Below are 72,089 nucleotides of genomic sequence, written 5' to 3'. Positions count from 1 at the left end.
GGGCCTACAAATATAAACAAAAGCCCAATTAGACCCATATTTGCAATTAAATCAATAAACAACATGATCCTGCCGGTTGACCTAGTGCAAGAGCGTTGCCTCGTCACGATCTTCCTCACCAGCTTGACACCACGTGCCCTTCAAATCCACACCACAGATAGCCTCTCTGAGAACCTGAAAAACACAAGGTGGCGCCTCTGCGACTGGTGGCGCTCCGACGCTCAAGTCAATGACAAGAACACCCAAGAAACTGAGAGAAAATATGCTCTGTAGGACCGTACTAAAGGCACACAACCCTAGCAGAATGATTCGTAATGAAAAACGTACCTCTGCAAATTCTGTTAAGTTTACCTTTATAACTAGGTTTCTTCTCTCTCCAGGTTGTTATGCTTTTGGACGCGTGGCTCGCATCCAACCCTGCACGTGTCACCATCTGGGCTGGGGTCGCAGGTTGTACCCAGTCCTACACGTGTCATCATCTGAGCTAGGATAACTCGAGCGCCATCTCTTTATTGCTCCCAGCCCTACACGTGTCATCACTTGGGTTGGAGTAACTGATAGCATCCAACCCTACACGTGTCGTCATTTGGGTTGGGGCAACTTGAACGTCATTTCTGTGTAGTAACTAGTCGTGCGGCTAAGTCCTCTACTCAAGGAGTAAACTAGCACGCGACATGCTCTAGAACACCACCTGACAAGGCGAGTATCGGGTGCAGCAAAGTGCACCATCTCTGTGATATCGCTTGTCGCTTAATGGCACCCTCCTTATCGCAGCGCCATGCATGTTCTGGCTGAGGAAACCTTGCCTTCAACGAATGTCCACTCTGGGAATCCTGTTGCTGATGGGCAAGCTGTCCCCTCAACCCAAACGCCCTTCACGCCCTATGCTAGCGCAACAATCGCCTCACTGGAGTTGTACACTTGAACTTACACTTTTGGGCCTTCGTCAGCTTCAATATGAGCTTGTCGGAAAATCTGGCGACGTGCTTCCTGCGGCGATATCAAGCTACCTGATCGCCAATCGCCAAACACGTCGATGACAGGAAAACCCGGAGACAACCGGCCATGTTCATCGCAGAACGCCAGCTCCATGACCGGCGACTACACTCACCTCTGAACCGTCCATCTTTCCCTTGCTCACGTGCTCCGTTGAGCATGCCCCACATAGTCACGTGCAAGACACGTCATCAGACCTGACGACCTGGTCGGTACACAACCTATAGGTCTTCATCCTCCTTATTATATGGTTGTGTGAGGTTGGACGGTTTCCATCACTTCTAGAGGGTAAAGGGAAAACACAAATATAGTGAATATGATGATGAAGGTGCGGAAATAAAGAACATGAAAAGAAGCATAAGATGATGAAGAAAGACAAACATAAATGAATAGAAGTATGGAAGAATGGTGTAAGAAAAAGGAAAGAAAAACAAAAAGGTGAAGGGATTAAAAGATGCTTATGGAATAAGGAATCATGCCACTTAGAGGGGGGGAGGAGACTCCAAGATAAGTGATGAAGAGCCGCTACTTGAAGTGCACAAACTCTCAAGATAAGACCCAATTTGTAGGAGACAAAGCTCACAAAACACTCTTGCAGGGTTTCCTTTCTATTTCAAAATTCAATGTGTGAAATAGATAAGGCAAGACACTCTATTTATAGGAGAGAGTGTCTTGGAGAGTAAGATAGAGGGGTAGGGTTGTCATTTGTGAGAAACCTTCTAAAAGGTAGGTCAAAGAAACCCTAAATCTAGGTGCACATGTCATGAAAGGTGGGCTTGACACAAGCCCAAATTACTAAGCACACCCTACTTAAATTACTAAGCACACCCTGCTTAGTTTATTCTTTTATTTGGCACCCCTAAAGTGAGCGTAATTTATTTTACATAAACTTGTCTTGTGAAAAGAGTAGAAGGAAGAAGAACTGATATTCTAGTCCATGTTTGGTTCTTTTTCTATTGAGGCTTTTCAGAGGCCTGGTGGGGTCTGGTCTTGTATGCTGAGATGAATGATCTAGTCGTGAAGTGTGTGTTGTGTCCTTGGTCATCTGTTTGTCGATTTGGGTTGTATTAGGAAGTGTTTAAATCCCTTTGTGACCACAACATGAGACTTAACCCCGATAAGTGTGTTGAAGATGAAGCTTTGGTGAATCCAAATCCAAGAAGAATGCTTAAAGCTGGATTGCTGCTTGTGGGGCTTTTGTTCTGTGTATTTAGAATTTGTTAAATCACTCTTAGTCCAATCCAAAGCTAAAACTATCACGATTTTTTAAAGAAAATTGTTTTTCAAAGTAAGTGAAAAACAACTTGTTGTTTCTACGTTTGAATCGGTTGTTTTACACTTGGTGTTTTGAAAAGATAAAATTGGCCGACTTTACAAGTTAAAGCCAATCAATCAAATGAATCGAGGTTTCAATCTATTTTTTTTAAAACGTAACAAATTATGTTTTAACTGTCAAAACTGTTTTGGCTTGATATGCATCTATTTTGGGATTTGTATAATTGAATCAAACGACTATTTTTGTGGGCTTATAACTGGGTTTTGAAATTTCAATTAAATACATCAATTAGATTACAGAAAAATAGCTTGAGAATTTTTCAAAACGATTGCAAGATTGTTATATGCTTTGCCTTGGTCAAAAGAGTGAAATAGGAGTTGTGTTTTCCTTCATGTATCAGGTGTAACCTATTCTATTCATTCTTGTATTTCTGTTTACTTTTGAATACTGTAAAGTGTTTTATATTTCTAGTCAGAGGGTGTTCTGACTGTCTGTGGTGGTGGTGCATCAAAGAGGGTGTGTAGTCTTGAAGGTATCAAGATAGGCTCTTTCATGTGTTTGTTTTTGTAATCTGTTGTTGATTACGTATTAGATTATCCAGAGGTTATTCTGGGACTGGATGTAGCTCAGGTTATGAGTGAACCAGTATAAAAACATTGTGTGTAAATCTCTCTCTCCCTCTCTATTTTTTTTTTTTAAATCTGTTCAAATTTGTTCTTGTTGAAGTGCTGGTAAGAACAATCGATTGATTCGCAGAAACAACCGATTGTTTTTCTGGAATCAATTTAAATACATTTTGTTTCTTGGCTGATCTGATTGCTTTATTTGTAATTCTGCATTTACTTTCATTCTTATCCAGTATTTGCGAAAATCTTTCAAAAACAATTCACCCCCCTCTTGTTTAGCCCTACATTTCTAACAAAGTGTGCATTAAGGGTGGAAGGAGGAAAGTTCTTGGGTTTTATGATCACTCATCGTGGTATAAAAGCAAACCCTGAGAAATGTCGGGCGATCACTGAGATGCGCAGCCCCAAGAATGTTAAGGAAATTCAGAGACTGATCGGGTGACTTACACCGCTCTCCAGGTTCGTCCCAAAACTACCAGAAAAAACCAAGCCTATTGTGCACCTACTTCGAAAAGCGGCTCAGTTCCAATGGATGGCCGAGTGCGAAGAGATTTTTCTTAGCTGAAAGATTTCTTGACATCCCCCCGGTTATTTAAAAGCCGATCGCCACGAAATCCATAATTGTTTATCTTACTGTCTTGGAGGATGCCATCAGTTCAACTTTGGTCCAGGAGATGGACAGGGAGGAACAACCAGTTTACTTTGTCAGCCGAGTATTTCATGGTGTCGAGGATTGATACTAGATGATTGAAAAGTTCGGTTTTGCTTTAGTAATTACACAAGACAGATGTGTATGTACTTTCAAAATCATCGCATTATAGTCAAAACCGACTATCCAATAATGAAGATACTAGTAAAGCCAAACTTAGCCAGCTAAATGATCGAATGGGCAGTAGAGTTGTCTGAATTTCAAATCTAGTACCAACCCAGGGGGAATCAAATCACAAGCTCTAGCTGATTTCGTAGCCGAGCTCAGTCCCCGTTCGATCGAAGATGAAATCTCTCAATGGATTTTACATGTTGATGGGTCATCTAACAGCAGGTCGTGCGGTGTAGGGGTGGTGCTCGAAGGCCCAAGTGATGTTCTCATTGAGTAAGCCCTGAAGTTTGAATTCAAAACATCAAACAATCAAGCCGAGTATGAAGTCATCATAGCCGACCTCAATCTACAGTTAGACCTACAAGTTACAAAACTTATTGCAGCAGGGATTCTCAACTCATCATCGGCCAACTAAAGGGGGAATTCGAAGTCAAGGAAACTTTGGTCTAGAGATACTATCACTTCGTCCATAACTTGATTTCCAAGCACAACAGTCTATCGAGACGCTACTGGTGGCGTGGCGGCTCTCTACTTCTGCATCGAAGGTGTACTCTTTCCTTAAATATATTCTTGGAAATTCTATTGCACACAACCAAAGTTGTCATCTTTTTCATGTAGCCAGTTCTAATTTGTTGTAAAGTCACAATTTTTATCAACATTTGTGGTAAAGTCAAGATTTTTAGGTGGTGCGACCAGTGGGACGGTGGCGGCTGGCGTGGGCTGGCCAAGAAGATGACCAAGGACTCAAGAGAAAATTCACAGTGTGAGCAGTCATCTCAGCAATCAAGTCAAGACCCCACCAAAGATCAGACGAACCTCACAAAAAGAAGAACTGAGCATAGACAAAAACACCAAATGCTTTCTTCTGGTCTTTTTAAAAGACAAAAACATGTTTGTAAATAAATTGGGCTCACTTTAGGGTTCCAAATAGCAACATAGGGTATAGTAGGTTCACAAAGCATAAAAGGGAGTGTACTTAGCGAAATGGGCTTGTACCAAGCCCACTTTTTCAAGACAAGGCACATAGAATTAAGGTTTTTAACCCACCTTCTAGAAGATATGCCTAAGGGTGCGGTTTTGACCATTGTCAACACCCTAGGCAACCCCTCTCCCTTTGTCCATTTTACCCTTCCCCATCTTGCCCACCAAGGCACCCACTCCTATAAATAAGGTGTCTTGCCTCATGTATTCACAACTTGATTTTCAATAATAAAGAAACATTGCAGGAGTGATAACGTGAGACTTGTGAGCTCTCATGTTGGGTCTTATCTTGGGTGAGTAATATCTCAAGTGGCAACTCTTGCATCACTCATCTTGGAGTCCCTCTGCTCCAAGTGATGTGACTTCCTTTCTTCCCATAAGATCTCTTCATCCCTTCCTCTTTTATCTTTTATTAACGCCTCCTTCCATTCCATACATGTCTTCTTATAATCTTTAATTTGTTATTTGTTTTGTTGTTCTTCTTCTTTACTTATTCTTTGTCTTACTTTTCACTGCATCATTTGTCACCTTATAATTGTCTTTTTCTCTTTGCCCTTCTAGAGTGAACCTTCACACTTACTTAACCACTTGGTTAAGTTCATGTCCAGTGGGAATCTTCTTAGGGTTCTCATCATAATTGCTAAATCAAAAATCATAAACAAAGAGAAACCAATAAAATGTGCAATCCTAAAATTGTCCCACATCAATACATGTGACATTCCTTTGTCCCAACTTCCTACTCCTTGTATTAAGGGAGACATGGTTGTTGTCCAGGTTGATGAGACAGATTACTTGGCTGGTCTTGAGGATTGCAAGACCCATTTACATGGTCGAATTATTCTATCTAAGGGGGATAAAACTCTCACACACCTTGATTTAATAAAAAAGTTGCAATCGGTGTGGAAGGCTCTTGGACTATGGAAAATAATTCCTCTTGGGAAAGGTTTCTATGAGTTTGAGTTCATTTCTTTAGAAGACATGCGATGGGCCCTAGGATGAGTTCATTGCAGTTATTTCCTAGTTTCTTGAGATTGTTTGCCTCGGGATGGGTTCATTACAGTTATCTCCTGGTTTCTTAAGCTTGCTTGAAACTTTGCTTATAACAACATGCCTTGGTCTTTTCTCCTGAAAGCCAAGGTTCTTAAATCAAAATACGAGTTTAGAATGATTTAGAGATCCTCGTCTTTTTGGCTTGGAATTAAGCAGTTTTATTCTACTATACTTGATTATACTTTTTGGACTGTTGGTACAAGTACTTTTATTAATTTTTGGAATGATAAATGGTGTTCTACTATTTCTTTAGAAAATATTGTAGGATTATGTGATGGTGCTAGCATTCCGAATACAGTCTCTTAGTTTTGGAAAGGTTGTTATTGGAATATTCCTTTGTCTTTACAGTAGATGCCTCATTTTTTAATCATATCATGGTTAGGGAGGAACATGATATTCCTAATTGGATTCTAGATGAGTCTGGTCGTTTCACTCTTAAATCGGCTAGGACTTTTTTCTTAGAACAAGGAGTTCCCTGTGGTTAGGGTAAATTCATTTGGTCTTCATATATTTTGCCTTCCAAAACTATAGTACTCTGGAAAGTTTTTCGTGGGTGGCTTCCTACAGATCAACATATTCAGAATAAAGGTTTGCATATATGTTCTATGTGTACTCTTTGTGAAAAGCACGAGAAATCTATTCAACATTTATTTTTTTAATGTTCTAATGCTTTGCATATTTGGAGTTTGGTTCGACAAATTTTTCTTACTTCTCATTTCTCTAATAAGGATTATCTTCTTTCTTTTATTAAGAGTGACGGTTGTCCTTTGGTTAAATTGATTATGCTTGTTGTGATAACTTTTTCTATTTGGATGATATGGCGTATGAGTAATTATGCTAGATTCCAAGATAAGATTGATGTTTCTAGGACTATTTTGGTAATTAAAGATCTAACTTTTCTAGTGGGAAATCCGTCTAAAACTTCAATGAAAAATAATATGTTGGATTTCTATGTGATTAAGTTTTTTGGTATTAATACTCGTACTGGTAAAGTTCTTTGTCCTCTTCCTGTTAGAAGGGAGTTCCCTTCACGAGGTTGAGTAAAAATTAACACTGACGAGGTTGCTAGGGAATATCCTGGTCTTGTTACTTGTGGAGGTATTTTCCGTGGGAGTATGAGGAAGTTATTAGTGCTTTCTCTGCGTTTCTTGAAGTTCATACTGCTATGTGTTAGAATTAATGACCTTAACAAGAGGCGGGTGAATTGTTTAAAGAAGTTTCAGAGAAAACTGTATCAGCTTCAAGCAAAGGTATGAAAGAACTATTTGTGATGACATCCCAAATTTTTCTATCTAGAGAATCAACAAAAAATTTCATTCTAATATACCACAGAATAAAGGTGGTCTATTGATAAAAGTTCCCTCCCTAAAAGGTAACCTGTCAGCCATTAAAACAAATTTGAAAAACAGAACTTGACAAAATTTCAAGAACCTAGCTCTGATACCAATTGTTAGAATTAATGACCTTAACAAGAGGGGAGGGGGGGGGGTGAATTGTATAAAGAAGTTTTTTCGCAAATACTGGCTAAGAATGAAGATTAATGATGATTTACAGATCAAAGAAATAGGTCAACCAAGAAAACAAATTTATTAAAACTGTTATCAGAAAAACAATCGATTGAAAATACGATTTAACCGATTGTTTATGGCAGCAGAGATGAAATCACAAGTCAAACAGATTTTAAATGAGTGTGTGTGTGAGAGAGAGGATCACACAAACAATTATACTGGTTCACTCCTTACCAGAGCTACATACAGTCCCTAGAAAACCACTGGGTATTCCACTACGTAACCAACAACAAATTACAACACACCACAACCACAAAGAGGTGATCTTGACCACTCAAGAACACATACGCTCTTTGATTTCTAACACACAAAGTCAAAACAACCCTCTGACTTTACAGATACACAAATTACAAGTATTAAAGCTAAAAACAATTACAAGAGAATATGGAACAAATTACACCTGATTACAGGAAATCACAATTGCTCTTAATCCACTTTTTAACCAAAGCACAACTCAAGGCAATCTTGCTTTCTTGAATCCAAACTTTCACAAAAATGTATTCTGAATCACTTTCCTCTCTTTGAAATAGGAAGGGTAATCCCAACTTTATAGCTCATCAAACTAGCCGTTTTAATAAGTTAAACATGAGCCAAAACAATTTGTAAATAACTGAAACCAGATATAACAGATTTATGAAAAACTGTTAAGAATTTCAAAAATCAACCGGTTGAAATATCGATTTAACCGGTTGAATTGGTTTGACAATTAAGTCAACCAAAACCAAAACAATTCAAAAACCCTTCACATAGGCTGAGGGAAAAACAATCGATTACAACGAGAAATCAACAGGTTGATTTTCACTTAGCTTTGAAAAACATTTTTTCTTTTTAAAACCAGATTGATTCAATTGTGAATTTGATTAAGAGTGGATCTAGCAAATTCTAGACTACCTAGATTTAAACCCTAAACACAACAACAAAGTCTTCAAGTTGTCTTCATTGATTTGGAGGCATCAAAGCTTCATTTTAAACATTCTCTCTCTATTTGATGAAGACTGTACCGTCCGATCCTCGGGCGTTGATCGACTTTGGGCGTTGACTGGCCTCGGGCGTTGACCAAAGTCAACATGGTGGGGTCCGCTGGAAAGTATAGCGAGGCAGGAAGGAGTCTCCTAGGGCTCACAGGTAAGAGAGGCCGAGGAGGGGGCGACACCAAGGCAGGGTGTGGAGTCCTCGGGCCTTGGCACCTCAACAGTTAAAGTGGATAAGGAAGGTGGTTTTCAAGCCAAACCAGTGACCAGTAGGGAGAGGCCCAACTCACGAGGGATCCGTGCATGGGGTGTAGGGACGAGGTAGCACGCACCACCGTTAAAGAGCCACTGGGACAGAGACGAATCGGAAGGGTCACGTCCTAGAGGGTGATCTGCATGCATGGAACGTGAGTAAGGCAGGGAACTCCCAGGGCGGATGACTCAGAGATTGGGTGCATGAGTTGGCATCCAAGCAGTCACCCCGCGCCAGTTGCACTTCGACAAGGCAGTCTTACACACTAGATGACCCTAAGTCTGGGTGTTAGTGTCGCTAAGACGCGCTTAAAGAATGCCTAAGTCACGGCTAACACAGGAGGGCAATGATCTAAAGGTATATAAGGTTGACAACAGACATAACCAAGGTACGTTTTGACATTTACACAAAACACTCTACGCTTTCATTAGTGCAAGTTACGCATTTATGAGAGTGAACAGAGTGAGAGAGAACACACAGTGATCTAAGAGTGAGAGTTTGGTGTTCATTGACCGAGATACTGAATTAACCGTCGGAGTGCAAACGGACGCGAGGGAGCCCTTTGTTTCTTTTGTTTTCAGGTGATTCAACCAGAGGAAGGGAACGTGGGAGCGAAGGGTTCTTGGAAGCAAAGCCAACAGAAACGCACGAAGACATTAGGTCAACCGACGAGAACAAAGACAAATCCCTAGGTTGTTTTGGGAAGTTCTGTTTAGAATTTGGCACAACCTGCAATCACAAAAAGATGCAGGTACAAGAGGTAATATATTCTAGATATATCAAGTATCACAGAACTAGTTTCCACTAGGTGATTCCAAAGAGGAAGATCAACCAAATCACCGTGATAACTAGTTACACACACATACATGCAGTAGCAGAAAAAACAACCCATTAAAAAACAGGATTAACCGATTATAATATTCAGAGTTCAGCATTTTATCATCGAACTAAGCAGTTATCAAACAAAATAAGTGTAGGAATTAGATGATTACAACCCCAAAAGAAATTTCTCCCCCTATTTGTTTTCACAAATAGAGTGTAAGAAGGGATAAAAACAACATAGAATAAGGTAAAGCTTGTGAATCAATGATTCCTAACTCATTCCTTAAGGAGAAAAACTTGTCCTTGGATAGAGGTTTGGTGAAGACGTCTGCAAGCTGTCTTTCAGTGACAATGATCACTATTATTTACATGATCACTGATAAATTGATGTCGTATCTCAATGTGTTTGGTTCTGAAGTGCTGAACTTGAATTTTTAAGAGGTTGATTGCACTTGTATTGTCACAGAATAATGGAACCTTGTTGACTTTTAACACAAAGTCTTCCAGTTGTTGCTTGATCCACAAAATCTGAGCACAACAACTCCCTGCAGCTATGTACTCTGCTTCAGCAGTGGAAAGGGCTACACAGGCTTGCTTCTTGCTATGCCATGATTTCAAACTTGAGCCAAGAAGATGACAGGTTCCACTAGTACTCTTCTTGTCTAGCTTGCAACTTGCAAAGTCAGAATTAGAATACTCAACAAGTTGTATAGGGGAAAGAGAGGGATACCATAGCCCAATAGAAGATGTTCCCTTAAAATATTCTAGAATCCTTTTGGCAGCTTTGAGATGTGATTCCTTTGGATTTGACTGGAATCCAGTGCAAAGGCACACAACAAACATTATGTCTGGCCCGCTAGTTGTAAGATAAAGCAAGGATCCTATTAACCCCCTATATTTTGTTTGATCCACAACAACTCCAACTGCATCAACATCCATATAACAATTGGTAAGCATTGATGTTGAGGCTTCTTTGCAATTCTCCATTTCAAATCGTTTGAGTATCTCCTTGCAATACTATGATTGATTTAAGAAGATGCCTTCTTTGGGATTGCTTGACCTGTAAGAAGTTCCCCCACCATCGACATCTCAAACTTCTCCTGCATTGCTATCACAAATTCTTCACACAATCTAAAAATAATATCATCAACATATATTTGTACTAAGATAACAACATAATTTGACTTTTTAATAACAAAAGGGTTTTTTCAATCTTCCTCCTTTCATAGTTGTGAGATAAAAGAAAGTTGTTTAACCTTTCATACCACTGTCTAGGTGTTTTCTTGAGACCATACGAAGCTTTTTTCAATTTGTATACATGATTGGGATATAGATGGTCTTCAAACCCGGGTGGTTGTGATACAAAGATTTCCTCATTTACAACCCCATTTAGGAAGGCACTCTTCACGTCCATTTGAAACAGCTTGAACCCACTCATGCAGGCAAGGCTAGCAATAATCTCACAACCTTTAATCTTGCTACTGGTGCGAAAGTTTCGTCATAGTCTATTCCCTCTTCTTGATTGTACCCTTTTGCAACAACTCTTGCCTTGTTCCTTGTGATTACTCCTGTATCATCTGACTTGTTTCTGAATACCCACTTTGTTCCTATGACATTCATCTCATATGCCCTAGGAACCAGAAGCCACACACCATTCCTTACGAATTGGTTAAGTTCCTCATGCATAGCAACTATCCAATGTTCATCCTTGAATGCTTCATTGATTGACTTGGGTTCAACTTTGGAGACAAAACCCATATGGTTGCAAAAGTTTGATATTGTCCTCCTTGTAGATACACCTTTATTAATTTGCCCAATGATGTTTCCTACTGAGAGATCTTTGGGAATTCTCCACTCTTTAGGAAGTTCACACTGTTGCAAATTTTCAATCGGTTGTTTCGCAGAATCAACCTGTTGATTTTCTTAACAGTTTTCCAGATTCTTCAGAAAGATATTTTGTTCATCTTCTTCTGCACTAAACTTCACTGGACCTTGTTCTACATTGTTAGTTTCATAGAAAACAATATGTACAGATTCTTCTACAGTCATAAGTCACTTATTATAAACTCTATAGGCATGATTAGTTAAGGAGTAACCAAGAAAAATACCATTATTGGTTTTTTCATCAAACTTACTAAGTTTTTCTTTACCATTGTTCAAAATATAGCATTTACACCCAAATACCTTTAGATGTCCTATGTGAGGCTTCCTTCCATTGAGCAGTTCATATGGAGTCTTTTTCAGAATGGGCCTGATAAAAACACAGTTCATTACATAGCATGTTGTACTTACTGCATCTGTCAAAAAGTACTTTGGTAAGGAGGATTCATTCAAGATTGTTCTTGCCAGCTCTTCAAGCGATTTGTTCTTCCTTTCCACCACACTATCTTGCTGAGGCGTCCTTGGTGCAAAGAAATTGTGAAAGATGCCCAACTTATCACAGAAGGTGCTGAACTTCTCATTTTGGAATTCTCCACCATGATCACTCAGAATGGAACCAATGTTACTGCGACAGGAGTTTTGTAGCCTCTTGGATAGCTTCTTAAATGCAAAGTAGGCCTCACTTTCTGAATGTATAAACATTGTCCATGTAAACCTAGAAAAGTCATCAACCACAATAAGAGCATAATAATTCCCGCCAAGACTCATAGTTCTCGAAGGACCAAACAGATCCATATGTAGCAACTCAAGGTGTTTTGAAGTGGAAACAATGTTTTTCAATTTAAAAGACCGTTTTGTTTGTTTCGCCTTTTGACAAGCTTCACACACATGATCCTTCTCAAACTTCAGTTTGGGTAAGCCAATAACAAGATCATTTGAAATCAATTTGTTCAAGTGATACATATGAATGTGTGCAATTCTTCTGTGCCAAAGCCATGATTCTTCATGCTTGGTTAAAAGACAACCAATAGATGTGGAATTTGAAATATCAAGTAAATATACATTATTAATTCTTTTACCAACCAGCAACATTTCCTTTGAATTTGGTAGACGAATCTCACAGGAGTTGGTTTTGAATGTGACTTGATATCCTCTATCACAAAGTTTAATTATGTTGAGAAGATTGTGCTTGAGTCCTTCCACATAGAAGACACCATGAATCATAAAACTGTTTTCATTACCAATAGTGCCTTTTCCAAGAATCTTTCCTTTTTTATTATCCCCATAGGTCACATGGCCTTCCTGCTTAAGAATGATGTTGACAAACTTTGATACATCTCCAGTCATGTGCTTGGAGCAACCACTGTCCAAGTACCATAAGTGTTGGTCTTTCATCAAGAAAATATGCAAAAATTAAAATTAGGTGGCAAGGTTGGGTCCCCTAACAAATTTGAGTCCATGGATGTTAATTTGATTGTTAGGAATCTTAGGATTCTTGGGAACCCACTTTAGGATACCTTTAGGAACAGAAAATTTGCGAATTTTGCAAAACCTTACAGAATGACCCTTTCTCATATAGTAGAAACAAGAAACAACAGGTTGTTTTGACTTTTCAATTGGTTGATTTTCTGTAAGGGTAAAGGTTTTGAAATACTATTGTTCTTGCTTTGTGGATTAAAACCCAAACCAGATTTTCCAAAAGTACAATTTTAAGATGCTAAGACATTCTCAAAGTTGGATTTTCTTTTTGAAATTCTATTCACAGTTTTCACAAGATAAAAAACCTTCTTTTGAATAGATTCACAGTTTTTGCAAGAACTATATTCACACTTGCAAGAAGAATTTGATAAATAATTTTTAAGTTTTCAAAATCAGTTTTTGAGTTGTTCAATTCTTCTTCCAAGACCTTGACTCTATTTTTCAACCAGCTGTTTTTACTTTTCAACCGATTGTTTGAAAGGGTTAATCTATGAGCTTCTTCATGAGTCTCTTTAAAAGCCTCAAGAAGTTGATAATAACTATCACATTTAGTAAAGGAGGATGTACTTACGTTGTTTGATGCAGAATCTTCTTTTGCCATTAGACACATGTTTATTTTGGAAGCTGCAGAAGATGATCTAGAAAAGACCTTGTCACTATCCAGCCAAGCATTTCTTGAATCTTTATGAATTCTTTCAAGAGTGTCCCACATATCTTTAGCTAAAACAAACTATGAAACTCTAAGAAACTCATTAGAATCAAGAGCAAATACAATGATATTTTTAGCATCACAGTCAAAATGATGTTTTTCACTTTCAGAGAAAGCTGTATAAGTTTCAAGCGAAGGTATGAAAGAACTGTTTGTGATGACATCTGTACCGTCCTGGTAGTCGGGAGAGATGACGTGGCATCCCGCTACAGTATAGGCATGTTGGCAAGGCGCCAGGTTGGCAGAAGGGAAGGAAGTCGGGGGGCTCGTGAAGTCGCCAGTTATTAAGTTGGCGTGTTCCGATCTCCAGCATACCAAGATAGGCGATCACCGGGTTAAAGATGAAGTCGCCAGATGTAAACTCAGGCGACCAAGCGATTGGAGATCGCCAGAGAAAGCACATCGCCGAAGATGAAGGAGAAGCAGATTATGAAGGCGGCCGGCGAGACCACAGGGAAGGTGTATGAAGGCACCCTAACTCGCCAGTTCCAGTAGAGATGGCACTCCCAAGTTGGCTATGTACTGGGCAGTACCATGCATAGGTAACTTAGTAAAACAAGAGTAGAAGCAGCGCCCAAGTCAAGGAGGCTCCAGATGATGGCACGTGTACAGTTGGATACGAGCCACGTGTCCAAGTCTGTAACTGTCAGGAGAGAGAAAGTCACCAGGTATATAAGAGTTCTCAACGAACTTTCTAAGGTACGCACGTTCAGATTATACTCTTTACGCTTGCGAGTTATAGAGCTGACTGTGAGAGAGGATTTGCACGGTTCTTGTTCTCTTAGTATTTGGTGATTCGGTCACTGACTTGGGCGTTGGAGTGCGATCGGCCGCAGCGGCGCCGCTCTGTTTCTTTACAGGTTCTTGAGGTGGATCTCGAAGAGGAACGGAGGTGTGAAGCGGTGCGCATGTCGATCCTTTGACGAGGCAGTTTCCAGCGTTCCGGTCAACAGGCAGGATCATCAGGCGCCCACCGTGCGGCCGTGTAAAACTTGCTCCCATCCACAGCGTGAGTTCTTGGAGGTTTTCGAAGTTTTCTGCGTGGTTGTGTGCTGGTGCAACCATCGTTCGCTGTTTGCTTGAGTTTAGTTCGGTGAATTCGCGTTTTATACCGTTCGTTTGGGTTTTCGATCGGTGGAGTGAGGTTTTCCTGCTGTTTACGCGTAATTTGTTCGGTGGAGTTCGAGTTCTTTCGCTCGTTTGGTTGTCCGTGGGGAAGCGGTGGTTTCTGGTGAAGTTGTGGTTTTCTTTGAAGGTTTACGGTGTTCTTGAGTTTTCTTGCGCAGTTTCGCACAGTTTTCTCCGATTGATCGCTGAATCGATCGTGGTTGAAGTGTCGTTCGCTGCATTCTGTGATTCGCTGAGTTTCATGAGAAAAATGAGAAGCAATCGTTCAAGTCCAGTTGCGCCCGTTGCTGCCGAATGCGCCGCTGCCATGACCATGGCGCAGATGGCAGAGATGATGCGTTCGTTGCAGGCAACTGTGGAAGCCTCACGCGTAGAGCAGGCGAGAATGAATGAGGACCTGGTCGCCTCTCGCGCCAGGAATGAGGAGCTCAGCAAGGTGACTGAGGAGCTGCGTCACGCTCTTCAGGAGCAGCAAGGGCGTTCTTCTGCTGAAGAGGTGGCGCCGTCGTCGCCACCTCGTGTTTTCCCTATGCCTTTTGTTCAGGCGATTACTGACACGCCTATTCCCACGAGCGTGGTTCCGGTTAAGGCTGTCTTTACCGGTGTGGAGGATCCAGAGGCTCATCTAACCACGTTCCATACGCAGATGATGCTGTCGGGAGGGTCAGACGCCGTCTACTGCAAGATGTTCGTGAGTACGCTCCAGGGAACGACGATGGAGTGGTTTGTGAGCCTGCCTAACGGCCACATAACCAATTTTCAACAGTTCTCGAAGATTTTTGTCGAGCAGTACATCGTGAATAAGGCACCGCCCAGGGTGTCTTATGATCTGTTTGATATAAGGCAGTACCAGGGAGAGTCCCTCAGAGATTACCTGAATCGCTTTGGAGCGCAGATGGTCAGATCGCCGGCCAAGGATGAAGAAATGCTGGTCTATGCCTTCAAGAAGGGCGTGCTGCCAGGACCATTCTGCGAGGCCTTGATCAGGGCTCACCCCGCGACGTTTGCTGAAGTCAGGCGACTTGCGGTGGCTCACATCGCCGACGAGAGTGAAGTCGCCGAGAAGAGAGGAAGCGTGGCTCCCGCTAGGCCACGCGCCCAGACCAGGATCCAGCCGCAGAGGGTGCTGGAAACAGCGGCGGCGGCCAGGAAGGACCAGAGGACTCGCCATCCTTACGATAGGAGGAACAAGGGAAGGAGCCAGGGGCGCCAGCAACCAGCACGCCGGGAATACAATCGCCCGCCTAAGCACAAGTTTGTCATGGGACTAGCGGATCTGATCGCCATTCCTAACATATCTGCTAGGTTGAAAGCGCCTGAGAAGGTGGGCGACAAGGTGCTGGGGTCAAAGCCGGATGCCTGGTGTGAGTTTCACCAAGGTTTTGGCCACACTTTGGACTCGTGTTTGTCCTTGGGATATCAGCTCGACGATCTGGTTAAGAGCGGGTTCCTAAATGACTATCTGTTGGACAGGAGGACGGGGGGAGCGTCGAGTTCCCAGCCAACAGGTGGAGAAGCCCAGCAACACGAGATGCCTATCCACGGGGAGATCCACACCATTGCAGGGGGCTTCTCAGGTGGTGGATGCACCGCATCGCAGAGGAAGAAGTGGATATGTTTGAAGATCACTCGCCGAAAGTGGACATTACGTTCACCAAGCAGGATCTTCGGGACGTTGTGCCTCATGACAACGATCCCATAGTCATTTCGTTGGTTACGGCGGGAAGGAAGGTCCACAGAGTTCTGGTGGACCAAGGAAGCTCGGCAGACGTGATGTTCTGGCCGACTTTCACGCAGCTGGAGTTGCCCCTTGACCAGCTAAGGCCCTATGGAGGGTGCCTATATGGGTTCGCTGGTGACCAGGTGGAGGTCAGGGGGTACATTGAGCTGAGAACCACGTTTACAGATGAGGCTGGGTCGAGGACGGAGAAAATCAAGTACCTCATCGTAAACGCTCCTTCAGCATACAACATCCTGTTGGGAAGGCCCACGCTTAACAGGATAGGCGCCATCCCGTCGACTCGGCACATGAAGGTAAAGTTGCCGTCCATGGAGGGGGTGGTGATCACGATCAAGTCTGATCAGAAAGAAGCGAAAAAGTGCTATGAGAATAGCCTGAAAAACAAGAGGTCGGTGAGTTATGTAACAACCACCCCACCTCCCGGTGTGAAGCCCAAATCGACGGTAACAGAGGAGGCCGCCGGAAGAGATGTGGAGATGGTGGACGCTGAGCTGGGGGAGAGGAATGCTGGTCTGGAGGAGGAAGAGGCGCGGAATCGCCCTGAGGAAGCGAGGGAGCAAGGAATCGCCAGGGCGGTGATCGCCAGAGAATCCAGGCCAAAACCTGTCGAGCAGTGGCTCGAAAAGGAGATCGGAGGAAAGATCTTCAAGCTGGGAAGATCTCTGGAGGTCGAGCTCCAGGACCAGATCGCCAAGGTGATTGAGCGGCATCTGGACGCGTTTGCATGGTCCGCTTCGGACATGCCCGGGATTGATCCCGACTTCTTGTGCCATCATCTGGCGATGGACAATTTGGTGAGACCAGTGCGACAAAGGAGAAGAAAGTTCAACGAGGAGAGGAGGCAGGCGATCAGGGACGAAACACAGAAACTCCTCGCTGCAGGCCACATCAGGGAAGTCCAGTTGATGGTGATCAAGCCCAAGAGAACATGGAGGCCACTCATCAAGCTCAAGAAGAGGTGGAGGCACAAATGGAGGACGCCCATGGAGGTCAAAGTCCACCTCAAAGGATTACAAGAAGCATGTTCAAAGCCTTGGGAGCTAGAGGACATTTATTTTCTCTTTTTGTAGTGTCTTTAGTTGAAGGTGCTTAGAGGGAAACCTTAGAAACCTCTTTTGTTATAGCATCTTTTAGGTTTTAAATAGGACCTTTAGGGGGGTGTATTAGTAGATAGGTGTAGGAGTAGAATAGGGGGTGCCAAAGTGAAGGAAGGGATCACACCTTCCTTGCTTAGGCAATTAGCGCCGGTTCTAGTGGCTTTTGGAGGGAATTTTTGAATTGTTTAGCTTTCATTTTTCAGCACCTTAGGCTATAAATAGAGGTGCCTTCCTTGTAAATTTCAGATTTGAATTTTATCTAAAGAAACTATACTCAAAATTGGAGTGAGCATTTGGAGAGCTTTGAGCTTCTTCTCTAGTCTTATCTTGAAGGACCATGGTTTCCTCAAGTGGCGGCTTCCACACTCATCTAGGAGCATCCATTCTTCTAGTGGCGTGATCATCCAACCATTCCTCCATCTTCATGAGCATTCTCTTCTCCTTCCTTTCTTCTTCTTCAATTTGTTCTTGTTGCCTTGAGTTTTGAGTTGTTTTTGTTTCGGTTCCTTTAATTTTCCAGCACCTATTTTCTGTTTGCTTCACAATTCTGTTCGGTACTTTTATTTTTTTAATTCAATTCTGTTCGGTCTCTTCTTTTCATTCTCATTTGTTGATTCAATTTGACAATATTTGGTTCATCCAAATGAGTTTGGGATTTGGTACTTGTTATTGGTGAGTTCTTGAACTTAGAACCATGATCCAACTTCTAAGAAAGTGCCTCTACATTTTCCAGCTCAAGGTGATTCCTCAAAGTGTCAAGAATCTTGTTCTATGTGGTTATTGGAATCACATCACCAGTACCCTGAATGGCTGGCAAATGTCGTGCTAGTGAAGAAGAGTAACGGGAAATGGCGCATGTGCGTCGACTTCACCGACCTGAACAAAGCTTGCCCAAAGGATTCGTATCCTTTACCAAGCATAGATGCCCTGGTCGATAGTGCTGCAGGGTGTAAGTTGCTGAGTTTCCTGGATGCCTTCTCGGGATATAATCAGATCAAGATGCATCCCATGGATGAAGAGAAGACAGCCTTCATGACGGAGAGATCGTGCTATTGCTATAAGGTGATGCCGTTTGGGCTGAAGAACGCGGGGGCCACATACCAGAGGCTGATGGATCGAGTACTTGCACCAATGCTGGGAAGGAACGTGCAAGCGTACGTCGATGACATGGTCGTGACCTCGCCGGAAAAAAGCAAGCACGTTGCAGACTTGGAAGAATTGTTCACGACGATCGCCAAGTTCAGGTTAAAGCTCAATCCGGAGAAATGCATTTTCGGCGTGGAGGCTGGAAATTTTTTGGGTTTCCTCTTGACTGAAAGAGGAATAGAAGCCAACCCAGACAAGTGTGCCGCCATCTTGGCGATGAGGAGCCCAGCTACGGTGAAAGAAGTCCAGCAGCTAACAGGTCGGATGGCAGCCCTATCTCGCTTCGTGTCAGCTAGCGGAGAAAAGGGGCATCCCTATTTTCAGTGTCTGCGGCGCAATAATAAGTTTGTTTGGACGAAAGAGTGCGAGGAAGCTTTTGTCAAGCTGAAGGAGTATCTGGCGAGCCTGCCGGTTCTATGCAAACCGCTGGTGGGAATCCCTCTCAGGTTGTATTTTGCTGTAACTGAGAGGGCGGTGAGTGCGGTGCTCGCCCAGGATCAAGATTAGGCTCAGAAGCCTATTTATTTTGTGAGCAAGGTGTTGCAGGGCCCAGAAACGAGATATCAGGCCCTGGAGAAGGCTGCGCTGGCTGTGGTATTTTCGGCGAGGAGGTTGCGCCACTACTTCCATAGTTTCACAATACTGGTGATGACTGACCTGCCCATCCAGAAGGTCTTGAAGAAACCTGACGTTGCGGGAAGGATGGTGAAGTGGGCAGTAGAGTTGTTAGAGTTTGATATTAAATATGAGCCCCGAGGCCCGATCAAGGGGCAAATCTTTGCAGATTTCGTGGTTGAGCTCTCATCAGAGGCGACGCGGGTTGAAGGAGACGATTTCCGTTGGGTACTTTCGGTGGATGGATCGTCGAACCAGCAGGGCAGCGGTGCTGGAGTCATATTGGAAGGACCCAACGGCGTGCTGATCGAACAATCTCTGAGGTTTGCCTTCAAAGCCACTAACAATCAAGCAGAGTATGAGGCGCTGATCGCCGGAATTTTGCTGGCCAAGGAGATGGGAGCTAGGGTGCTGATGGCTAAGAGTGACTCGCTGCTAGTCACGGGGCAAGTAACAGGCGAGTTCCAGGCTAAAGATCCACAAATGGCGGCTTACTTGGCGTATGTGCAGGAATTGAAGAGTTCCTTTGCCTCCTTTGAAGTAGTACATGTACCCAGAGAGCAGAATGCCCGAGCTGACTTGCTTGCTAAGCTCGCCAGCTCAGGCAAGGGGGGTAGGGAGAGGACGGTGATTCAAGAAACTCTGAAGACGCCAAGGGCATTTGTGGCAGATCACCTGGTTCTTCAGATAAGCAAGTCGACGGAGAAGGCAGCAAGAAGTCATAGGTCCCTGACGCAAGAAACTCTGAGATCGCCGAGAATTAGAGCATGTCGAGGAGAGAAGGTGAATGTGATGCAGGTCTGCGCTACCCATGAGCCAGACACTTGGATAACACAATACAAGCAGTGCCTGGCAGATGGCCTTCTCCCGCTGGATCCGACTGAGGCTAGGAAGGTAAAGAAGAATTCTAGCAAGTACACCCTGATTGATGGCGATTTGTATAGGTTTGGGTTCACTCACCCGCTCCTGGAATGTATACACGGCGAGAAGTGCACGAGAATCATGGCGGAGCTCCACGAAGGTATATGCGGAAGCCACGTCGGGGGTCGAGCTCTGGCCGCGAGGACTCTCCGTGCGGGATATTACTGGCCATCGATGAGAGAAGATTGCAAGAAGTATGCCCAGTGTTGCAAACAATGCCAACAGCACGTCGATTGGCATAAGGCGCCTCCCGAGGAGTTGAAGTCGATCTATAGCCCTTGGCCGTTTCATACCTGGGGAATCGACATCCTAGGACCTTTCCCGCTGGCGATCAGGCAGATGAAGTACTTGGTGGTGGCGATTGAATATTTCACCAAGTGGATCGAAGCAGAACCAGTGGCCCAGATCACCGCACACAAGATCGAAGGTTTCGTGTGGAAGAATATTGTGTGCCGGTTTGGTGTGCCCAAGCGCCTGGTGTCGGACAACGGGACTCAGTTTGCAAGTCACCTGTTGAAGAAGCTTTGCGAAGGGGTGGGAATTCAACAAGTGTTCGCATCCGTCGAGCACCCTCAGACGAATGGCCAGGTGGAGTCAACCAATCGGGTGTTGTTGAGAGGTTTGAAGAGAAGGCTTGAGAAAGCCAAGGGAAGTTGGGCTGAGGAGGTACCCCGTATAGTCTGGGCGTACCACACCACCGAGCAGTCAGGAACCCATGAGACCCCGTTCAGCTTGGTCTATGGGTGTGATGCCATGATTCCAGTGGAGATCCAGGAGAGCTCGCCGAGATTCCAGAACTTCGTAGAGGAAGACTCGAATGAAGAAAAGAGGCTAAACCTGGATCTACTGGATGAGGTCAGGGAAGAGGCGAGATTAAAGGCTGAGGCGGTGAAGAGGAGGATCGAACGAAGATACAACTCGAAGGTGATGCCAAGGCAGTTTAGAGAGGGCGATCTGGTGATGAGGAAGGCCCACCAGTACGAGATGGAGAATAAACTGTCGCACAAGTGGACTGGACCGTTCAGAATAACCAAGGCGCTCGGGAACGGCGCCTACCGCTTAGAGACGCTGGAAGGAGGGGCGATTCCTCGCACCTGGAACGCCACGCACCTGAAGTTGTACTATAGTTAAGAGCTTTGTAAGTAAAGACAAACACAAAAGTCATATTACAATGTCTCTGATGAAACAGTTTGAAGGGGGCACTCTTTTTTCCCTAAGGAGGGTTTTTAATGAGGCCACCCAATAAAGGAAGAGTTTTCGAAGTATAAGGCGTTTTCAGATTGCATGTTTGCTATTTTCCAAAAGTTTTGAAGAAAGACCTTGTCACTTGTACGTGATTTAAGGCAAGTAAAGATATATCGCATGCTTTCTAAAAAGTTTTAAGTCCTTATCGTTTTTCGGCGATTGGAGGCACCAGATGAAAGACCTCAACGCCCTCGCGCATTCTGAGGCGAGATAAAGACCTCCTCGCCGTCGAGCGAGTGCAGGCGAGGAAGAGTAAAAAGTCCTCCGTGTTTCTGGGGGCGAGAAGATGTAACCCCTGGGGCAATGTAGAGGCACCAGTAAAAAGTCCTCCGTGTTTCTGGGGGCGAGAAGATGTAACCCCTGGGGCAATGTAGAGGCACCAGTGAAAAGTCCTCAGTGTTTCTGGGGGCGAGAAGATGTAACCCCTGGGGCAATGTAGAGGCGAGTTAAAGACCTTCTCGCCGATGAGCGAGTTCAGGCGAGTTAAAGACCTTCTCGCCGATGAGCGAGTTCAGGCGAGTTAAAGACCTTCTCGCCGATGAGCGAGTTCAGGCGAGTTAAAGACCTTCTCGCCTACATGCGAGCTTAGGCAAGATAAAATCCTTCTCGTCTCGAACGAGTTCAGGTATGGTGCAGAGGGTGGAAGAAGTTTGGAAGGTGGCTAAGGTAGGTTCGAAGAGAACGCCTAGTCACCCGGTCTTTTGTTCTGAAGTTCAGGGAGGTAAAGAAGGATCCCAAAAGGCGTTTCTACCCCCAGACAAAGAAACAATGGCCAAAGCATGAGGCTAGAAAGAAGCTGATATCACCAAGAGTCTTTGGCGATCAGGAAGAGTTCAAACAGCGGCGAGAAGGTTAAAACACCTGTTTGATGAAGCAGGTCGAGTGGAGCGGTGTTTAAGCCAGTAACTGAGTTACAGTTCATTGCTTGAGGGATATTTTTACGATAAGGTTAATTTCCTTAAGATTACGAATTGTTAAGTGTTTGTTGCTTAAGGCTGAAGTGATCCGAAGCAGTTAAGTCAAAGGTTGTACCTACAGTTTTCCTAAGTCATTTCTTTGAAATTAAACAAGCAAGGAAAGTTGAAGCGAGTGAAGAAGTTATAAAAGGAAAAACGTAGACCTTTGTCATTAACAGTTAACAGTTCAGAGCATATATACGAAGGGACATAAAGTTTATTACAAGTTATAATACAAGGGAAAGCACGAAGGTAGCAGATGAAGAAGAGTTGATTAGTCTTCAGCAGGAACGACTTTTCCATCCACCACTTCATTGTTCAGCGACACCATGCTGAGATCCAGGTCGGGGAACAGGCAAGCAAATTGTTCCCGCGCAGCTTCGAATCCAGCAGCCAGAATTTGAGCAGAGTTCAGCTTGAGTTCTTCAATTTGCTTCTGAAGTTCCTTAATCCGCTTCTTGAGGTCTTCAGTTTGCTCTTTCAGCTCTTTATTTTGTTGCTCCAGCTCTTCAACCTGTTTCTTGAGTTGTTCATTGGTCTCTTGAGCCTGGAGAAGGTCTTCAGTAACCTTCTTGGATTCCGCTTGTGCTTGGGCCAGTTCAGCAGCCACCTTTCCCTTCTCTGCGTTGGCCTCGGCGAGATCGGCTATGGCGTCGTCCCTTGCCTTTTCCACTTGCCCAAGGAATTTCTCTCGGTCGACTGACCTCTGCTCCAATTTCTGCACCTTAGCGGCGTCAGCTTTTATGAGAGCCTCCAGGTCAACCACCCTGACGCGAAGAGGCACAATCTTGCTCTCCAGTTCGACCTTCTCTTGAGCAAGTTGATGCACCTTGTGGCGAAGGTTAGCGGCCTCCTTGCGCGCCAGCCTGAGCTCGGTGTTCATTGCATCCTCCACTCGGGAGTGTTCGATTTCTGCGAGCGTCAGGTTGAAAGACAACTTCTCCACCTCGACCCTCATGGTGTTGTTTTTGGTTTTGAGGTTGAAGAGGTCGTCTTGGAGCCTCCTGGTTGAGCTCTCCACAGCTCTGGTTATGATCGCCAGGATATCTTCTGCTATGGTCTTCAGCTTAGCAGATAGAGGCTCCCACATCCTTGTGACCTCCAAAGGGAGGTTTGCTGCTTGGAGAGGCACCAGGTGAGCCTGTTGTTGGTTCTCGTCGCCACTTTCCTTAGCGGGTTCTTCAGTAGGCGCTTCTTGGCGTGGCGACGGAATCGGGGATTCGGTGATCAGAATCGGAGAGGTATGAGCAACCTCATCCCCGATTGGAGCAACTTCTGCAGCTGAGGCGTTTGAAGGGGGACCCCCTCCAGCTGACACATATGGTGTAGAGGCGCTTGGGGGGTCCTCCATGAAGTTTGGCTCTTGGGCCTCAACTGCAGGTGGCCCAGTGGCCAGTGGGACCGCTTGGACTGGTGAGGCAGGAGCCTGTGGGGGTGGCGATGATGGAGGAGGAGCAGGCGTCGATGGAGGTGTTGAGGTTGGAAGAGGGGGTGGAGCAGGCGGTGAAGAAGGTGCCACCCTCTTCCTCTTTGAGACCAAACCGTCTTCGGTGGCCTCGTCATCTTCTTCCTCTTCCTCGTGGATCACCTGAGGGGCTTTCCTTTTAGGTCTCTTGAGGACCAATTTCTTGCGTTGGGCAGGTTCCTTGGGTGGCGATCGCCCGTGGACGATGGTTGTCTCAACCACCGAGTTGGGCACCGTTTGAGAACCCGTCGCCAACCCGTGGTTTCGGGCGAGCGCCTTCAGTTCAGCGAGCATGCCTTTGCCCAACATGTTATCTGCATGGGTTAACTCAAGGAAAAAATAAGTGCGTAAGGTAGTACACAACAAAACAGATGATATGTGCAGGAAAGATAAAACCAAAGTCTTGCGCATAACGCACAAGACGCCCAGAAACAGCTAAACAGAAGCAGTATTAAAACAACAGTTTTTAATGTTCTAACCTATTCGAATTTCTAGCTGGTCTTCGTAGAATTCGAAGCAGATCAAGGTGGTGGTAAGGAAAGTAATGTTGGCGTCCGCCACCCTTTTCCAGAAGAGACAGAGATCTCTGTCCAATGCTCCCATTCTGTCAGGACTTCTGGGTCTCCTGAAGCAGCTCTTGGACTCTTTCTTCCCCTTGTCCACCCAGTACAAGGGGAAGCCGTCGAGAAGGGAGGCGTCCTTGTCATTAGCGCGCACTTGAACGAATCTCCCTTTCCAGTCTTTATAGGACTGCTGGAAGATGGCAAAGATGGACCTCCCAGCGATCGCGTTCAAGCTAACCCACAGGTGGTCTCCTGGGTGCTTGGCTTCGAAGAGGAATAGGAACACGTCCACTGATGCGGGCAACCCCAGATGGTCGCACATCACCTCGAACGCTCGCACAAACGCCCAGTTGTTGGGATGGAGCTGGGCGGCGGCGATGTTGAGCTCGGTAAGGAGCTCCCTTTCGAAACGGGTGAAAGGGAACTTGAGCTTCACCTTCTTGAATAAGGTTGTGTAGACGAAGCAGAAGGGCCCGTCAGCACTCACCTTGTCATCAGCACAAACGGGCAGATCGGGGGGGCAAGGTAGCACTATCATTTTCTCATCGTGCTCCTTATGAAATGTCTGGTTAGGCTCATCCCCCTTTGTCAGCCGCAAAACTGCTCCAGCAGTGTTCACAGAAGATGTCTCCTTCAGAAGGGTCGAGTTGGCCCAAGGATACAGGGTTTTGAAGTCTGGCAAGGGAACAGGGGCTCCTCCGGCGATAGGTGGAGTCGCCTGGGCCAAGTTAGGGCGGGAAGACGCAGGCCTCTCAGCCTGCGAAGATGAAGCGCCACGAACTCGTGGTGGGTCGTGTGCTTGTGAAGGGGGGTTTCGTGATGAAGGAGGAGGATTCAGGGTGATCTTTGTGCGAGTCATGGTTGCAGCTGCAAAGGAAGAAGAAAAGGAAAAATGATCAGGGGTTACAGAGGCTGACTCGATCATAAAAGGAAGGTGAAAAACGAACGAATGTAGGTTCGTTGCGACGATTGACGAAGCCCTAAGTTACGCAGAAGGAGAAATGGAAAAGCAACCCACAGCGTATGCACCAGGCAGTTACAGGATGATGCGAATCGGTTAAAATGCAAGGAAAACCAGCAGAAGAAGGAAAGTAGGTACCTTTTGATGATCAGGAAGGCGATGAAGGTTGATGGTGATTCAGAATGCTGGAGAGCGCTGAGACTTTTCCGAAGAAGAAAGTTAGAGCGTTCGTGAATGCGAGGGAAAGTGATGGAACAGTGTTGAGTGAAAACGGGTTTAAGGGTTTTTTCGAAATGGGTTTAGGAAGCGCAAACGGCAACTGAAGAGAGCCGTTGATGAAGCCACGTGTCGAGCGATGGGTGAGGGGTTTGGTGGAGCGTCAGAGCAGCAGAAAGTACAACCGCTTGGAATTCTGCGTCAGTGCCACGTAGATCGGTGTTGACGTGACTCTTTCAGTCTTTTCGCTAGACGAGTCGTCGCTTAAGACTGGGGGGCTTGTGTACCGTCCTGGTAGTCGGGAGAGATGACGTGGCATCCCGCTACAGTATAGGCGTGTTGGCAAGGCGCCAGGTTGGCAGAAGGGAAGGAAGTCGGGGGGCTCGTGAAGTCGCCAGTTATTAAGTTGGCGTGTTCCGATCTCCAGCATACCAAGATAGGCGATCACCGGGTTAAAGATGAAGTCGCCAGATGTAAACTCAGGCGACCAAGCGATTGGAGATCGCCAGAGAAAGCACATCGCCGAAGATGAAGGAGAAGCAGATTATGAAGGCGGCCGGCGAGACCACAGGGAAGGTGTATGAAAGCACCCTAACTCGCCAGTTCCAGTAGAGATCGCACTCCCAAGTTGGCTATGTACTGGGCAGTACCATGCATAGGTAACTTAGTAAAACAAGAGTAGAAGCAGCGCCCAAGTCAAGGAGGCTCCAGATGATGGCACGTGTACAGTTGGATACGAGCCACGTGTCCAAGTCTGTAACTGTCAGGAGAGAGAAAGTCACCAGGTATATAAGAGTTCTCAACGAACTTTCTAAGGTACGCACGTTCAGATTATACTCTTTACGCTTGCGAGTTATAGAGCTGACTGTGAGAGAGGATTTGCACGGTTCTTGTTCTCTTAGTATTTGGTGATTCGGTCACTGACTTGGGCGTTGGAGTGCAATCGGCCGCAGCGGCGCCGCTCTGTTTCTTTGCAGGTTCTTGAGGTGGATCTCGAAGAGGAACGGAGGTGTGAAGCGGTGCGCACGTCGATCCTTTGACGAGGCAATTTCCAGCGTTCCGGTCAACAGGCAGGATCATCATCCAAGATTTTTCTATCTATAGAATCAACAAAAATTTTCATTCTAATACACCACAGTTGATAGCTCACACCACAGAATAAATGTGGTCTATTGATAGAAGCTCCCTCCCCAAAAGGTAACTTGTCAGCCATTAAAACAAATTTGAAAAATAGAGCTTGAGAAAATTTCAAGAACCTAGCTCTAATACCAATTATTAGAATTAATGACCTTAACAAGAGGGGGGAGGACGGGGGTTGAATTGTATAAAAAAGTTTTTCGCAAATACTGGCTAAGAATGAAGATTAATGATGATTTATATATCAAAGAAACAGATCAACCAAGAACTTTTTTTTATTAAAACTGTTATCAGAAAAACAATCGGTTGAAAATACGATTTAATCGATTGTTTATGGCAGCAAAAATGAAATCACAAGTCAAACAGATTTTAAATGAGTGTGAGAGAGAGAAGATCACACAAACAATTATACTGGTTCACTTCTTACCAGAGCTACATCCAGTCCCCAGAAAACCACTAGGTATTCCACTACGTAACTAACAACAGATTACAACACACCACAACCACAAAGAGGTGATCTTGACCACTCAAGAACAGACACCCTCTTTGATTTCTAACACATAGTCAAAATAACCCTCTGACTTTACAGATACACAAATTACAAGTATTCAAACTGAAAAACAATTACAAGAGAATATGGAACAGATTACACCTGATTCAGGAAATCACAGTTGCTTCTAATCCATTTTTTAACCAAAACACAACTCAAGGCAATCTTGCTTTCTTGAATCCAAACTTTCACAAAAATGTATTATGAATCACTTTCCTCTCTTTGAAATAGGAAGGGTAATCCCAACTTTATAGCTCATGAAACTAGCCGTTTTAATCAGTTAAACATGAGCCAAAATAGTTTGTAAATAACTAAAAACATATATAACAAATTTATGAAAAGCTGTTAAGAAATTAAAAAAATCAACTGGTTGAAATATCGATTTAACCAGTTGAATTGGTTTAACAATTAAGCTCACCAAAACCAAAACAGTTCAAAAACCCTTCACACAGGATAAGGGAAAAAGAACTGGTTAAAACGAGAAATCAACATATTGTTTTTCACTTAGCTTTGAAAACCATTTTTCTTTTCAAAACCAGATTGATTCAATTGAGAATTTGACTAAGAGTGGATCTAACAAATACTAAACTGCCTAGAACTAAACCCTAAACACAACAACAAAGTCTTCATGATGTTTTCATGGATTTGGAGGCATCAAAGCTTCATTTTCAACAATATGGTTGCTGAGTTTTATGGAGTTATACATGTTACAGAGAAAGTTCAAAAGATGAGGCTTACTAATGTGTGGCTTGAATGTGTTTCTGCTTTGGTTTCTGTTGTATTTACTGCTAGGACTAATGTTCCGTGGATGCTTCGTAATCGATGGAATACTTGTCTTAATTGTTGGAATTGTAGGCCTTTAACAAGAGGGGGGGTGAATTTTTTATAGACATTTTTCATAAATATTGAAGGTAGAGTGAAGTTCAATGAAGAATCAAAGAACAAGAAACCAAATCAGCCAACAAATAAAACTGTTTTAAGTTGATTCTAGAAAATCAACTGGTTGTTTATGAGAATCAACCGGTTGTTTTTATCAGCAGTGAATAAAAAACAAGCTAAAATAGATTTAAAGGAGATAAGGGATAGAAAGATCACACGACAAATTTATATTGGTTCACTCTTAACCAAGAGCTACATCTAGTTCCCAGAAACCTCTGAGAAATCCACTAAGCAATCAAAACCTTTATTACAAACCATACACCAAAGAGGTGATCCTGAATCCTTCAAGAACACACACCACAAATTAGAACACTTTCTAGATCTTACACACACCAGTCTTTATAGAATTACAGAGATCAAAAGAGAAAAGGAATGATCACAGTTAATACAATCAAAAGATTGAATTGAAAATTACAAAGCAATCATATTCCACTCTTTAAAAGAACCCAAAGCTTGAAGCAAACTTGGACAAAACTGATTTGAAAGGTATAATCTGATTTCATAATAACTAGGAGCGTATAACAGATTATTTATACTCCAAAACGCTGTTAAAAACATTTAATGCATGAGCCAAATCAGTTTTGAATCTTTTAAGAAAGATTTAACAAACTTAACATAATCTGTTAAGGATTTTTAAAAATCAATCGGTTGATTTTGTTAGAATATATGGCCTTAAACGAGAAGGGGGGGTGAATTGTTTAAGAGAGGTTTTTGAAATCTTTTCAGAGTTTAACAAAATTCTTTGTATGAATCCAAAACAGAAATCAGGTTCGCCAAGAACAAGATCAATAAAACAACAAAGCAGTAGAAAAACAATCGGTTGTTTCTGCGAAACAATCGGTTGTTTATACCAGTAAAAGCTAAAAACAGAATGTAAATGAGTTTAAGGGTAAGAGAAAGATACATTAATAGTTTATACTAGTTCACTCTTAAACCAAGAGCTACATCCAGTCCCCAGAAAACCACTGGGTAATCCACTAAGTAATCAAACCAGATTACAACACACAATCCGTCAAAGCAGTGTGACCTTGAACCCTTCAAGAAACACACTCACTTTGGCAATTCACACACCAAGAGGATTGATCTTGACCACGTCAAGAGCACACATCACTCCTTGGCAATACAACACCAGAAATACAGAAGGTTGAGAAGAGATTACACTTGTTTACAGAACAATCTGAAATCAATACAAATGCAATCCTATTCCACTCTCTTAGAAAACCCAAAGCTTGATGTGAATGTTCAAATCTTGAATAAACTCTTTCACAACTGAAAAACTCAAATTTGTTTATTCATTGTTTGAAAACATAAACAAACTATTTATATTTTCCAAAGATTGGTGAAAGCATTTCATGAAGGAGCGTATTCAGTTGGAAATCATTTAAAGCACATTCAACCACCAAAATAGAATTCTGTTAGGATTTTCAAAGAAACAATCAGTTGAAACCACAAAACAACCGATTGTTTGGTTTGGCAGTTAATTCAACCAAACTTAAACAGTTTTCAACCTTTTCAAAAACTCCTAAGAGTAAAAAAACTGGTTGATTCGACAAAACAACAGGTTGTTTTTCACTTAGTTTGAAAAACTCTTTATTTTGAAAAGGATTTAAAACACATTAGCTTTAGATTCAACAAAGGAGTGAATTACATATAAAACTACCCAGATCCCTCCCAAAACATAGCATCAACACAGCATTGCATCAAGCATAAAGGATTTGGATTCTTCAAAGCACTTGATCACTCTTGATCAACAATCTCCCTCTATTTGATGAAGACGAATCCCTGGTTGCTTGTGTTGGTCTTTTGATTGAATCTGAAGCAGCACCTGCAAAGCAAAACTTATGCATACCAGAGCATCTTTAACTACAGGTTAAAATAGCATATTGACTAGTTTTCTGCATGAACCTTAGAACAGAAAACCATCATAAAAACAATACTATATAAGATAAACAACCGGTTGTTTCCTCGATTCAATCGGTTGTTTCTATCAGCAGAAGCAAAAATCAACCTTAAAAGCATAAATTGAAGAGATTTAACAGTTTGAAACAGATTGTAGAGCAACACACAACCAATTCTCACCCTATTTGTCCTCACAAATAGACTTTATGCATAGAAAATAGTTTAAAAGAGATTTTGATAGTCAATAATGCCTAACTCATTTCTTAAAAAGTAAAACCTGTCTTTTGACAAAGGTTTTGTGAATATATCAGCAAGCTGTAGTTTTGTTTCAATGAACTTTATTTCACAATCTCCATTGTTCACATGATCTTTTTTGAAGTGATGATGAATCTCAATGTGATTTGTTCTTGAGTGCTGAATCTGATTTTTGGTGAGATTTATAGCACTTGTGTTGTCACAAAGCAAAGGAACCTTACTAATCTTCAATCCAAAATCTGCAAGTTGCTGTTTAAGCCAAAGAATTTGTGCACAGCAGCTCCCAGCATCTATGTATTCAGCTTCTGCAGTGGAAAGAGCTACACAAGTTTGTTTCTTACTATGCCAAGAAATGATACTTGATCCAAGAAGATGATAAGTGCCACTTGTGCTTTTTCGGTCTAGCTTACACCCTGCAAAGTCAGAATCTGAATATCCAATTAAATGTATAGGTGAGTAAGAAGGATACCATAGACCAACATTGGTAGTTCGTTTAAGATATTTGAGAATCCTTTAGGCAGCCTTGAAGTGAGATTCCTTTGGATTTGCTTGATATCTTGCACAAAGACATACGACAAACATGATATTCGGTCTACTTGCTGTGAGATAGAGTAAAGAACGAATTAAGCCTTTATATTTTGTTTGATCTACCCCTTTTCCAGCAGCATCTGCATCCATATAACAACTTGAAGGCATAGGTGTGCTAGCTTCCTTGCAAACTCTCCATCTCAAATTTCTTGAGGATTTCTTTGCAATATTTTGATTGACATAAGAAAATTTCATCCTTTGATTGTTTAACCTGCAGCCCAAGAAAGAAGGAAAGCTCTCCCATCATGGACATTTCAAACTCACCTTGCATTGCAGCAACAAACTTAATGGAAGAGGCCCAAGCTTGGGCCCTAGTTCAAGCCCAACAACTAGGTCCATGGCAAAGAGGATTCAAGAAGATTGGGACTCTGCTACTGATGGCAGAGAAATGTTTCTTTATATGTTCAAAGAGGACCACAATAAGTAAAACCCAAGCCATGAGAGCTAGTTTCTTTATTTGTAATTTCAGTAGAATAGGGTTCCTTTATCATAATGGGGGGTGTGCTTATCATTGTAGCTTGAGTAAAGCCTTTTAGGGTAAGAAGTTAACCTAGCTTCTAGAACTTTGCTCCTAGGGTGCGACATTGACTTTAGTCAAAACCCTAGCAGCCACTCTTTTGTGTATTCCCCTTCCTACCCTTGCTCCTTGTTTTCCAAGGCACTTGAACCTATATAATGGGGTGCTTGGCTCATGTTTTAATAAGATCAATTTTATGAGTAAATTACTGCCAAATATTGCAAGCTTCTACTCCCTTGTCTAGTCACTCTAGGTTAGACACTTTGATCTTCACCTCCACCTTTCTCCAAGTGATATGGCCCAACCAATCACTCTCCATACCTTTCATGCACCTACAAGGAACCCATAGCTCTATATGACCCCTCCTTGATCCATACATCCATTGCTTCCGCCACCTTTTTCAAATCTCCAAGAAGAACAACCCATCTTTTGGTACCAACCCATCAAAACTCCTCACACAAACTATCCTTGGTAGCACCAAAAATGATGTCATCAACATAGATTTGGACCAAAATAATTTCAGAATTTGCTTTCTTAATGAAAAGAGTTTGTCAATCATTCCTCTTTCATATCCATAAGATAGAAGGAAGTTGTTAAGCCTCTCATACCACTGCCTTGGAGCTTGCTTAAGCCCATACAAAGCCTTTTTCAACTTAAAAACATGATTGGGATGTTGATGATCCTCAAAACCCGGTGGTTGCTCAATATATACTTCTTCATTGATGAAACCATTGAGAAAAGCACTTTTCACATCCATTTGAAAGAGTTTGAATCCACTCATGCAAGCAAAGGCCAACAACAACCTCACAACTTCCACCTTGCAACAGGGGCAAAGGTTTCACCATAGTCAATTCCTTCCTCTTGATTGTAGCCTTTGGCAACTAGTCTTGCATTGTTTCTAGTAATTACTCCAGCCTCATCTAGCTTGTTTCTGAATACCTATTTAGATCCAATGATATTCATCTCATCTGTCTTGGGGACAAGAAGCCACACATCATTTCTAGCAAACTGATTCAGCTTTTCATGCATTGCATCCACCCATTTTTCATCTTTAGAGCTTCTTCAATAGACTTTGGTTCAACTTTAGAGACAAAAGCAGTGTTCCTATAGAAGTTTGAGATAGAGCTACGTGTAGAAACACCCTCCTTTACCTGCCCAATGATGTTCTCCACTGACAGATCCCTTGGTATTCTCCATTCCTTAGGCAACGAATCCTGCTGCAGAATTTCAACTGGTTGTTTCGATGAATTAATCGGTTGTTTTTCTGGACAACAATCCAGTTTCTGCATAATGATGTTTTGGTCGTCCTCTTCAGTGCTGATCTGTGAGGGATTCAAGACTTTGTGATCAACTTCATCAAATACCACATGAACAAATTCTTTTACAATCATGAGCCTCTTGTTGTAGACTCTATAAGCATGAATGTTTCATGGATAACCAATGAAAATGCCTTTGTCCTCTTTTTCATCAAACTTTCCCATATTTTCTTTCCCATTATTTAGAACAAAACAGCTACATCCAAACACTCTTAGGTGACTAATGTTTGGCTTCCTTCCATTAAAGAGTTCATAGGGTGTTTTTTTTAAGATCGATCTTATTAGCACTCTATTCATCAAATAGCAAGAGGTGCTAACAGCATCAACCCAAAAGTACTTGGGTAGGGAGGACTCACTTAGCATGGTTCTTGCTAATTCCTCTAGAGATCTGTTCTTTCTTTCCACTACCCCAGCTTTCTCACAAAATTTGCTGAAGTTCTCATTTTGGAATTCTCCTCCATGATCACTTCTTATTGAACCATTACTGCAGTTTCTTGTGTTTTGTAAGGCTCTTGCAAGCTTCTTGAAAGTTGAGAAAGCATCACTCTTTGATTCTAAGAAGAGTGTCCATGTGTACCTAGAAAAATCATCCACAATAACAAGAGCATGATAGTTGCCACCAAGACTCATGGTTCTTGAAGGGCCAAATAAATCCATGTGGAGCAGCTCAAGGGGTTTTGAAGATGAAACAACATTTTTAAGTTTGAAGGAATTTTTAACTTGTTTCCCCTTTTGACATGCTTCACATATGTGGTCCTTCTCAAACTTTAGCTTGGGCAACCCAATCACAAGATCTTTTGAGATTAATTTGTTTAAGTGATTCATGTGAATGTGAGCAATTCTTCTATGCCATAACCAAGATTCATCATCCTTAGAAAGAAGACAACCAATAGAACAAGGAGAAGAAATATCAAAGAGATAGACATTGTTGATTCTCTTACCAATCAACATTACCTCTTTTGAGTTGGGAAGGCTGATTTCACAAGAGTTTGTCTTGAAGATTACTTGATAGTCTTTGTCACACAGTTGGCTAATGCTAAGCAAGTTGTGTTTTAGTCCCTCCACATACAAGACATCATGAATAAGCAAGATACTCTTGTCTCCTATAGAGCCTCTTCCAAGAATTTTTCCTTTGTTGTTGTCTCCATATGTTACATGGCCTTCTTCTTTGAAGATGATGCTCACAGACTTGGATTTATCTCCTGTCATGCTTTCCATCAATTTTCACTACAAAAGACAATTTCAAGTACAAAGATTTGGTCCACTTATAAATGTGGGTCCTTTTGATTCACATTCATCACTGGGAACTCCAAAATCTTTCAGAATCCATCTCATTATGCCTTTAGGAACAAAATATTTCCAAATTTTACAGAATCTGACTAAATGGCCTCTTTTCATGCAGTAAAAGCATGTAACAACCGATTGTTTCGATTTAACAGTCGGTTGTTTTCTGGCAGTTTTGAAAATGACTTTGAAAACATATCTTGCTTGTTCTGTGGATTAAAACCTAATCCTTCTTTTCCAAAAACACAATTTTGAGATGCCACGCTTTGAAAGCTTATCCACAGTTCTTACAAGATAATGAACTTTCTTTTCAAGATTTTCACAATTTTCACAAACAAGAGAGTCACACTTGCAAAAAGAGTTTTTGTAAAGAATTTCAAGATTTTCAAAATCTGTTTTTGAATTTTCCAACTCTTCTTCCAGTGATTTAACTCTGTCTTCAAGCCAGTTATTCATTCCCTTCAACCGGTTATTCAAGAGAGCCAATCAGTTAGCTCTTCATGAGTTTCTTTAAAGGCTTGAAGTAATTGACTGTAGTTTTCAGCATTTAAAGAAGCATAAGAACTTACACTACTTTCACTGCTTGAATCATCCTCCTTTTAGGCAATAAACAAAGATTGAGACCTTTTTTTATTTTGCCTCCTTTTTCTTCTTGCTTGACTTCTTGTCTTTGCTTTCTTTATTTCAGTGATACTCTCATCAGTTGCTTTAATGTATCCCACATCTCCTTAGCAGATTCACATTCTGAGATCCTGAAAAATTCTTTAGAATCCAAAGCAGAGGTTATGATATTCTTGGCAATGCAATCAAACTTGGCCTTTTCACTTCATTAGTCCATTGGGAACAAGGATTTTTAATAAAAGATCCACTCTTTTTAATCTTAGGAATGAAAGGGTCATTTTCAATTGCATCCCAAATTCCTTGATCAATGGATTCAACAAAAAATTTCATTCTAGCTTCCCAATACTTATAATTCAAACCACAAAACAAAGGTGGTCTGTTAATTGAGACACCATCCCCAAAAGGTAGTTTTTCAGCCATAGAATAAAGATTTTAGGATCAAACTTGAATATTATTCAAGTACCAAGCTCTGATACCAATTGTTAGAATATAAGGCCTTAAACGAGAGGGGGGTGAATTGTTTAAGAGAGGTTTTTGAAATCTTTTAAAATTTTAACAAAATTCTTTGTATGAATCCAGAACAGAAATCAGGTTAGCCAAGAACAAGATCAATAAAATAGCAAAGCAGCAGAAAAATAATTGGTTGTTTCTGCGAAACAATCGGTTGTTTATACCAATAAAAACTAAAAACAGAATGTAAATGAGTTTAAGGGTAAGAGAAAGATACACCAACAGTTTGTACTCGTTCTCTCTTAAACCAAGAGCTACATCCAGTCCCCAGAAAACCACTGGGTAATCCACTAAGTAATCAAACCAGATTACAACACACAATCCACCAAAGCACTCACTTTGGCAATTCACACACCAAGAGTATTGATCTTGACTACCTCAAGAGCACACAACATCAAAAATACAGAAGGTTGATAAGAGATTACACTTGTTTACAGAACAATCTGAAATCAATACAAATGCAATCCTATTCCACTCTCTTAGAAAACCCAAAGCTTTGATGTGAATGTTCAAATCTTGAATCAACTCTTTCACAACTGACAAACTCAAATTTGTTTCTTCATTGTTTGAAAACATAAACAAACTATTTATATTTTCTAAAGATTGGTCAAAGCATTTAATGAATGAGCGTATTCAGTTGGAAATCATTTAAAGAACATTCAACCACAAAAATAGAATTCTGTTAGGATTTTCAAAGAAACAATCGGTTGAAACCACAAAACAACCGATTGTTTGGTTTGGCAGTTAAGTCAACCAAACTTAAACAGTTTTCAACCTTTTCAAAAACTCCTAGGAGTAAAACAACTGGTTGATTCGACAAAACAACAGGTTGTTTTTCACTTAGTTTGAAAAACACTTTATTTTAAAAAGGATTTAAAACAGATTAGCTTTAGATTCAACAAAGGAGTGGATTACATATAAAACTACCCAGATCCCTCCCAAAACACAGCAGCAACACAACCTTGCATCAAACACAAAGGATTTGGATTCTTCAAAGCATAAATGAATTCTTCAAAGCACTTGATCACTCTTGAGCAACAGATTTCTCGAAACAACCGGTTGAATTGGTTTGACAGCAAAGTCAAACAAAGTTAAGCTTTTCAAATCCTTTTCAAAAACCACTAAGTGTAAAACAACCAATTTAAATGATAAAACAATTGGTTATTTTTTTCACTTCTTTAGAAAACACTCTTTTTTCAAAAGATCTTGATTCAGACTACCTATATAACACACACACACACAAGTAGCACCCAGGCCTTCAAGCAATCCTCATAGATTTGGAGACATCAAAGCCTATCTTCAACAATCTCCCCCTATTTGATGAAGACAAATCCCTGGTTTGCTTGTGTTGATCTGTTTGAATTTGAAAGTACCTGCAAAATAGACAAAATGCATGTACCAGAGAGCAATCATATCCAAGTTCCTCTTGCACCAATGAACCAGTTTTCACCATACGATTTTCATAAAGAAAACCAGCAAAACCAGTGTGAAAAACCAGTGTGAATGAGGTGCACAATCAGAGTTTTCTGCAACAACATACTAAACACATACAAACCACAGTCACACCAGATAATTCTCCTCTTATTTGTCATCACAATTAGAGTAGAAGAACAAATTATAAGCAAAATTAAGCAAGATTTTTAGAATCAAGAATACCCAATTCATTTCTTATAAAGAAAAACCTGTCCTTGGGAAGTGGCTTGGTGAATATATCTGCAAGTTGTCTTCCAGTTTTAATAAGTTGAACTTCACAATCACCATTGCTCACATGATCTCTTATAAAGTGGTAGCAAATCTCAATGTGCTTTGTCCTTGAATGCTGAATATGTTTTTTGGTAAGATTTATAGCACTTGTGTTTTCACAAAGCAAAGGCACCTTGTTGATCTTCAACCCTAAGTCCTCTAATTGCTGTTTGATCCAGAGAATTTGAGCACACCAACTTTCAGCAGCTATGTATTCAGCTTCAGTAGTGGAAAGAGCCACACAAGCTTGCTTCTTGCTATGCCAAGATATGAGACTTGAACCAAGAAGATGACAAGTCCCACTTGTGCTTTTTCTATCTAACTTACACACTGCAAAATCAAAATTAGAATAACAAAATAAGTGTACAGGAGAGTGAGAGGGATACAATAAACCAACAGTGGTTGTGCCCTTGAGATACTTCAAAATTCGTTTTGCAACATTGAAGTGAGATTCTTTTGGATTGGATTGAAATCTAGCACAAAGACAAATTGCAAACATGATATCTGGCTTGCTAGTAGTGAGATAAAGCAAATAACCAATCAATCCTTGGAATTTTGTTTGATCTATTGTTATTCCAACCAAGTCAACATTCATATGACAACTTGTAGACATTGGTGTGGATGCCTCTTTGCAATTTTCCATTTCAAACTTCTTGAGAATCTCTTTACAATACTTGGTTTGGCTAAGGAAGATGACATCCTTTGATTGCTTGACCTACAACCCTAAGAAAAAGGATAACTCCCCCATCATAGACATTTCAAACTCCCCCTGCATTGCTTCCACAAATTCTTCACACAAACTATCATTAGTAGCACCAAATATAATGTCATCAACATAAATTTGAACTAGAATGATAGTAGATTTGGACTTTTTAATAAAAAAGAGTCTTATCAATTTTGCCTCTCTCATAGTTATGAGACAAGAGGAAATTTTTAAGTCTCTCATACCACTGTCTTGGAGCTTGTTTAAGTCCATACAAATCCTTCTTCATCTTGTAAACATGATTGGGATTTTGATGATCCTCAAAACTAGGTGGTTGAGACATAAACCTCCTCATTGATGAACCCATTTAGAAAGGCATTCTTCACATCCATTTGGAACAATTTGAAACCACTAATGCAGGCAAAGGCAAGCAACTGTCTCACAACTTCCAATATGGCCACAGGTACAAAGGTTTTATCATAGTTTATGCCTTCCTCTTAATTGTAACCTTTGGCAACCAACCTAGCTTTGTTTCTTGTAGTCACTCAAACTTCATTTAGTTTATTTCTGAATACCCATTTGGTTCCAATTATATTCTTGTTGTCAGCTTTAGGAACCATAGTCCATACTTCATTTTTGATTAATTGATTCAGCTCTTCCTGCATAATAGCAATCCAACTTTCATCCTTGAGTGCTTCACCTTTACTTACTTGTTCTTGAGCCCGAGGCACTTGTAGCCAAAGGCATTGCCGGTTTTATCATCGCTTTAAGATGAAACAGGGAGTCTCATCTCCTTTCTAGCCTCGACATCGCTCAAGGGCGAGGAGGACTTATCTATTCTTCTGTGGCCTCGACATCGTTCGAGGGCGAGGAGGACTTATCTTACCTGTACTGGGTGTCTACGCTCGAGGAGAGACCTACTCTGGGTGTCCTTAGCGTGTCTAAGCACTTGGGACAAAAGTCACGCTTTGGCGTCCACGCCCGTGGAGAGGCCTATTACAATAGCGTCGTATCGCCCACGGGGTGTCTAAACACCAGAGCAACTTAGCCCTTATCTCTTCGCGCTTGGTGCCCACGCCTGAGGAGGGCCTACTACAGCAGCGCCATATCGTCCTCAGGGTGTCTGAAAACACCAAGGCGAAGTGTTCTAAACATCAGACGCTGGGGCTAGCTGTTCCTACCTGAGGAGGGGGTGAAGGAATCCCTTAACCCCTGCTCAGGGACTAGGCACCCAAATTTTAGCCTACGTCTGATACCGGGGCTAGCTATTCATACCTGAGGAGGGGGTGTCCCGAAGGAATCCCTTATCCCCTACTCAAGGACTAGGCACCTGGATTTTTAACTTATGTTTAACATCTGATACCGGGGCTAGCTATTCATACCTGAGGAGGGGGCGTCCCGAAGGAATCCTTTAACCTCTGCTCAAGAACTGGGCATTCGGATTTTTAACTTATACTGAACATACCTGTTATCTTGCTTTGAATCTGACCTCCGCTCCTTTATCTGGCGATGCCTTATCCTGGCGGCGCCTTGTTCTGGCGACGCCTAATCTTGGTAACGCTTCCTCTTGGCGACGCCTCATCTTGGCAACGCCTCATCTTGGCGACGCCTCATCTCGGCGACGCCTCATCTCGGCGACGCCTTATCTTGGCGACGCCTTGAATCTTTGTCTTTGTTTCTTTAATCTTTGATCTTACATGAGAGGGAAAAACTAAGGCAGAAATATCTTAAACTTCTCTTTTCTTTATTTGGGTGACCTCATTAAAAAACCCCCGGGAGGGAAAAAGAGTGTCCCCTTTACAAAATTTCAACTAAAATAAAACTTTAAATTCGCCGCATTCCAACTACGTGGGATGGGGCCTCCTTCTAGAGTCTCTAACTTATATGAACCATTCCCTTTGGCTTTGATTACTCTGAACGGTCCAGTCCACTTGGGAGACAACTTGTTTTCCAACTCGTAAGGGTGAGCCTTCCTCTTGACCAGATCACCAACCTGAAATTGTCGCAGCTTCACCTTAGAGTTGTACTGACGCTCCACTCTTCTATTCACAGCCTCAGCCTTAATTCTCGCCTCTTCTCTAGCTTCGTCTATCAGATCCAGGTTCACCTTCCTTTCTTCGTTGGACTCTTCTGCCACGAAACCTAGGAAACGAGGTGAGCTCTCGTGGATCTCTACTGGGATCATGGCGTCCGACCCATACACTAGGCTGAAAGGCGTCTCCATGGTGGAAGATTGAGGCGTGGTGTGGTAAGCCCATACAATCCTTGGTACTTCTTCTGCCCACGCCCCTTTATCCTTCTCTAATCTGCATTTCAAACCCCTCAACAAAACTCTATTTTCTGACTCGACCTACCCATTCGTCTAGGGGTGTTCGACTGATGCAAACACCTGTTTGATTCCTACTTTTGTACACAGCTTCCCCAACTGTTGGCTCGCGAATTGGGTGTCATTGTCTGAAATGAGACGCCTCGGCACCCCAAAACGACACACAATGTTCTTCCAAACAAAGTGTTGTACCTTGTGCGCAGTGATTTGTGCCACTGGTTCTGCCTCTATCCACTTGGTGAAGTACTCGATGACAACGATCAAGTACTTCATCTGCCTTATCGCCAGTGGGAACGGGCCTAGGATATCAATTCCCCAAGTATGGAAAGGCCATGAGCTGTATATGGACCTCAGTTCCTCTGGCGGCGCCTTGTGCCAATCAGCATGCATCTGACATTGCTTGCAACGCTGGGCGTATCGCACGCAGTCCTCTCTTACTGTTGGCCAGAAGAACCCTGCACGTATTACCTTGGATGCCAAGGATCTTCCTCCCACGTGGCTCCCACAAATACCTTCGTGGAGTTCAGCCATTATCCTGGCGCACTCGTCGCCACTCACGCACGTCAAGATAGGGTGTGTAAACCCGTGTCTGAATAATATCCCATCCACTAAGGTGTACCTTGCGGCGTTCCTCTTAATCTTCTTGCCTTCTTCTGGTTCCGCTGGGAGGATTCCATCCGCTAGGTATCGCCTGTATGGGGTCATCCATGTGTCGCCTTTCTCCAAAGCACATACCTGTACACCCTTTTCTTCTTTTGGCGAGGTCGCGTAAGTACTGATGCAGGGTGCCCTCGCCGTATCTTGACTCAAAGAGCGATGGTACCTTGGCTTTCCTCTTGTTGTACTAACATGAAGGACATCCACCCTGTTGTCCGCAACAAACTTTCGCGGCGTTTTGAGGGTCTCTTGGATTACAGTCCTCTGCCTTCCCCCCTTGCCTGAGCTGGCCAGCTTGGCAAGCAGGTCAGCTCTGGCATTCTGCTCCCTAGGGACATGCACCAGCTCAAACGCAGCGAAGGCTCTCTTCAACAACTGGACGTACCTCAAGTACACGGTCATCTGTGGATCCTTTGCCTGATACTCCCCTGTTACTTGCCCTGTGACCAATTGTGAGTCACTCTTTGCCAAGAGGCTCTGAGCACCCATTTCTTTAGCCAAAAGCATCCCAGCAATCAACGACTCGTAAAGCCTGCTCGATCAACACTTCATTAGGCCCCTCCAAGATTATTCCAGCGCCACTTCCCTGCTGGTTGGAGGACCCATCCACTGAGAGCATCCACTGTGACCCTAACTCCACCTCTTGAGGGTCTCCTCCTGGTAAGAGCTCTGCCACGTAGTCAGCATAGACTTGCCCTTTGATGGACCCCCTGGGTTCATACTGGATATCAAACTCCGACAGTTCTACTGCCCAACGAACCATCCTCCCTGCTACATCTGGCTTTTGAAGTACTTTCTGGATGGGGAGGTTCGTCATCATCACCACTGTGAAACTGTGGAAATAGTGGCGGAGCCTTCTGGCTGAGAACACCACTGCTAACGCTGCCTTCTCCAGTGACTGGTACCTCAACTCTAGGCCTTGCAAAGGCCTTGCTTACGAAATAAATGGGCTTCTGCGCTTGGTCTTGCTCCTGGCCCACTCTGTCACCGCAAAGTATAATCGGAGGGGGACGCCCACTTGTGGCTTGTAGAGCACAGGTGGCATCGCCAAGTACTCCTTCAATTTGAGGAACACTGCTTCACACTCATCTGTCCATGCAAAACAGTTATTCCTCTTGAGGCATTGGAAGTAAAGGTGACCCTTCTCCCCTCCAGCAAACACAAACCTTGACAAAGCTGCCATCCTCCCAGTCAATTGCTGAACTTCTTTAACTGAGGTTGGGCTCCTCATGGCTATAATGGCTTCACACTTATCAGGGTTAGCCTCTATTCCCCTTTCAGTAAGCATAAACCCCAAGAACTTCCCTGCTTCCACGCCAAAAACGCACTTTTCTGGGTTTAATTTGAGGCGATACTTTGATATGGTAGCAAACAGCTCTTCCAGATCCGCTGTGCTGCCCTCTCTTATGTGAAGTCACCACCATGTCATCTACGTAGGCCTGCACATTCCTTCCCAGCATGGGTGCAAGGACCTTGTCCATCAGCCTCTAGTAGGTGGCGCTGCGTTTTTCAACCCAAATGGCATCACCTTGTAACAGTAGCTGCTTGTCTCCATCATGAACGCCGTTTTGCTCTCATCCCTTGGATGCATCTTGATCTGGTTGTAACCTGAGAATGCATCCAAGAAACTCAACATTTTGCAGCCCGAGGCGCTATCCACTAGCGCGTCGATGTTGGGCAGTGGGTACAAATCTTTGGGGCATGCCTTGTTCAGATCTGTGAAGTCAACGCACATCCTCCATTTCCCATTCGCCTTTTTCACTAGAACTACGTTGGCCAGCCACTCAGGGTATTGTATTTCCCTAATGTGCCCAGCACTTAACACCTTCTGCTCTCTTCCTTCACGACGAGGCATCGTTCCTCGTTGAACTTCCTCCTTCTCTGTCGCACGGGGCGAACCTTGGCGTCCATAGTAAGATGGTGGCATAAAAAATCTGGGTTGATGCCCAGCATGTCCGCCGCAGTCCACGCGAATGCATCTAGGTGGCGCGAGATCACCGCAGCTACCTCTTCTCGTTCTTCCTGGCTCAAGAAACGTCCTAATTTGAACACCTTACCCCTTATCTGTCTTTCCACCACGTTGTCTACTGGTTGGGGTTGTTTACTCCGCTCGTTCTCTGCGGGAGACTCATTCACGGGGTCCTCTTCTATAGGCGTCGCCCTATCGGATACATCGGGCATCGCCTTCCCTGACTCTTCTTCCATGGGCGAGGCCTCTCCGTATACTTCTTCCATCGGCGAGGCGTACCGTATCTTCCTTCCGTACGTGCATCTTCTATAGGCGTTGCCCCCGCAGGTGTGGCCTCGACAGGCGTGGACTCCGCGGGCGTCGCCTCTTCTAACGGTCCTAACTCCATTTGCGAATCTGAAACTGGTGGTCGTTTAATCACCATGACCATGCCTCTCTTCGTCTTCAGGCTATTTTCATAGCACTTACGGGCCTCTTCTTGATCTGACTTGATTACGATTACTTTGCCACTAAGATCTGGTAGCTTCATCTTCATGTGGCGTGTGGAGGACACTGCCCTTAATCTGTTCAAGGCAGGTCTTCCTAACAAGATGTTGTAGGCTGAGTTGGCGTTAACCACCAAGTACCGGATTCTCTCGGTGCGCGACGCCGCTCCATCAGTGAATGTCGTCCTCAGTTCCAGGTAACCACGTACCTCCACTGGGTTATCTGCAAACCCATACAAGCATCCAGTATAGGGTCTCAGCAGGTCGGGGGATAATTGTATCTTGTTGAAGGTCGAACAAAACATGACGTCAGCAGAACTGCCCTGGTCGGCGAGAACCCTATGTACCTTTCTTCCCGTTGTGACTATTGAAATGACCACGGGGTCATTATCGTGTGGGACGACATCCCGCAGGTCAGCCCTTGTAAAAACAAGGTCTAACTCCCACAGGTCATCCGGAAACTCCTCAGCAACTGAACTTACTGACCTCACATATTTCTTACGTTGAGAGGCAGTGGGTCCTCCTCCGGAAAAGCCGCCAGAAATGGTGTGTACTTCTCCGTGAGTTGGCATTTTGTGCGCTTGACCTTCCTCTAGTGTCGCCGTGGCTGTTGTTGCAGTAGACCCAACGAGATAATCTTTTAGGAAACCATTCTTCACAAGCTCATCCAACTGATAGCCCAACGCTAAGCAGTTGTTAATATGGTGCCCAAATGCTTCATGAAATTCGCACCATGATTCTTTGTGAGGTCCCAACACCTTGTCAGACTTCACTGGTGGCCTCAACCTGTCGACTATGTTGGGCACAACGATGAGGTCTTTAAGTTCCACCACAAAATTGTGCCTTAGAGGTCTATTTCCCTCTCTCCTTCCTTCTGCTCGACCCCTAGGCTGGGTCCTCCTTGCCTCGTAGGTGCGCTTCCTGTCTTGGTTCTTTCTCTATGTGGCGGCTTCGTGGACCCTAGCGGGTTGTGTGCGCATCTGCGCTCTTGGGCATGTGGGCAATGTGTTTTACCGCCCGACGCCTTACTTCAGCAAAAGTCTTGGGGCGGCTGCGATTGAGTGACTTGCTGAAAGACCCAGGACACACTCCTTTCCTGAATGCGTACACGATCATGGGCTCGTCTGTGGTGCCCACCTTCACCACTTGCGCCCCGAAACGGCTTATGTACTCTTTCAAGGTCTCACCTTGATACTGCTTCACGTCAAATAGGTCGTATGAAACTGGGGGTGGGGCCCTGTTGGCTAGGTATTGCTCTCTGAACAGCCGCGAGAGTTGTGTGAAAGACGTGATGTGACCCTCTGGGAGACTGATGAACCAATCCATGGCCATCCCAGTCAAAGTGCAAATGAAGAGCTTGCACCTTACGACATCGAACCGCCTACCAGCATCATCTGCATGTGAAACGCAGTGACGTGCGCCTCAGGGTCCTCCATCCTTGTGAAGGTTAGTTTGGGCCCCGTGAAGGTGTTGGGGATCGCTGTCTTTAGGATCGCCTGCGAGAACGGCGTTGAGAATTCTCTTGGTGGGGTGGCAGTCTCAGGCTCGTCTACGTCGCGCCATCCGCGGCATAGTTCCTCGTTGGTGCGATGGAGCTCATCGTTTCTCGCCTGAGATGCTGTGAGATCCGCCTGCATGCGCTCTTGCTCCGCTTTTGATGCTGCCATTGCTTCTTGCAACCCTTGCATCATGCCCATGAGTTGTTGCATGGTCATCTCTTCACTCCTAGCGCTTGCGGGTCTCATGTTCGTGGTTTCTGGAAGCCTTCTTGATTATCTGCGATTTGAGAACTGGAATTGGGTTGGAAACTGCAACTAGAACTGGAAAACGGTGTGATGGGACTGACGTTTTATATCGACCCCACGGTGGGCGCCAAATGTTCCCGTCGGTTGACCAGGGTCGTCTTTATGCGTGGCTTGTCCTCACGAGCTAGGACACCTTCATTCTGCTCCGTTCGTGAGTACCTGAAAAGAAGTTAAAAAAAGGGGCGCCCTCGCAGCTGTTTGCACTCCGACGATCAAGTCAGCTAGCGAGAAACATCAAAGGTGACCCACCTCCGTATCGAAAAACCGTGAAAGGATGCTCTGAAGGTGGTCGAAATACTGAATAGCTAGTACTGTGTTGCCCTAATTGTCTGTGCGCATAGTGGGTGCACCGTGAAACAACTAGGGTTTTTTGTGACTCTGTGTAAACTGTGAGAATTAGGTTAAAACTTGGATCCCCTTTCAAACATCCCAAGGCCCCTTTTTATACACCTCTCGCATTTAAAACGTGTTAAAGCGCATTGAAAGCGTATAAAAATATCCCTTGAAACGTTCGAATCTTAACTGAATTAACGCGTACCTTAGCGAACTTTTAGGAAAGCCTTAATGTTTTCAGTGCTTATTGCCACGTGTTCTTCTGACTTGATCGTTACGCTTCGTGGAGGGCCTTACAGCGTCGTAACCCAACTTAGGGGTAATTCATCGTGTAAGTCCCCCTTCTTGGAGCACATTTGCACAAAGGGGTGATTTTCTGGGTGCCAACTCATGCGCCCCAGCCTCTAATCAGTTGCCCTGAGAGCGTATCTACCTTTCTCTCGTACCATGCACGTGGTTCTCCCCTGGGCGTGGCCCTCTCATGGGTCGTATCTGTCCCAGGGTCTCCCACCGGTGGCGTGGGTACATCGTGAGTCAGGTTACCCCCTACTAGTACTAGAACTATGGCCTTGAAGCCACCTTTCTCTTCTCTTTATTACTGTCCTGAGGTACTGAGGCCTCTCGCGGTGTCGCCCCCTCCGTGATCTTTCCTACCCATGGGTATCGGGGGCTACACCGTCGATGTCTGAACTTGGCAACGCCTTATCCTGGCGGCGCCCTAACCTGGCGACGCCTACACCTGGCGATGCCTCATTCTGGCAACGCCTACACCTTGGCGATGCCCTACCTTGGCGACGCCTCAAGCGGTCATCTGTTGACTTTCTTCCTTGGAAAGGACCCCTCCATACGTTGACTTTGACTTTGACTTGACTTTGGTCAACGCCCGGGGACGGGACGGTACAACCCCTTACAAGCATATTAAAAATAGAAAATCAAGAGAAAACCTTTGAAAAACAAAAGGCGTGGGAAAAGAGTGTTTCTTCCCACAAGGTCCTTTAACAAAAAAGAAAATTTGAAAATACCTTTGAAAACATGCTTCTTGTTGAACAACCTAGCCTTACCTTTTGTGAAGGAACACTTGCAAGCATAGTCACAAAAGAAGAAACCTTAAAAGAGGCTTGCATAGATAAATATGTATTAGTTTACTTTGAATATATGAGATATCACTCACAAGTGAAGGTCAAGTTATCTATAGGCAACTACCAAGACGATTTTTTATGTAAGGTAGTCCCTAAAGAAACTTGTCATGTCTTATTGAGACAACCATTGCAAAATGATTCCATGATCAATGGTCGTATCAACAAGACTACCTTCACACATAAAAAAGAAACTCGTCATGAAGGAGAACTCATGGGACAAAATAGAGTTGATAAAACTCTAGAGCTTTTAAAGGGAAAACTTTTGTCACCCATGAGAAAATATCTTCAAAGACATTACCCTAGATATATTTCTTGTTTTAAAAATACACCTAAGGTGGTGTCTCATGAGCTCTATACTCCTTTACCTTTTGCAAATGATCCTTGGGAAGACATAAACCTCGATTTTATCTTAGAGCTTCCTAGGACAACAAAAGGTTTTGATTCCATTTTCATGGATATGGATAAACTCTTCCTTAGAGAAGTGACAAGTCTTCATGATTTATCTTCAAACATAGTTTTGAATAGAGCTCCAAAATTTGAAAACCATCATTTGAGGATTCTCTTGGAAAAATTTGAAACTAAATTGTTCTTTTCAAAGTCTTATCATCCTCAAAAGAATAGTCAAAATAAAATTGAAAACATAGCTCTTTCTACTATACCTAGAGAAATCATGAGAGACAACCACAATTCTTGGGATGAGTATGCTTTTCCTATTGAGCATGCATACAATGGAGTAGTCCACAAGATTACTCATCTTTCTCCATTTGACGTTGTATGTGAACATAGTCCTCTTTCCCTTTTTAAGTTGTTACCACCTCCTCAAGGAATTATGCCTAAGGAAAAAGTAACTACTATTGGAGATTTTATAAAACATAAGAGGATTAGAGGACACATACAACCGTCAAAAGGGAAATATTGTGCAAAGTTGCCAAAAACAAAAGAAAAACAAAAATAGCAACTTCACACAATTAAGTTTTCTCCAATTGCTCACACTAAAGATTCCCATAGATGGACATTTGATCCGGGAGGACTAACCTTGATGACGCAAGAGGCTGCTATTCAAGATCAAGTCTGTAGATCTGAGGATATATCTTCTCAAGAAGGAGGAGATGATGGACAACATCCAGCCACATTCATCCTCCTAGTTGAAGAAAAAGCATTGGATTTGAGGACAAATCCTTTTCAAGAGGGAGGGGATGATGGAAGAGGGCCCAGCATCCAAAAGAGCGTCTAGGACCAACCTTGCATGAAAGGCAACCAAGAGAGCGTCTAGGACCAACCTTGCATAGAGGGCACTCACAAGAAGCGTCTAGGCCACACAAGAAGCGTCTAGGCCACACAAGGAGCGTCTAAGAGAGTTGACATCCAAGAAGGGTGACATCCAAGAAGGCCCAACAAAGTGTAGCTTAGTCTTATTTGTGGTGTAAATAGCATAGCCTTATGAACCTTTGTTTAAATTCTGCAAATTAGGATTAAGGAGTAGTTAACCTAGATTAGCTACGGTTTCTAGAAGCTCTCCACTAATCTAGGACGTCCATGTGCAAATTAGGAGGCCATGTGCACCCATGTGCCATGTGCTCCATGTGCCATGTGCTCCATGTGCCTCCATGTGCTACTCTTTTGCATTTCATTTGGCTTGCATTTGCTCATCATTTAGGTCATCATTTCAGGTTCTCCTTAGCCTATAAAAGGAGGAGCCAACCTCATGTATTTCAAGATTGAATAGAGTATTGTTATGCTGCCAAATTTGTGCCATACACTACTCTTTGCCTAGCATCTAGGTTTTAATCTTCACTTCATCACCTTCAAAGGGGCTGGCCGAACCTCCCCAATTCCCCACTCTCATGCACCTTCAAGGCACCCATACTTCCAGGAAGGCCTTGCTTCATCTCCTCCACAAGCTTCTGCAAGTTCATCACCAAAACGCAAAGAAGAGCTCAAAGGAATGCCATCAGGATTTACTACCACATGTTGAATTTGCTTATAATCGTGTAGTAAATTCTACCACCTCACATTCTCCTTTTGAGGTTGTCTATGGGTTTAATCCCTTAACACCTCTTGATCTTCTTCCTATTCCCATACTTGATGATGTCTTGTGCAAAGATGGTGATGAGAAAGCTTCTTTTATTAAAAATTTGCATAAAGACATCAAGTTGAGAATTGAGAAGAAGGTTGGCAAGTATGTTGAACTTGCCAACAAAAGGAGAAAAACATTATTATTTGATGTAGGTGATTGGGTTTGGCTTCATTTGAGGAAAGATTGTTTTCCTACTCAAAGGAAGTCCAAACTTATGCCTCGTGGAGATGGACCTTTTCAAGTCCTAAACAGGATTAATGATAATGCTGATGAGTTAGATATGCCTGATACATTCCTTGGTAGTCATACATTTAATATCAGTGATCTAACTCCTTTTTCTGTAGGTCTCCAGAATTCGTGGTCGAATTCTCTCCAACTCGGGGAGTATGATGGAGATCAAGATCAAGAAGAGGTAGAAGCCGAAGTTGAAGTTGATCAAGAGGATATTAGCTTACCTCAAAGGATTACAAGGAGCAAATTTAAAGAATTAGGAAGTAGTGGTAAAATGTTTTCTCTTTTTGTAGTATCTTTTGTATAAAATGTAGAATGTTTAAATATATAGTTTTTAGAAAGGTGCTTAAAGGGGAACTTTCTAGAAGTTGACCCTTCATACCTCACTATAGGCGCTAGAAGTGGGTAGCATGCAAGGGACTTTTGGTTAGCTTGTTGTGTAAGCTTTGTAAACTTCATGACCGGTCCTTCTCCTATATAAGGAGGGCTTGGGTCCTTCTAAATACAGATTTGATATTGATAGTACTGAAACTCTCCCAAAATTGGTGAGCATTTGAGAGACTTGTGTCTTCTCTTACCTAGTCTTATCTTGAGAGCAATCTTGGAGCCTCAAGTGGCGGCATCTCACTCATCTTGGAGCTTTGCATCCTCCAAGTGGCATGTTCCTTTCCAAGGACTCCAACCACATAAGTCTTCTTCTCTTTTCCATCTAATTCATCCATTTCCATGTCCATATAAACTCTTAAAACATGTCTTAGGTCTTTTCTTGCACTTTTATTCGGTTATTTAGCTTTCTTTCTTATTTTGTTCGGTTCATCTTCTTCTTTACTGTTTTTAAACGGTTCATCTTCTTTCTTTCATGCTTTTGTTCGGTTCAATTCAATTGTTAGCCATTTTAATCGGTTCATTTGATTTCTTGTGCATTTTAATCGGTTCAATTGACAAGAAATGAATTTCTATATGAGTTTTGGTGTGATAGCTCAAGTTTTGGTGAGTTCTTGAATGAAAGAACATTGATCCAATTCTAGAAAAGTGCCTATTCACTTTCCAACTCAAGTTGATTCCATATAATGTCTATGAAACATCTATATCTTGCTATTGGAATCATATCACATGTTGATCATACCAGCTATGTGGAAATGTATAACTAGACTCAAGTATAATGGAGTCAAGGTTGGAAAGGGAAGCACTGATGAAATCAGTAAGTTTAACAAGATGCAATTCTATTGCTCTTGTTTGAAAGATCAAGACATTCCCTTTAATCAATTTCATGTAGGACATCTCAAGTTAACAAAGTGTTTTTTGACACACATTAGGCATGGTAGTTAACACCCATGGGGAGTAACCATGCCATGTTAACAGAAAAGGCTTTAATTCTGATGTACTATATAATGAATAAGATCAAGGTAAAAATCTATATCATAAAAGAACATATGATTAAGTTCAAACGTCTCACATATTACAAGTTTCCATATGTAATTTTAATTTCCAAATTTTTAGAGCATTTTGAACTTGATTTAAAGGATGAGCTGAGAGAAACTGTAAAATTTGGAAGTGTGCTACTCTAATGAAAATGAGTTTTCAAAAGATTAGCAATATACGGATTAGTAAAAATGGTGATGCTACTAACATTTTTGGATCAAACAATGCTGGTAAAGATGTTCAAGGAACTTATATGAATGCATTGGTAGCCTATGTACCACAAGGGGATAGAGGTGAACCATTGTCCAGATTTGAGAGGTTCATGATTCACAAGCTGGACACTATTTGTGCATAACAAAGGGAGTATTTTGAGATGGCTACATCAAAGTTTCAACATTTTGATGATTAGATTTAAGTAGTACAAGAGTAGTTGGCTAAGCTCTATCACCATTTAATCTGTTGTGTTCTATTTTTAATCAGTTTAATTTTCCTATCTGCTGAACACTTTTATTTTCTAGTTTCTTTTAGGTTATATGGTGCTTGTTGTATGCACCTTGAACATTTTATATTTTCTTTAAGCATCACTATTATTACTTTAACTATTTTTGTATTTGTTGTTCTTTGTTGGACTGGTACATCCATTCAAATAGATCCACTATATTTTATTTTCCCATATTATGTTTGATGAATACAAAGAGGGAGAATATGTTGTTGAAGCTAAAGCTAAAAATATGCAAGTTAGAGGGAACAAACTAAAGAACTGATGATGTTATTCTTTTTTCACCACTGGTTGCTGCCTACACAAGATAAAGTTTATCAAAACTCAAGACTTGTTGTTAGACTGTTTGTCTTCATCAAACTAGGGGAGATTGTTGGACATCTCAAGTATCCAACGTTTGGGTTTGATGAAGCTTTCTTGAAGATTTGCTACTGTCGCAACCAGGATCGCGATAGGCGGATGACGAACCAAAAAAATATTGTCGTAAAAAATATTAGAGAGATGGAAGTTGCTACCAAAGTTTATATCAGAAAATTATGGAAAAACCAAAAAGATGGTTTGCGAATCAGATTCAGAGTCCGGGAGTCAGTTACACGTAAGGTATCAGAACTCTTTACAATGTCTGTTCGAAGACGGTACCTTTAATTTAATGTGTAAAATGAGTGTGGTTTCTCTAAATGTTTGTTTTTTTCCCAAAAATAAAAATAGAAAACATGTTTTAAAATAAGAAAAATATTTTTAAGATTTTTATAGTTGGGAGTGGGAATATCGACAAGGGGGGTCGAAAGAGCGAAAAGCCTAAAATTTGAAAGACAAACCTGATTGCCCGCGCGTGGCCCCATTTCTCCTCTCTCACGTAAACATCCTTCTTCCAATTGCTTGCCATTAATTCTCAACGATTTTAACTCCAATTTAAGCCAAATCAGCGGGTCCCACGTGTGATGAGCTAAGAAATAAAAATGGCTCTCTGTTTTTTTCTTTTCACGTAACAGTTCTCGGAAAAAATTGCATGCCTGTGTTTGGACCTAACTGAGCAAAAGTGCGGGCCCCATGTATTACAAACTAAGGCATTGAATGAAAGCAAACGAAAGTGCCTCTCATGGCGGGATCAAAATGTAAAAACTTCCGAACACTCACTTTCTACCAAATCTTAAGTAAAATTAAAAATAAAAATATCTTGTACGTTAAACTTCACGACAAAGAAAACATGCAGTATTGTCCAAAAACTTGACTATGAACCACCTCACCTGAAAAGCAGAACGGCAAATGGCTGCGAGAGAAAGGGAGAGAGGAAGAGAACGGTGCTGTCGGCGAGGTGCCCGTTGGCGTGTAACTCCTGAAGCGGGTGCATCTGTTTTAAACGACCAAATGTGATGAGCAGAGATGGAGGAGAAGATGTGGGAGTCTGTGGTGTTGGGCGGTAGCGTGAAGAGCAGTGGTGGTGGAGGAGCATCGGTGGCAGGTCCTCGTTGTTGAATGCGAGGAGAGAACGAGACCGTATGTGAGTGAGGCGAGGCGTTAGTAGGATTGCTGGAAATGAAGGAAAAGGGAATGAGTGGTAGGTATATGGAGTGCTATGCGTGAGTGAAGAAGAGAGGATTTGGAGGAGGTTTGTTGTGATATGTCAGAGAAAAAAAGAGAGTGGTGTGTGGAATGTGTGGAGTGTGCCGCGTGAATGAGACAAAAAGAAAAAGAGAAAGTGGTGCTGGACGTTAGTCGGTGGGACGTGCGTGAGTATCAGGTGAGAGAAAAAAAACTGAAAGTTTTGGAATGGTGAGACAAAAAGCTTAAATTGAGCGGGTGCAGAAAGAAATAGTGGGGCAGTGTAAGGTAGAAAATGAGATGGGCAGGGGTGCACGGAGATAATCAGGGGTTGTGGAACGGAAAGTGTGAGATGGACTGAGGGTGTGTGCAGAGAGTAATAAGTGGACAGCTTCTTCCTGCACCTCCATGATTTCTTCGGGCACCTCCATAAAGTTTTAAAATATCAAAATTGTCCTTCACTAAAAAGATAAAAATGAAAATGTTGTTTGTCTGCGAGTGAAAAAAAAAGAAGTTACTTTGTGTGGTGGTGGGGTGCAGTGTCGAGTGGTGGTGGTCCTTGAAGTGGTATTGGAGGTGGTGCTTGAGAAGGTGGTTGAGGTGGTGCACAGTGGTAGTTGGTAGCAGCGGTGGTAGGTGGCGTTGGCATTGCCACCGTTGGTGAGCTCGTCATTCTCATTCTCTGGTAAGTTCTCATTCTCATTCTTCTGCCTTAAATAATTATTTATGGATTAGTTAATCTGGTGGATCAACAGATCACATAATTCGGTGCCTAAGTAAAGAGTTATGGATCAGATAACTCCTATGCATACCGGATCCAGAACCTGCCAAAGTCATACTTCCGGATTGTGTAATCTGATACCAAATGAACTATAGATTACGCAATCCGGAAGTGATTTTAGAACTTTCAATATGCCTTACGTATTACGTAATCCAGTACTCATTTTGCTATATGAATTTCGCTTATGCATTACGCAATTTGGAAGACATTTTGGAACATCAAACATGTCTTACGGATTACATAATTTGAAAGTCATTTTGCTGTGAAAATTTTGACTTATGGATTACACAATTCGGAAGTCACTTTAAAGTTCTAAAATGACTTACGGATTACATAATCCGAAATTCATTATGCTGTTAAAATTTGACTTACGGATTATACAATCCGTAAGTCATGTTTAAGTTGTCAATTACAAAATCCTCGAAAGTGAATGCTATTTTTGTTTTGCATACTTATGTGAATTTATGAAAATTATAATAAAATGAAAATTTATGTTTTATGAATGAAGGTGTAAGTATGGAAGAATTAATGAATTTTGTGCATCAACATAGATTGTTTAAAGGGGACTATGGTATCCATTTTACAACAGATGATGTGAATAAAATTTCATTTCATTCATGTTTATTGCATTATAATTTGAAGAAGTGATTTTGTAATATTGTTATAATAACTTTGTGTATATGTTTCCTTCGCGAGAAGACTTACATGAATGGGTCCGTAGGGTTGGTTATGGACTTGATTTTACTATTGTCATTATTAGGTCTGACATAGCAAATGGAAAGCAAGGGAGAAAAACATATGTCTTGTTAGGCTGTGAAAGGGGGGGGGGGGGGGTAGTTACAGAAAGTACAAGGATGGTTTGGAGGTTAGTGTAACTAGTACTCGAAAATGTCAATGTTCCTTTAAATTGCGAGGTAAACCTGTTGGAAAGGGTCAAGGTTGGGTACTTAAGGTAATACGTGGTACTCATAATCATGATTTGTATGATACATTAGTTGGTCATCCATATGCAGGCAAATTAAAAGCGAATGAACATTCAATGCTTGTTGATATGACTAAAAGCATGGTTAAGCCAGATAACATTCTACGTACTTTAAAGGAGAATAATGAGGATAATATGACAACAATAAAGCAAGTATACAATGCAAGATACTAGTACAAGAGATCAGTTAGAGGACCAAGAACTGAATTACAACAGTTAATGATGTTGTTAGACCGTGACAACTATCTTCACTGGAGTATGTGTCATGAGTCTTCCAATATTGTTAGTGATATTTTTTGGACTCATCCTGATGCTGTGACACTCTTGAATGCATTTAACATTGTATTCTTAATGAATACAACTTACAAAACAAACAAATATCGACTGCCTTTGCTTGAGATTGTTGGTGTAACTTGTATAGGTTTGTTCTTTTTTACTGGTTTTGCATTCTTATCTAGCGAGAAAGAAAAGAACTTCATATGGGCACTACAAAATTTAGAGGGTCACTTTTGACATCGCATGTGGGACCTGAAGTCATTGTTTGTGATAGAGATCTTGCTTTGATGAATGCCATCAATATTGTGTTTTCTAAAACAAGAAATCTTCTTTGTGGGTTTCACATCAATAAGAATGTTAAAACAGAGTGTAAAATGTTGGTAGATTCTGTCCAGGCTTGGGAAGTTGTGATGGATTCATGGAAGACTATCATTGATTGTACAGAGATTGCTAAATTTGATGAGTTTGTGAAAAATTTTGAAACTATTTGTTCACTATGGCCATTACTTTTTTAATATGTGAAGAACACCTGGATTATTCCGCACAAAGAAAAGTTTGTCAGGTGTTGGACAAATTTGTTAATGCATTTGGGAAATACAACATCAAACAGGTATATCAATGCCTTTACTTTGTTTAGAACGTGTATAACGTGTAATTTTTTTATTATGTTTTATACTTATACAAGGTTGAATCAACTCATTGGTCTTTGAAACAAATATTACAAAATAGCATAGGAGACATGTACTCGTGTTGGGATGCTATCAAGCATGTTATTATACTTCAACATAACGAGATCAAGGCATCCTTTCAAATAAGTCTACATGTGATAGGACACACATTCAATGTGCAATTGTATAAAATGTTGGTTGGCTCTATATCTAAACATGCTTTGATTCTCATTGCTGAAGAGTTTGATCGGGTCAATGATGTGGGGTTTGATAGTGAACAATGTGGATGTGTACTTAGACAGACTCACAGATTACCATGTGCTTGTCAGTTAGCCACGTATGTTATAGATGTCATTCCACTTAATGAAGTTCATGTATGTGGACGAGACTAAGTTTTTCAGGTTTATCTGAATGTGATTCATCATCTTGGTTGTCAATTCAACAAGAATGGGATGTGATTCTATCCCGATTCGACGAGGTTGATATTTGTGGCAAAGTGACAATTAAAAACAAGTTGCGTGAAATTGCCTATCCGGACATGACAACATTATGTGCACCACTTAATGTAGTTAAGACAAAAGGATCCCAAAAGAGACAAAGCGCACCCCTTCATATTTTGAGCATGTAGATCACATTCATTTTGTAAATGATAATTCATCATCTTTGGAGACTCGTAAGGGAAAGGTTAAGGTGACGACCAACACCAATGCAATTCCCATGTTTGATCAATTTCATCTGAATGTCACCCTTATATTTTGGATGTAATAGATGTTAAAGCTGATGGACATTGTGGGTTTCGTGCTATTGTCACATTGTTGAGGATGGGTGAAGAGTCATGGCCACTCATCAGAATGGATTTATTCAAAGAAATATCTCATTGACATGAAGAATATGCAACATTGTTAGGTGGTCATCAACGAGTAGAAGATATCAAGAGGTCCTTACTAGTGGATGAGTTGTCAGTGGTAAGTGCATATTCATAAGAGTCATGTGCATTGATTAATTGAACTTGTATGCAATCTAATTTCATTATTACATTTTGCAGGCTAGTGTTGAAAAATGGATGACAATACGGATATGGAATACTTAATAGCAAACAGATACAATATTATCTTAGTTTGTTTGTCATTGAAACAAAATATTACTATTTTTCCATTGCTTACTGCACCCCCTACCGATGCTAGTCTACACCGATTACTATGTATTGGTCATGTGTATGATTCACACTTTGTGCAGGTAAGGTTATTGCTCAACACATTATTTATATTCCTTTGTTTTCTAATTTCCATTTCGGGTGCAGGTAAAATTGCTTGATGATTGTCCCATACCTACCGCTGACATTTTATGGTGTACACATTGTTACCCAGAGGCAAGGTTATGGTCATCATATTACATTGCTCGGATGCAATCTTTTACCCAATTAATCAGTATTAGCCCGACATATGTGAACCTTGGAGACGATTGATGTAAACATAATTTATTATGTGGGTTTCTGATGCATAATTTATTACTTAAGTTCTTATTCATAATTTATTACTTCAATTCCGATTCATAATTTATTCGCATTTATGTCAGATAAAAATGAAATAATAAACACTATAATATAAATTAATTAAACCATATTATACACGTACAAAGTTACTATTATTAGAATCATGTAAAAAAAAAAATATCAACAACGTCCGCGAACATTACGTGATCGTCTCATGTAGACTGCCCCGTCATCTGTCACGCTCCAGGCTAACTGCAGCGCTGCCTCCGTACTCTCATATGCGTTAGTGCCTTCAGTGACCTGACGACAATCTACCATGCACTGAAGGATACTGACAATGCGCCTAAATATACCCTACACCAATTTCAAAAATAAATTAAACTTGTCAAATATATTATTTAATCACATAACAATAAAAAAAACTTACCGCCTGTGTACGCTCATCTTGAGACGAAGGACTTGCCTGCTCAACATTTGGACTACGAAGGCGACGACATGGTACAACACTGGGTCGATCTCCAAGTTCACCTTTGCGAATGTGTGGGTGTGATACCGTCCTAAACCAAGACATGTACTCAGGAACACATGCAGATGGACTAGAAGCAACTCTCAAACCTGTCAACACGTGGTGATCAAACTGCAACCACCTTTGATCAATGACATGTGCACTAGGAGCCTCAGCCACCATCGGTGATGGTGGAATGCTCTACTCATACCCAAATTGACACAAAACACGCTCGGGCATATGTCTCTGTGATAAGCTGCCCAATCGCAAGTGACCCGAGAATAAATAAATGGTCTCAAATGGCCTGCTCAATCTATGGTCCTCATACGGAGTCCAGATGATGTCATCGTGTGTGACCCCATCCAATTGCACCTACACATCACCAACCGAGCAAATCTGATGGGCAACAATATACCGTGCTACCCGCGGGTGTACCTCGTCATATGAGGAATTAATATCCCTTCTTCCATGCCCGAGAAGTGCTCATAAATCCATGCCTACATAATTCAATCATATTAATTATAAAATATTTAATACAAAACATTATGGAATGTAACATGTGATTGCTAATTATTTGTATGGTTTCATTCCTGAACCAGTGTCGCATAACTGGCCAACTGCTTCATGTTAAAATAAGATGCATCCCCCAACTGCTCATATAGATATGTAAGTGTTGCTGCTCCCCATGCATATCCATGACACATATGTAGATTGCTGAATAACAATAAGTACGATACAGATACAAAGGTGGCACTTTTATCTGCAAAAATAGTGCATCCAAGCAGATGCAACAAGTAAGCCTTGGCAGCACACTCCCAAGCCTCCTGAGCGTAACATTCCTCATATATACGGAATGAAGTTTGTCTCCCGATGCCACCTTTCGACAAAGGCTAAAATCAATCCCTTGTCACCCACTTCATAACTTATATTGCACAAACTAAACAATCCAGAATTTTGTACAAGTAGCTCAATATTAGCATGAGGCATCCCAAATTTACGTAATTTTCTACCGTGGGATACCAATTTAAGTTCTCCCCGGTCCTAATATAAAATTTGTATATATTAAATATAATTAAATAATTTAATTAACAAAAAAAATTTAATTAAAGGTTTTTTCGTTCTTACCTCACCCTCCCAAAGCTTAACAGCAACATGGTCAGCAAAATTTACCAGTAAAGACATATCAGAAGGTCCTCCAGGAAACCCTTCTCCCTGGTCTACTTGGTCATCATTCTGTAATTCAAGTTCATTGTCATTATCAATATGAAATCATCACCAATCCTTTCCTCGACACCACCTCGGTCTCTTCTACGGACGGATGTCGTCGGTCTTTTGCGATCATGATCCTGAGATCCACCACCTCTAGTTTTAGCCATATCTATCCACAATACAATTTGAATTTCAATTATTTACAAATAATAAATAATATAATCATGATTTTGTGTACATAATATAAATTATTATTTTTACCCAAGTGGGTTGGAAACTCAATGCATAACAAAAACGCAAAAACACAAAAATTGCAACTTTGTAAGAACACTACCGGATTACATAATCCGAAACACTAAGTAGACAATGTACATACCGAAGTATGTAATTCAGAACATGTTGTAAACCTAAATCGGATTACATAATCCAAAATTACTTAAATACCTAAATCGGATTACGTAATCCAAAATTACTTAAATATCTAAACTGGATTACGTAATCCGGTATTACTTTACATTTTAAACTGTACTGGATTACATAATATGGTGCCTATTACGAAAAAAACAGCATAATTACAAAGCAACGGATTACATAAGACAAGTGAGTATTGGATTACACAGTAGCACAAACGCAGGTTTCAAAAGTAATGCAAAATCAGTAAAATTAAACTTACTAGCCTGTGAAGAGGGCACTTATGGATGTGTGAGTGATAGAGAATGTGGGGTTTAGAAAGGATGAGAAATTTGAGAGATGAAGAGAAAGAAAAACCTTGGAAGTGGAAGGGGGTGGTGCGGTGCCGCTGGAAGGGAAAGAGAAGAAGAGGCACGGTGAAGGTGAAATTGAAGTTAGGTTAAATGTTAAAAGTAGATTAAAATATTATTTTTATTTTTTAATATTTTTACTGAAAGGTATATTAAATGTGCTTTTAGTATGGGGTTGGGAGAAGAAGTCATAGAGGTGCAGTAAGAAGATGTCTAATAAGTGATATGCGCTGGTATGTGTGCTAAGTGAAACAGGGGTTTGAGCAGGAAAAAAACAGTGAAGATGGGTTGAGGGGAAAAAATCAGAAATGAAAAGAGAAAGGAATCTGGGTGCAAAAAGCAAAAGTAAGGATTTTTTTTCATTTTTTTCTTTTGCTTTTGTAAATTTTGTTTAGTACAAACTTTATTTACCTAGATGAAATCGGGTGTTGACAACTCTCATATGTGTCTAGGGAGTTTGGTCTTTTAGTCTTATGTCTTCAATTTATCTTTTTGCTTTAAGAGATGATGATGAATCCAAGTACAAAGGTTTTAACTTGTTAAATAAAATATTTCAACTAATTTTTAATTTGTTTTTGGAAAGTTATAGTTTTTCAATCTGTTATTTGTTAAATCAATTGATTGAAAATACTTAAAAATATTAGCATTTTCTAAAATATGTTTTATATTTTGAAAACCATGTTTTAATGTTACATATAAAATGCACCCTTTTAATAAATCCATTTTTGTTAAAATTCTATAAAAAGGGTTTGCATTGTATCAGACAAAAGTAACTCATACACTTGCAACTTTTACATCTGAGAAAGATTTTTTTTGCGAATCAAGATTTTGTGAGAAATTGTTTTTTGAAAGATCTTTGAAGTTTCTTGGAGAAAATTTCCATCATCTTGTTGAAGCTAGAGATATTTCACTGCTGTTGTGAAATTAAGGAATCCAATTGTTTATTGTTTCACAATTCAGGTTAATTCCTTTCATTCTTTACTGTGTTGAATTTTTGTATTGAATTGTTATCCAAGATAAGGTTTCTTGGTGAATAGTTATGCTGTAACAGGGTGTTGCAGTGTGTGTTTTGGTTTTTGTAGTGTTCAAAAACAGTTTGATGTATTTTATTATAAAGAATTTTGCTTTTAGTGAAAACCATCTTGGTGTGAAGTGAGACTAGATGTAGCTTTGTATATGAGTGAACGAGTATAAAATTCTTCAAGTTTTTCTGTGTTCTTTATTCTGCTTTATGAATTGTCTGCATAATAATCTATTTTGATATAATCAATCTATTGTTTTAAAAAATATTATGTTGTTTTAATTTGTGCACACTTGTATTTGTTTTTTGTAATAACTAAGTTACTGAGGTAAATTGATATTGATTGTTACATCGAATCTTGATATATTTTGTTGTAATTTGTATCAGTTATTGATTAACAAAATTGTTTGAAACATAAACAGGTTAATGAAATTGCATTGATCTTAATACAATCAATTGTTTTATATTAAAGCATTCATTGTTTTTCTTAAATTTGTATCTGTCATATTAACTGTAAAATTCTTTTTCTTGTATTGATTGATGATTGATGATTGTGCTGGTTTGTTTTGTATGTTGGAAGAAGTTTTAAAATTTCAATTAGTTGTTTCTAGGTAATTAATATTTCTTGATTACAAAATTAATTTGTTAATCTACAAAACAATCTATTGAAATTAATTTTGATAAATTGATTTTTTGAATAAACGATTTAAAATTTTTAATTGTGAATCTTGCTTAAAATTTAATTTAGTGTTTCCCAAGACACTAAATTTGAATTAAACAAATTGTTGTAAAAATTTTGTGTTGTCATGATGTTGTTGTTTATCTTTGGGGTGTTGTGTTGCTTCCAATACATTGAAGTTGACTTCATCATCTTTTACTCTAATCTTCAACTTGCCTTCATCTACATCAATAATTATCTTAGTTGTCTTCATGAAAGGCCTTCCTAAGATAAAAAAACTTCAATATCCTTTACGACAAAGTTTACTGAGAATACAAACTTGACAATTCTAACCAGAACATCTTCAACTGCACCATATGGATACTCCATTTACATATAAGGTAATTGTAAAGTCATCTATGTTGATCTAACTTCCAAATCTTTTATTCTTTTCAACATGGACAAAGAAATCAAATTGATGCAAGCTCCAAAATAAAGTAAAGCTTTTCCCACAGGAAGAGTCCCAATAGTGACTAGAATATTGAAGGTATCAAGATCTTTGAGTTTGTCATGATGTTGTTGTTTATCTTTGGGATGTTGTGTTGCTTCAAATACATTGAAGTTGACTTCATCATCTTTTACTCTAACCTTCAACTTGCCTTCATCTACATCAATAATTATCTTGGTTGTCTTCATGAAAGGCCTTCCTAGGATAAAAGGAACTTCAATATCCTTTACGACAAAGTTTACTGGGAATACAAACTTGGCAATTCTAACCAGAACATCTTCAACTACACCATATTGATACTCCATTGATCTATTAGCTAATTGTAAAGTCATCTATGTTGATTTGACTTCCAAATCTCTTATTATTTTCAACATGGACAAAGAAATCAAATTGATGCAAGCTCCGAAATAAAGTAAAGCTTTCCCCACAGAAAGAGTCCCAATAATGACTACAATATTGAAAGTATCAAGATCTTTGAATTTTTAAGACAATAATTTCTGAATTATTGCATTTCACCCTACCTCTAACTCCACGACCTCTTTGTAAATCTCAGTTTCTTTGTAAGGAGCTCTTTCATAAACTTTGCATAAGTTGGCATTTGATTCCCTAACATTTTGACGAGGAAATGTGTCTTGCAGTTTGCTTGGTTCTCCACTCTTGTATTATAGGATTTTGTCATGTGTTTTGTTGTCTTTTTTTACTTATCTGCTCTCTTTTTTTTTTCTCTTTGTATTTTGTGACCTAACGAATGAGTTTGGAGAAAAGAGAAAAAAAAATATATTTAAAAAATATATTAAATAATGCATACAATATTCACTTAATTAATTAAATTAAAATTAATCCATTCATTTGTAACGTTTAAACAATTATATTTTTTAATTTTAACATTTCTTAAATAGGAATTTTATTTATAAGGAAACACCTACTCATTATAATTTTACATTAAAAAAACCTACATAATTACTTCTAAATATATTGAAATTTCTTAATAATAAAATTCTTCTACTTTTAAATTCTTCCAATTAATTACTTCTTAAATCAATTACTTAAAAAAATTATTATTTTGTACCTTATTTCTAAATTAATGTTTCTTACTAAATCTACTTCTATGAATTTTTACTCCTTACTTTTTTTCTTATAATATTATTACTAAATATATTTGCATTTCTCAATTTTTTTTAAAAAAATAACCAGCATATTTATATACTTTTATTCAAAAGAAATATTAAATTCATTAATACCATTAATATCTTCTTTTTTCATAATTTTTCATCCCTCTATTATTTTTAGAAAGAAAAAAAAAAGCAAAATACAAAGAACTATGTTGAAATTCGGTTTTCAGGAAGTTGAATTTCAACTGGTTTTTTTGGTCAAAATGTAACCTTCGACTCACTGAAAACTGAATTCTGACTTAAAAAAGCGTGTCATCCCGTATAAATAATTGGCATAATATGCTAGTGGGAATTTTTGTTGTCATGTCTGCTATTTGGGTTAAAATTTCTCAACTAAACACATGAACAGTGTAAAACGGGAGCTGAAAAACTTTCACACCTTAGTTATATATCAAAATATGCTGTTATGTGAAGATAAAGGGTATATATATGCATAAGAATTAGCTGATATGGACAGATGAAGTTTTTTTAAGAGCTTCTTTTCTTCTCATTCTTTACACAGTTTTGAAATCCAGTTTCTAGACATAACAAGAACTCAACCATATTACATGAAAGACTAAAAGCAAAAGCAAAAGCAAAAGCAAAAGTGAAACCAAAAACCACCCTCTAAATTGGCAACATGATCATCCCATGTCATGACTATAAAAATAGTCTTCCTGGGCTCAAAATATATGCTGCTTTCACAGAGCATCGTTCAATCGAAGTATCTATTCCTCTATTTCACGTATATGTACATTGGCATGGACCCTTCTCTCTGCTTCAAGCAATGCAAGTTGGCAACAAGCAACTAGAAAAGAAACACAGCCCTCTCTTCTGCACCAATGAAATGAGAAAGAAACACACTTAGCAAGTGCTCAAAACTTTATCAAAAGATGCAAAGAGTTGAAAACTTGGAAAATGAAAGTAGGCAAAAATTAGACCAAGAAAAAATCCCAGTTAGAAAAAAGTAAAAGGTGTGTTGGGTTTGGACCTTTTTAGCTTTGGCATAAAGAAGCCCTGGTGAGATCTTGTACAAGTCCTCATCAACAGGCTTTGAAGTTGGCCTTGCCAATGGTGGTGAGCTGGGTGGTTCACTATCCACATCACTGATCCAATTCTTCAATTTTGTTTCTTTTTCATGTTGGTCTAACACCTTTGTCTGAAATGTCAAAAAAACAAACAATGCAAATGCTTTACATAAAGTCATCTTTCAGCCTACGTGTCTCTCTACCCATGAACTCTTATCTACCAAAGTTATCTACTTTAATCAAAATTTCAACTTTATGAGTCTATTGTTGCATTAATCTTTAGTTCACACCAGAAAAAAACTACTTGTTACCAGTGATGGTGTGAACAATTCTTCACGCTCTGCCACGCGTGGGTCATGGAATCATTCAATATTTCGAAATCAGAGAAAAAGGCAAAATTGCTTTCAAACACTCATGTCTAACCCCAAAGGTATGATTGTGATGTACATGTTATTTCGTTTTCGTGACCACGTACTTTGATAATTTCACGTTCTTTTCAGCCACTGCACTTCTTTTAAAAATGAGATTGTGTTTATGCATCCTTAAATAGAATGGACACCAGTAAAAAGAGAAAAGGGGTTGGAAGAAAACAGAGTTAAATTGAGATAAAAAAAAACAAGTTTTATAATTTTTCTTGGCATAATTAAACAGCCCATGTATTAAAAAAAACATTAAGGTGGGTTAATAACAAGCTACTTTATTAATTAAAATTTATTCAAAATATAAATTCAAGAGAAAAGAAATTAATTAAATAAAATATAAATCCACTAAATTCTATGATTTTTTTCACCAATAATTTTTTCATAGTCATCAGAAAATTACTATATTTGTAATACTTTTTTTAAGTTTATAATAACTAAATAAAAATCTTATACTTCTAGAAATTAAACTCTAATTTTATTGACATACCCTCCCAATCACAAGCATGGAAATCCACAAAATAATAGCTACAAAGTAAACCCTTAATTCTGGAATCTTGAGACTAAACTTAGTTCTTAATTTTGTTAGATGACTTGTTTTAACAGCCAAAAACATACTATTAGGGAGTTATAAATAATGGTTGTGGTAGAAGTAGTTCTTTTTCCAAATGAAAAAGGTGGAGATAAGAAGTGGGTGAGGTTTTGTGAGACATACCCTTCTGCGAGGAACAACAATCATGGCTGGTGTGACAACATTGTTCTCGTACAAATCCCCTGTAACATAAAGATCACGATCCTCAGACCCAGAGTAGCTACATCGTAGCAAACCAGCTTGTCTCGCTGACTCAAAGCACTGTGTGAAAGGCAGGTTATCGTTCCAATCCCAACTCCCAAATGCTGGCACTTGGCTCTTCTTGTAGTAGCCTTCCTATTACACATTCACAAACCCCCAGAAAGGAAACAAAAAATAAATATTAGAAACCATAGAGCATAACCAAACATGCTATTGTGTTGAAGACATAACAAAAGGACTTACTTCCATTGCAACCGAACTAAGTGGTGAGTGAAGAGTGAGTCTCAAAGAATGGTTAGAAAATGGGGTGATGTTGGTTGTCTGTGTGAAGGGGGTTTGGCAGTGGTTTTAAAAGAGAAGAGTGCATGTGGGTTGTGGCAGTGTTTGATGAGGTAGAAAGAAAAAGAGAGAGAGAAAGAGGGTCAAAAGTTTGGAGTTATGGGGTATGAGGTATGGGATCTAAAGGAAAATAAAGTAATTTCATTTTCACAGTTTTGAGACAGAGGGACAGAGAGGTATGATTCATTTTAAATTCTATCTTCCCCTTTTCTTACAACTTTTTTTTGAGGTGATTGGTATATACTTTTTCACTGTGATGGCTCTTGCAGTAATTATTTTCATTATTCAGTTCATGTTGCCATTGTAAAAGTTTCATTGTTGCATTACTTTTATTATTCAGTTGATGAACATTTTGGTATATTGTAAAAGTTTAATTGCTGGATTACTTTATACATGTTTAGTTTAGTTTAAAGTTTATAAACATAAGTTTAAATAGAAATATGTTGTAATTCTCAGTTTGATAAAAAAAGAGTTTACTTCTAATGATATTTATGTTTATCTTATAAGTAAATTGATAAAGATGAAATTTGTGATAATTTTTGTTTTTGTTTTGATGTTATTCATATAATAATGCAAATGAAAAATTTCAAAAGAAAAACAATTTAAAAAAAGAACCTTAATGTTGTTTTCAGTTTTCCTGACAAATTTAGGTGTACAAAATACGGTGAGGAAGAACTAAGTATAACATTAAACTTGATCGATTGAGATAAAAATAAATGAAAATGCTTCAAACTTTGCTCAGTTATGTTCAAGCAATGTAAAGACAAGTAAAACCTTTCAAGTTAATTTAGTAATAAAATATTTAAAAGATAAAAAACTATGACAAAAGTCCTTCAATGATTAATCTAATAATATTTTTAATATTATTAATATGGTAAGAATAAATTATATTTTTTTCCTTTTTGTCTGTATATACATGTTTGAAAGGGGAATATGAGGAGAGGACATAACCTGCATGTCAGTTTCTGTCTCATATTAAAACATTACCTTGAAAAATAACATTAAAATTTTATATTCACTTTTCTTTTGTGGAAAAACACTGACTTTGGTTCTTTAGTCTGCATTAACATTATAAAACTGAGCTTATTTGCAAAGATTCTTTGCATTTGCTTTTTTTAAATGTGGGTGACAATCATAACTATATATTAATTTTATATTTTTACCTGTACTTGTAACTAACTAAAAAGGTAGACATTTTGTAGAATGATAAGGGAGTATATATATGCGAATCACTTATTTAACAATTAGCATAAAAATAGAGAGAAGTTGAAGATAGTGCATTTGTGATTCGGTTTGTGCGTGTGATTAAATGGTGAAATGCAGAATGAAAGTGTTTTTAGGCACTCCAAAGGCTGTGATGGGTTTAGCTTTATTTCCCCACACGCGTAGCAGCAGTGAACTTGGTGCTTCGTGCAAATGCTGATTCAGTGCATGTGTGAATGCTCGTGACTCTTTGCCAGCATTGTGTTAGACACAGTGGTCCACCAAAAAGTTAAAATATTGGAGAGGTCAACAACTAATCAAAACCCAGATTCCACACCACATTTCTACAATGCTTCATCCCTTCATTTATGCATAAAACTAATGCTGGGGTTTTCATCCATGCTCTCACATCACTAACCTAATAAACAACTTCTTTATATCAAAGTTACAATCTGTTCCTACCAAACCAAACTGGTCTTGAGCCCAAAACCAATGCTTTGTGTCAGATTCTGGCATGTTTTGCTTGGCATCTCACCACATGTGTTCCTGATGTCTGATTATATAATATTTTTTCATGAAATGAAACAAACTTTTAATTTTCACAAAATGATTAGACCCTGTCCGCTTTTGATATTTTATTTTGCAGATAAAATATTTTTTAAGTAATCTCAATATCTTTAATTGTTTTATTAAGTATTCAAAAGATTTAATTTGTTATTAATTGGGAGATATTTTGTAATTAATATAAAATAATATTATCTTAATATATGATTTTTATTGTTTTAATTCAAGACGTGTTGATAATAAAGATGTCATATTTCTCAACAATTTTCATATTACCAACTACCCTAATCAAAAGATAATTGTTATTACTATGATCTAGTTACTGATCGTTTCACATTAAATATAATATCTTTTATATTAATTTTAAAATATTATATGTTTTTAACATCTGCTTTTTTTGTTCTGATGAAGTTTCGAATTGGGGAACAGTAAAATTTAAAGGACCGAAACTTGTGGGCATACCTAAGGGTCTCACCAACAAGTCAAAACACTACTTATGTTAGCTCAAGAAAAAGACATCAGGAACTATTATTTGAACTTGATCTTGAGCTCATAACTCTGATTGTTAGATCAATAAAAATGATAAAATACTCAAACATGTAGGGCATGATTGCAATTTAAAACCCTTCGGAAAGCGAAAGTCACTGGACATTATATAATGAAATAGACACGTAGTACAAGTAGAACTAAGAGTTGTTTTAGGGACTCGAAATAAAATAACAGGGAAAAAAAGCAAAGTAACTTGAACTTGAAATTGGATATGTTGGCTACCCTTCTTTGTTTAATGTCTGTTCTCACCAGTTCGATTTTATGATGAACCATGGTTTTCTCACAATAATTTATGCATAAACCGTAATTAAACTAATATGTCTACGAACCAAAAGTAAAATTTTCCCAAGAGTTCCAATTTTTAAAATTCTAAGTTCATACCCTTTTTGCAATGAGTATATGTATACTTTCCTAAATTCATTCTCTACTCCAAAGTGTAAATACTTAAGATATGATCATAAAGAATGCAAGTACTAAATGTAGTTTTAGAAAAATAAAAAAGAAAAGGTTTGGAAGATTGATTGTATTGGGTATTGGAGATTCACATAATTTATGGGTATGTTCAAATAATATATATATATATATATATATATATAAAATGCGAAGTAAATTTTACTTACACAGGTAATATTAACTTATATATTTACCAAAAACATAAATTTACCAAAAACTTAACTTATATATAAGGTAAAATTTAAATTTCATTTATATATTATGATTTGACAATATTCTTAGTCGATGTAAGATTTCAAACATTAAGATATATGGATTGGTGGGTTAAAATGTGTGACCTAACCAAACTTGTTTCAATGAGTCATATGTAATTTGATTATTCTTAACTGCGAGACGATGGATGTTCCTTTTATTTACTTGGGTATGCCTGTCGGAGGGAGTCATAAAAGAGGGGATTTTTGGAATGGGGTGATTGCGAAGGAACAAGCTAGATTAAGCAGATGGAAGGGAAGATGTTTGACGATGGCTAGGAGGATTTGTCTGATCAAGTCAGTGCTCTCCTCTATTCCGTTATTTTATATGTCTTTGTTCAAATTACCATCGGGGGTGGCTGGAAAGCTGATTCGGATGCAAAGAAGCTTCCTTTGGGGGTGGGGTGCAAAAGGAAGGAAGATGGCATGGGTTTCTTGGAGTCAGGTATGTAAGCCTCGTAGGTATAGGGGGTTGGGGATAATTGATGTAAAATTGTTCAACCTGGCTTTATTGGGGAAGTGGATTTGGAGGTTGGGGTCGACCGAAAGAGGCCTTTGGAAGGAGATTCTTGTGTCTAAATATGGAGGATGGAGAAGTTTGGGAGAGGAAGGAAAAGCTAGGAGGTGTTCTCTCTGGTGGAAAGATTTGAAAGAGGTGTGGTTCTCAGAGGGATGGGGAAGAAACTTCGCAGATGGCTTCAGGTGGAAAGTAGGGGAAGGGAAGGATAATTGGTTGAACGACGAGTCTTTGAAGAGTTCCTTCCTTAGATTGTTTTCTATTTGTTCTACCAATAATGCTAAGTTGTCAAAGCTTGGCTCTTGGTCGAACGGTGATTGGGTATGGCAGTTATCTTGGAGAAGACCATTTTTTGAGTGGGAGAAGCCGATGGCGGAGCAGTTGCGTCAGCTTCTGCTTGAGGCTTGAGTTGTTTCGGGAGAGGTGGACGGATGGATTTGGAAGGAAGGGGATTTCCAAACTTTTTCGGTTAATTTTGCTTATAATCTTGTGAGAAAGGATGAAGAGTCAATTTCTTCGGCAATTTTTTGTAATTTGTGGAAGAGCAAGGCAGTTCCCTCTGCAGCACTTATGGCTTGGAGGTTATTGGAAAACAAGCTTGCTACAAGGGTAAATCTGAGTAGAAGAGGGGTTTTGGTGGATAGCTCAATGTGTGGTTTGTGCGGGTTGGAGGAAGAGTCTTGTTGCCATTTATTCTTCGACTGTATCTTTGCTAGGCGGGTTTGGGGTTTATGTCATAGGTGGCTTGGGGTTCTGGTACCGTCCCATATTGAGCCTAAGAGTAACTTTGATCAATTTAGGTTGAGCTGCGCTTCAGAAACGGTTAATAATGTCTGGAACACAATTTGGGTTGGGGTAGTGAGCGAATTATGGAAGCACAGGAATAACATAATTTTTAAAAGAGGTGTGGGGGATGCCTTTGAAGTTTTTTCTTTGGTACAAGTAAAGGTCTGGTTGTGGGTTTCTATTAATTGTAGGTCTGCCTCGTTTTTCTTTTTTGACTGGTGTTTAGAACCTTTGGTTTGCATGAGGTTAATTAATTGAGTTTGGCTTGTTTAGTAAGTCTGAAGGTTTTAGGCTGGTATATGTATAAGGGTTGAATCATCCCTGAAGTGGTTCCTATTTATTTATTTTTTATTGCCGATAAAAAAAATGTAATTTGATTATTTCGATTAAAAGTTTTTTTTACGCTCGATCTTGTATAAGGAAGGTTATCTTATTGATTTTTGTAATTTGGGGGGTGAAATAATGTACCTTAGCTATGTTCATAATTAAGAATATTCATGGATTGAATAACAATTGATTTAAGTTTAGAATAAAATAAAATATAAATTAATGATGGGAGTTTTCATTTTTTTTACCGATCTAAATAACCAATTTAATTGATATTGAGCTAACTCAATTGAAATCGTATAATATAGGATGAAGCAAATGATTTTGTTTTTTGTTCCATAATTTTTTTAACTACTCACATTAATATTGTGTTAAGTTAATGTTTATAATTTTAGTTTTGACTTGAACTAGACAAAGATATTAAAATAAGTAAAAATTTGAAATGAAGGAGATTAACTATTAAGACATCTTAATTCTAACATATCTTAGTATAAAAAAATAAACTCATTAATTAAATTAATATATCACAAATGTATCTTCATCGATATTTTTTTAATTGTTGTGGACGATTATAGTAGACATACATAGTTGTTTCTCAAGAAAAGTAAGTGTGAGACCAAAAATATTTTTTCTTGTTTTCTATACATAATTAATTTAACACTCTTATTAAAATTGTTAAGATTGATAATGACCAAGATTATTTTACCAAGATTTCTATAATAAATTTGGAATAATTCACCAAACTACTTATATAGAAACCCCCAACAAAATTCTATTGTTGAAAGGAAACACCAACAAATCTTCAATGTCACTCGTAGTTTGATTTTTCAGTCTAACATGTTAAAAAAAAATTGGTCTTATGTTGTTACTCATGTTATTTATCTTATAAATTGACTGCCTACACCTGTTTTGAATAATAAAACTTTTTTTTGAAATATTGTATGACCAATCTCCCAATCTACATGATTTACAAAGTGTTTAACTCTATTTGTTTTGCTTCTACCATTCAGAATAATAAGTACAAACTTGATCCAAGAGTATGTCAAGGTATGTTTATTGGATACAAAACTGGAACTAAAGGTTATATCCATTTTTACATGTCAAATAGAGAATTTTTTATGTCAAGAAATACTGTTTTTATGATTTTTTTTCCAGATAGTCTTAAACATATCGTTTGATGAAGCGTTTATGTCTGATGATATCACTACACATGATGAAATCACTTCCTATGAAGAAAACTTTAAATTTATGCTTGATCCTCGTTGTAAGAACAATGATACTAGCATTTAACACAATAACATCAATGAAGGTGAGATAATAAATGAGAATCAAGGTCTTCGAAGGTCGATTATAACTCGTAGGGCTTCCATTTCTTTAAAGGACTTCCATCATCAAGTTGCTACCATTACACAAATCAACACTTATTTTAATCCTAGCAATATCGTTTTCCCCATATGGTTTGTTATGCCATATAAAAAATTGTCACCAAAACATCTGCAGTACACTTTCAACATCCTCCCATGAACCTCAAACCTACAATCAAGCTATCGGGTCGTCTGAATGGACTCAAGCCATGCATAATGAACTCACTGCTTTTTAAAGTAACAACACATGGTACCTTACTGATATTCTTCCTGGCAAGAAACCATTGGGTGCAAATAGGTATATAAAATCAAAATATAAAGCTAATGGGAGTATTAAAAGGCTTAAAGCATGCCTTGTCGCAAAATGGTACACAAAGCTTGAAGGTGTTGATTATCTAGACACTTTTTCTTCTATTGCCACCATACTCTTCTTTTTTCTCTTGTTGTTATTCAAAACAGGAACCTTAATCAACTAGAAGTTCATAATGTTTTTCTTCATGGAGACTTGGACGAGGAGGTTTACATGAAGTTACCTCCTAGATTCACCAATGTCAAGCCAAATGAAGTGTGTAGACTCACCAAGTCCCAATAAGGATTGAAGCAAACTAGCAGACACTGGTTTACTAAGCTTTCTACTTCTCTTCAATCTATTGGTTTCATTCAATCTCAACTTATCATTCTCTATTTACTAAGAAAATTGTATCTAGTTTCATTATTTTGCTTGTATATGTTGATGATATTATCCTTGCAAGTGATTCGTTAACAGAGTAAAGCAAGACCTTGATAATAGCTTCCACACAAAATATCATGGCCATCTGAAGTCTTTTTTTATTGTCTCAAAATTGCTCATTCAAAGAGCGAAATACATGTTTGTTACAGAAAATACTCATTAGACATTCTTGCTAACTTTCGGATGCTTGTTGTCAAACCGCGTAGTACTTTAAAAGATAGGAATAATAAACTTCTCCTTGATCAAGACGCTTCCATTCAGGATGTTGAATCTTATCAAAGACTTATTGGACGTATCTTATATCTCATCAACACATATCTTATATTTGTTTTCTTGTCTAATATCTTAGCCAGTTTTTGCAACATCCTACCATTCATCATCATTCTGTCATCCAATGAATTCTTAAAAATTTAAAATCCACTCCTACACAAGGTTTATTTTTTCCTTCTATATCTACTACTCAACTTAAAGGATTCTGATGTAAGAGGGCCAAACACCACTTCAAAGGAGAGCCAAACACAAAGACATATTGGGCCAACTACAAGGGCAATGGCTAAGAGGCTTGATAAGGATTGAGACACTGCCACTGCTGGCAGAGAAACTTACCTCTACATGTTCCAAGAGGTCCAAAATCAAGCGTAGCATCGTCTTTAAATTCTTGTCAAAGTAGTATAGGAATTTTTCTTTTGTAAAATTGTTTAAATTGTAATTAGGATGAATT

The 72,089-nt window shown here is 40.1% G+C and overlaps 2 protein-coding genes and 1 long non-coding RNA gene across 3 annotated transcripts; all 3 read right to left on the bottom strand.

The window, feature by feature from the left end:
• Positions 1-9,705: 9,705 nt before the first annotated feature.
• LOC150025520 (secreted RxLR effector protein 161-like) lies at positions 9,706-10,350 on the bottom strand. Its single transcript, XM_090294080.1, has one exon. The coding sequence runs from the start codon at positions 10,348-10,350 to the stop codon at positions 9,706-9,708; it is 645 nt and encodes a 214-aa protein (XP_090150206.1).
• Positions 10,351-35,327: 24,977 nt separating this feature from the next.
• Positions 35,328-52,132, bottom strand: LOC150025519 (uncharacterized). Its single transcript, XR_016515220.1, has 2 exons — positions 51,310-52,132; positions 35,328-37,175 (listed from the first exon to the last, which is right to left on the bottom strand). It is a non-coding gene; the product is annotated as an uncharacterized LOC150025519 (long non-coding RNA).
• A 10,338-nt stretch (positions 52,133-62,470) lies between these two features.
• Positions 62,471-64,786, bottom strand: LOC137826663 (uncharacterized). Its single transcript, XM_068632731.2, has 4 exons — positions 64,529-64,786; positions 64,208-64,420; positions 63,037-63,204; positions 62,471-62,879 (listed from the first exon to the last, which is right to left on the bottom strand). The coding sequence occupies exons 1-4, from the start codon at positions 64,532-64,534 to the stop codon at positions 62,826-62,828; spliced, it is 441 nt and encodes a 146-aa protein (XP_068488832.1). The 5' UTR covers positions 64,535-64,786; the 3' UTR covers positions 62,471-62,825.
• Positions 64,787-72,089: the final 7,303 nt, after the last annotated feature.

The sequence above is a fragment of the Phaseolus vulgaris genome, chromosome 8 (genome assembly GCF_051622355.1).
Source record: "Phaseolus vulgaris cultivar YP4 chromosome 8, ASM5162235v1, whole genome shotgun sequence".
Taxonomy (NCBI): Eukaryota; Viridiplantae; Streptophyta; class Magnoliopsida; order Fabales; family Fabaceae; genus Phaseolus; species Phaseolus vulgaris.
This window is presented reverse-complemented; position numbering and strand designations above follow the sequence as displayed.

Excerpts from the sequence above, each read along its gene's own strand:
- LOC150025520 (XM_090294080.1), bottom strand. The coding sequence starts at position 10,350 with ATGGAGAATTGCAAAGAAGCCTCAACATCAATGCTTACCAATTGTTAT.
- LOC137826663 (XM_068632731.2), bottom strand. Across the intron at positions 63,205-64,207 it reads TTGTTGTTCCTCGCAGAAGG|ACAAAGGTGTTAGACCAACA; the intron begins GTATGTCTCACA and ends TTGACATTTCAG. Across the intron at positions 62,880-63,036 it reads TTTATGCCAAAGCTAAAAAG|AAGAGAGGGCTGTGTTTCTT; the intron begins GTCCAAACCCAA and ends TCATTGGTGCAG.